This window comes from Onychomys torridus, chromosome 3, assembly GCF_903995425.1.
Source record: "Onychomys torridus chromosome 3, mOncTor1.1, whole genome shotgun sequence".
Classification (NCBI taxonomy): domain Eukaryota; kingdom Metazoa; phylum Chordata; class Mammalia; order Rodentia; family Cricetidae; genus Onychomys; species Onychomys torridus.
In genome coordinates, this window is record NC_050445.1 from 63444926 (window position 1) to 63517014 (window position 72089).

The 72089-nt window shown below is 39.5% G+C and overlaps 1 protein-coding gene across 1 annotated transcript; it reads right to left on the reverse strand.

The window, feature by feature from the left end:
• Positions 1 to 1028: 1028 nt before the first annotated feature.
• On the reverse strand, positions 1029 to 44854 carry Casd1 (CAS1 domain containing 1). The gene is made up of 18 exons (XM_036181593.1): positions 44189 to 44854; positions 37512 to 37608; positions 36851 to 36971; positions 32968 to 33012; positions 31457 to 31519; positions 28275 to 28319; positions 27725 to 27848; positions 26380 to 26594; positions 22272 to 22694; positions 21184 to 21273; positions 15411 to 15530; positions 14289 to 14445; positions 12922 to 13001; positions 10587 to 10688; positions 8473 to 8613; positions 7890 to 7967; positions 3341 to 3433; positions 1029 to 2496 (listed from the first exon to the last, which is right to left on the reverse strand). The coding sequence occupies exons 1-18, from the start codon at positions 44736 to 44738 to the stop codon at positions 2230 to 2232; spliced, it is 2811 nt and encodes a 936-aa protein (XP_036037486.1). The 5' UTR covers positions 44739 to 44854; the 3' UTR covers positions 1029 to 2229.
• Positions 44855 to 72089: the final 27235 nt, after the last annotated feature.

The following is a 72089-nucleotide window of genomic DNA, read 5'->3' on the forward strand; positions in this document are numbered from 1 at the left end:
ACACGAGGGGAAGGTTTGCCACAGAAGCAGGGCGGGCCATGGGAAAATAGAGTAGCAAAGTAGCTTGGAGGCAGAGGACAGCTTCCTGAATGTGATTCTGACCAGAGACAATCTGCATCTGGGAACTGTGTTCTCTGTTCTTTAGCAGCAGCAGCAGCAGCAGTCAGCATCTATACCACAGTAGAAAGAACAATTCCCAGATGCAGATGCCATCCTCGTGGTAACTTCTGCAATAGCCTCTTGTAGAGGACATGCTAAACCAAGTTAAAGGTGGGATTTCAAGTATAAATACATAACAATCCCACTATGTTTTACTTATATTCTTATGTATAATGCTATCTAAAAAAGTCTTGCAACTTCAATAAAGCATGACATGAAGAAAGAGTGATTTTTACTTAAGTTTTAGGCTTGAGTTCAAATGGAAGAGAAAAACTTATACATTCTCTTGGGCATCATTACTGAAAGACAGAGTTGCCTCCAAACCACAGAGAGAACTGGTCATCTTTCTCTTTCAATTGCTTCATCAGCAAGTCTTCTTCAGGTGATAAAACGTACAAGCTAAATTAAAATGCACTCTGCTCATTGGCAAGTTACATGAGCAAGAATAATGTGAGCACAGTGCTTGGAAGTTTTTGATTTATAACTATACGATTCTCTGCTTACAAGGCTGCTGTCTAGGAGGCAGAGCAATGAATCATTACAATTGTCTATTTGGGAAATGTCAAAAGATTAAGGAAGGGCAGGAGAACAGAGAAACAGAAAAAAGCACATTTCTGTCAAATAAATATTTCTCAGTTAATGGAAATGTTTCAGTAGCATATAAGGTTTGAGAATTAAAAAACTTTTAAATAAAACTACAAATAAACCATAAGTCTTAAATTTCCTGGTTGGAAGACTGATTACCATTACAGGCCCTAATAACTAAATTATTCATTCTCAGCTAGAACTTGGTGATTTACCCCTACATATTTTGTGTTTGATAAAGAGGACAAATAAAAAAAATGAATTAAAACACACACACATAAGGCTTGATATTTTGCCAATACAAAAATAAGCATCCACTGAAGGTTTATTTACTGTTTAAATTACTCCTTATTGTTACACACTGTGAACAGAAAATACATCTTACCACACATGGAATAAAAGCAAATAAGTGCAATCTCTCATACATTAAAATTCATAATCAGATCTGTACAACAGATAAATAAATGTATACCTTTAACAGTTAGCTTATAAAAAAAACCAACCGAACAAGTCATTCATTATCCAAGGTCACCAGTTTACTTAAAATTCTACTATGGTCATACATTTCAATCAAAGGACTTGGAACTTCACTATGCTGTACAGGTTCAGATCGATAAATATTAAAAAAAAAATAGGAGGGAATAATAGGCAATACCAAAATGGCTATAAAGGACTTTCCAAACATTGGAAATAATATACAATACTTAATTAGTGGCCAGCAAACATTAGTGGACCCACAGGGTAGTTTTATTATGCTATTATAACTTAGGAAACAAGGTGACTACTTGGATTAGAAGGAAACTTTGGCCTTTTTAAGAATAATGGTGACACCCACAATGACAAAACCTTGTCACAGAGCTTTAGAACAACTCTGTGAGGGGCAAAATGTACAAAGATTTAGGCATACACACCTGAATCCACAGCTAGGAAGAAAGTCCCATGGGGAACACACAGCAGCTATGGACACATATGAATTAATGACATACTGTTCTTATCCCACATCACTGCACATATGACAGACAAGAACACTGCAAGTCACTTCAGTACAAGTTCTCAGTGAAGTGGGAAGCTCTGTGAGTACAGGTGCAGATGGGGCAATCACTACAAATTTAGGGAATATCAAAACACTCAGTGGCGTCACTAAGCTAATCAAATTACTTATATATGTTTACCAGAAAATCAATCATTTCCCTGCCTTCATATGTTAACTATAATCACTTATGAACAGAGATACAGATCCATTAGAAAAGTCTTTCTTACATGCATTCCTATATGATAGATCCTGGTTCACTGTTTTTATGCATTTCACATTGGATATACACAGTGCTGATATACACAGTCACACGAGTTTAATGGACATCATAAAACTGTCCCCTTGCCAAATGTTTCTATTTACACAGTCATTGATATCTCCAGACAGATGATTTTCCCCTCCAAGCAGATGCAAAGTAAGCCCAGAGAGTTTGTTTTTAAGATTTTAGGAGCCTAGAGTCTTGATTTATCTTGAATGGAGGATAAGATGAGTAGCCCACAAAAGAATGCAACTGTACAGGCCAGCCTTCTGAAGAGAGATGGGTTATCTTTAGGAATAAGGATCTGCGCTAGGTCAGTGGTGATTTGAGAGATTTCATGGGCCACACAAACAAAGATAAAAGTGCTGATGATGATGTTGAGGGTAGGGTTTCCAGGAACGAGGACCAAAACACCCCTCGTGTCTGCAGCCAGCCAAATGTGGTACTGACAGATGAACAGCTAGAAATCAAACAAACAAACAAACACCATTTAAAGTGTGGTGTGCACAGAGCATCAATGCCCAAATCACAAATCATAATTTAAATATGTGATAATGCTTTCCTCTGGGAGGCTTCTCCCACCCACCTGGTTCTCACGCTGGTCCTGAAGCCCGCTGTGTTGTCCTACACAGCCCCTCTTCTAAGCAAGACAACAAGAAATGACAGAAGCTTGACCAGGGAGCTTGGGGAAACAGACCTGCTCTATTTGAGAAGGTAACCCCATAGATCTCATACTCTAAAACTTACCTGTTAGAACTGTAATATGAATGATATGAAAGCATTTTATTTCAAATAACAAAGCTCAGAATCTGCAGAGTGTGCTTCAAACCCCATGGCTAAATTGATTTTGTAGATAATTGTATCTTTTATAGCTCCAACTGTAATGAATTTGACTATCTTCTCACAGTGTCCAGGCATAGAAAAGTTACATTTATTACAATAAACATTAGAGGTATGAATTCCAGCAGTATTTATTTATAGAGAAGAACAAAAGTCCAAATCTCCCTGGTGTGACTTCATTTCTATCTGGTTAATACTGTTCTTCTTACTCAAGCATCTTAGTTGAACTGAAAAGCTTAACGTAATGTGAAGATGCTCTGACAGTTACTGACATCCAGCTATTGTTAAATAAGGTTTATAAGCACCCCAAATGTTTTATGATTGTTCAAAGTTATAATTCTACATAGAACATAGTAACTCTGATCTAAAAGGAGTATGTCATATGTACACATTCACACACACATACATGTACATGCACATGTACTTGGCTGTTTGTGATAAAGCAAAATATTAAGAGTACTAACCTCTAGTGAAATTTTTCCAAACCAAGCAAAAAATGAACTGTAAACTGAACGGGCATATCCAGGGATGTTCCTTATCAGGATGAAGGCTACAATCTATACGAGAAACCCAAAAAAGGAAAATATATTTAACATATTTATTTAAAAGAATTTGAAGTCTAAGTGGTAACTTCGTTGCTTATATTCTTGAATTTGATATAATTTTTTTGAATTGATAAATATTATCAGAGTATTTTGGCTAGAGTGCATCCAAGGTAGGTTTCTCAACACATGAGCTGTATACTGAAGAGTAATGTGGGTTTGAGGTAATGTAAGACTGATATTTTACTTTATGTATAACAGAGAACATATTAACCCTTTGCTCCCCGCCAGACTGTGTAAAGTTGATGTACTTTTGCTCCATTCATAAAGTATCTGCCAGGTTCAAGGCCACTCTTTCTCTTTACACATTTCAAATTCCTTGTTGTGGTTTGGATATGAAGAGTCCCTAAAATGGACTGACCCACTGATCAGTCCATGGCTGGATGGGAGAATACTTGGTGGGACCCGGGTAGAGGAAAAGGTCAATGAAGATTTGACTTTGAAGAGTATACCCTGTCCCTGGATCTTCCTCTCTACTTTTGTTTCTTGGCCACCCTGGTGAACAGCTTTGACAGACCACATTCATGTCAAGGAGCCCAGCCACATCACTGCCCAGAAGCACCAGTGCCCACACACTCCACTGAAACCATTAAGCCATGAATCAAAGTATGTCTTGCCTCCCTGAAGTTGCTTTTCTTGAGTATTTTGTCACAGTGACAGAAATCCAATGAACACAATCCTTCCTGCACAGTCAGGGATGTGTATGTGGGAGCAGCAGGGCCATGAATATCATCAGGTTGCCTCTGCAAAGCCTGATAGGTGACATCTCATACAGCATTCATATGCAGTAGTTTTCTCTCTGGATTGTTACTCTAGAACAGTCTCTAGTTTGGGGGCTTCTAGCTGTCACCTCTCTCCTGTATCCTTTTGTACAAGGGAGAATAGCTGTGCATTTTCAAAACTTCCAATTCATAGTCTCATACCCAATAATCAGTTTATTAAGTACTGTCCTTAGAACTCATCTTCCTTCCAAAGGAGCAGGACATACAGTTTCAAAGAGAGACTGAATTCTCATCATTATCTTTGGGACATCCACTTAAATCTTTGAACAGAACTCAGATTGAGTGCTGTTCACCCTTAGCCTCTCTCAAAGGATGTAGGAATGCCCTGGGGAGTGCAGGGTAAGAAAGTGAACGAAGGAATGTAATAATCTGGCCAGAAGAGATGTTCAGGCAGGGTTTAGCTGAGGGAGTGTGGGGCGATGGCATCAGAGAGCTGTCGGCCTGGCCTGTCTGTGCCGGTTCCGGGGCTTGAGCAGAGGCACTTAGCTGGGTCTGTTTCATCATCAACACAAATGGGGATGAGTTCAACTTTAAAGAGTGGATATGAACATTAATATGAAAACATGTAGGTTTTATTGAGGCACACACTGGAGATCTTTAAAGAAACATACACAGTTAACAGCATAAGCACTTAGAGGTGAAGATCAAAAAGGGAGACCCGTGTCTATTTAATGTGTTATTATAATTAGCAATGTAACACAGCTGTAACATAAAATACTAGAAATATGGCTACATATGCATGCAATCTCTTAGGCTGACCAACCAGATATCCAGGAAAAGCACCAAACAAACCACTTCCTCTATTTCTATCTGGGATCTACCATTCACAAAATGTACTACATCTCTTTGTCATATTGAAGTCTTGTACTTTATCATGTATTTAATAAATAAGGGAAATAGAAAAGTCAAAGAAATAATAACCAAATAATAACCACAGTTGAAGTCTGAGAAGTCATTATTAACTTTAAGTGAATATAATTGGGTTTAAAATTGGGTTAGCATTAAAACTTTCTGGGTACTATTATAATAATTTTCTATACATTCTTTATTGTTAATTACCTGTTCTATAGCTAGTTACAGCTGGAAATTCCTATCAAATCTGACAGGAAAAACTACAAAGCTCATATTCAAAGACTGGCACAGGCTAGGGGTGTACTCCATGGTAATGTGCTTGTCTAGTGCCTGCCAGACCTTGGGTTTGATTCCTAGCCCCACCCCCTCCATGTGTGTGTGTGTGTGTGTGTGTGTGTGTGTGTGTGTGTGTGTGTCTGTCTGTCTGTCTGTCTGTCTTTATCTATCTATCTATCTATCTATCTAAAATATGAGAAGAAGAAGAGAGAGAAAGAGAGAGAGACATGGATAGAGAGAGAGACAGAAAGAGAGGGAGAGAAAATAGTAGAACAGAGGAGAGAGAGAAATGAGGAAAGAAAAACTTCTCATGAATTAGGCTGGGAAATATTTTCAAATGAAGCACCAGGCATTGTTTACATGGTTAAAATCTTACAGGAATTTCCTCAGATATGTGTGTACTCTAATTATATCTATTTATCTGTCTGTCTGTCACTCTTTCAGTTTCTCATGACACACACACACACACACACACACACACACACACATCCTCTTTACATCTAAGAACAAGCATGCAGTATGGTCAGAAGGATATTGCTATAGCATATGAATTTCTTAGATGCTGATGACATTTTTGAGGTAGAACAAATATCCTTAAAAAGAAGTAAACAGCCAATAAAACTAATGTTTGCCTTAATTTATATTCCTCGTCCACTCTTTACAAGGGAGAAACTATGTTCTTACAACAAAAGTAACTTTGGATAAGTGAGCATGTGGAGGTGGATAAGTAGAAAAGAGTTGGTATTATTCTGCTTGCAGCCACTCTCTTCGATTGCTCTTCTTAAACTGTTCTGCCTGGTATATTATGAGTGCTAATGTTCCCTCTCATCCTGTGAGTCACAGCAATGACATTTTATAAGTTGTACAAAGAGCTATTGGTAAGTAGTGCTGTTGTCTACAGAAGCAATAGAAATGTCATTCAAAGACAGCCTTGGAAACTTGATTACCAATCATGTCTAGAGAATCTTTCACCTGTTTGGTGCCAGTACACAGAAGCTGAGAATAAATCCCACAGTCCCTGCACTGAAGAACACTCAGGATCTAGGAGAGGACCCTCCAAAAACTCTCCATGCCCTTCTGTGCTAGACTATTCATCCTTGAGATTTCAAGATACAATTTCTTTCCTCGCTTTTACATCAACAAAGGTTAGGAAGAATGCCCACACTTTCAAAGCAGTCTATACCTACTGTCCCCACACTGATGATCACACCCTATGACCTTTTGCTTTGTAGTTCCGGTTTAAGTCTTCACCAGACTCTGCTCCCTTTCTAGGCACTATCCCTCACTTCTCTACATCTTGGCTTTCTGAGTTCAAGTCCCAATGGGCTGCTTTAAGTTCCTTCAATGTGTGGTGTCCCCTTTCACTATAGGGCTTGCCCAGCTGTTCCTTCCTTCTTTTCTCAGGGAAATGACTATGACCCCTGACCCCATTCCTCTGTCTTCCAGGTAGGACATATACCACCCTTTATTATATTCTCATAAAGTATGAGATACTTCTATTCAAAATTATGTGATAATTATAATAATTTGTTACAAAGTATTGTCTCTTCCATAAGAGTAGAAAATATGTTGAATCTGGTCATCACTGGACTGTCTAAGGTGCAGAATCAAAAGATTATTAAATGAATACAAAACACTCCTAAATAAATGAATCAATGTATACTGACCCACATCTCCATTAAACCATAAATTTCTTGAGTTCAGGTGTCATCTTGTTTAATACTTGGCCTTTTATTATTAACATGGTACTTAGCACAGTAGGTAATTGATAATATTAAATAAATTAAGGTAAATATTAAAAAAACAAATATGAGCAGAGAATTTAAATGTTTTGTGTGTGTGTGTGTGTGTGTGTGTGTGTGTGTGTGTGTGTGTGTGTGCAGGATAAAGGTTGAAATTTGGTGTGTTGCTCAACTGCTCTTCATTTTCTTTTTATGAGAGACATCTCTCACTGAGCATGGAGCTCACCAATTTGAGTAGACAAGCTGGCCAGAAAGCCCCGAGGACCCTCTAGTCTCTGCTGCCCCAGAGTTGGGATTTAGGCACATCTGCTATACATGGCCTTTTACATGATGTCAGCATCATCTTCATGTTTGTACCATAAACATTTTACCCGAGCCTCCGCCCTAGTCCTGGATTAACACTTTCCAAGTTATAAACGCTTGGCTGTATAATTTCCAAACATGAAATATAATAAGCCTTTGAGAGTGACTTTAACATCTCTATTACTATAAAGAAAGACAGGCTTAGAGATTAGGTAACTTCCCAGCGTTTTCTGAGGTTTGAACTTTCTGTCATCTCTTTACTTCTGAAGATTGTATTCTTATAAGAAACTTTGAAGTGAAAAGTTCTCGAAATCAAGGTAATTCTTGGGAGCTGAGTGTGATGGTGAATGCCTTGATTTTATGACCTGGGAGCGTGAGGCAAGAGGATCATAAGTTTGAGGCCAGCACAGGCTATACAGCATGACTCTGTCTAGAGAAAAATCAAGAAAGAATTACCTGTACCACAGAAACAGATGGGTGGAGCTCATTACACTCGGCTTTGTTTTTACAACTGCTAGCCCAGATGGAATAGGTCTAAAATGAGAATGTACAGGTCAGATCACAACACAGCCGACCCTTCACTAGACATGAAACAAGGTTTGGTTATCTTCATCACAGCATGGCAGCTCACTATGCCTTAAAGAGCATCCTTAGACGTTTTCTGTAGCCTTATTCACTTGTTCAGAGGATCAGCTGTCTAAGCATGGGGAAGCAAGGGAGAGGTTTGGGCACTTCTGGGAATCTGGTCATCACAGGATGTGTTGGCTCTTCACATTAGAGAGTACATGGTATAATTGGTCCCAAATTGATTGCAACATTTGAAATTCTTATCTCACTACACTTTCAGCTAGTGTGCATACTTAACATACATGTGCATTCTATTTAGAACTTATATCCAATTAGAAGAAAATTACAGAAAAAGTTTTAAAGTATTTATTTAAATCAGTTAATTCTATTTCCTTGTTTTAAGGCTGATTTTCTCTATCAGTTAAAAATTTAGGTAATTTAGATAACTAGAAACTTACATCTTGAAACTTACCAAGAAAGACACTACGGAAATGAACAGGAGGAAGTTGGAGATTTTGTTTGAAAACAGAGGTTCACCCTTTCCTTCGGAAAGTATTTGACGTCTCTGCAAAGCCAGATAAATGAAAGCAAACAGCATCCCATGGAAGACTACCTGAAAACGAGAGGGAAGTTGTTTGGAAGAGTCGCTTCTCCAACACTAGCGCAATGCTTGCTTATTTAAAACTGTGTGTATGAAAGCGGGTGGGCTAGAAACCCAGGACTTCAGAGTTGCCATGAAGAGCTGAAACCTTAATGCAAACTTTGACAGTCAAATAAAGCCAGTACTGCTAGTGAGGGTGAGCCAAGAGAGCAAGCCCCACAGCAGCAGAGGCTCCTCCTCAAGGTCTTCGGGCAGGGAAGAAAGACAACTGATGTTTTTCAGTGTGGGAATTGAACACAGGTTCTTACACATGAGAAACATAAACTGCTTCACTGAGCTACATCCCTAACCTCAACAACTGAAACATACCAAACTCTTCTAAACATCCTCCAAAACATTAAAACACATTTTATACAGCTCCCTTCAATCACATCCAGCAGCAGTACTGCCAAATCGTAAGCTTAAAAGGAAACTATGCACAAAAAAACAACATGGCGGAGCAGAAAACATATAGCTTTCTCTTTAAAAAAAAAAAAAAAAAAAGTATAGATAAGAATAACATGATTTGTTACTGAAATGGACTGGGTTTTTATATTCCTCAGTTGTTCAGCTCCCCTCCCCTCCAAAAAATAATAAAACCCCCTTGAATATCGAAAACAAATTCCTATGTGGAGTCTGGTGTTTTTTGTTTTTTGCTTTTTTGAGACAGGGTTTCTCTGTGTAGCTTTGCGCCTTTCCTGGAACTCCTTTGTAGCCCAGGCTGGCCTCAAACTCACAGAGATCCGCCTGGCTCTGCCTCCCCAGTGCTGGGATTAAAGGCGTGCATCACCAACGCCCGGCTGGAGTCTGGTGTTTTAAGTAGTATGTGGGAAGCAGCCAAGACACAAGGGTGCAACCTTTTTTTTTTTTTTTTTTTTATCCTTTCTAGAGCTTTATTGGGAGAGAGAGGGAGAGGGAAAGGGAGAGAGAGGGAGAGAGAGAGACAGAGAGGGAGAGTTATCGGAGAGGAAGGTATGGAAGGAGAGAGTGCGGAAAAGGGAAAAGGCAAGGGTGCAACCTTTATGAGTGGGGTTAGTGCCTTGTAAGAGACCCCAGGGAGCATTCCTGGTGAGAACATGGCTGCCCATGGCCCTCACTCAGCACTAAATCTGCCATCACCATGAACTTGGATTTCCCAGTCTCTGGAACTATAAGAAATATGCTTTGTTGTTCAGGAGCCAACTAGGCTATCCTGTTCTGCTTCAGTTGCTCAAACAGACTAAGATAAGCACATCCTAGCAGATGATGTAAGGAGACTTTAGCAGGGACACTGTATCTGTATGTGGCTTAGAGACACAATAAATTACACTGGAAAATACACAGATGTTAGAACCCAGGAATGGCACAGAATGGTTATCAAGAAAGCATATTGAAAGATGGTAAAAGACAGAAAGAAAAAAGCAAAGGGTGAAGTAATTATCATTGGCTGAGTGCTCTGCTAGACAGTTTGCATTTTCTTTGGCAAAGGTATTTCAGGTTAAGTGCATGGGATAAACCACTATGTGTTGCTGCTGCTGCTGCTTTGCATGTCTATCAACAAATCTATATTGCACAGCTTAATACCCCATTGTAATAGCAATCTTAGATTCGAGAGTGGATTGAAAACATTTGGCAGCTCAGGGGTATGTCTTTCTCTAGTATACACTTCCCAACATCAACATCTCATCAAACTCAGGACACATGAAGCTCATGAATACTGTTCTGAATGGTAGATATATGTGAATCATCTATCAATACAATTGTCAGTCAGAGGCCTCTTTACAGACAACACTGAAAATATTTTCCTGCTGATAGACATGCATGTAATGAAAAAGGGTATGTGAGTGGTCTGCTTCAACTTACTCTCAACATGTTTATTCTAAAACTAAGCAGAAATAGACAAAAGTACAAATAATTTTCTAACAGTATAATTTGAGACAGCAAGGTATCACAAAGCAAATACATACGTAACGATCTAACCGCCATCGGAACCACCATTCATACACATTCCCTTTCAGTTCAAAACATTTGGAAAGTGGCCAAAGGGAAAAGATCTTCTCAAATGCACCCTGCGAAAAGGAATCCAGACAGTTAAGACAATACACATCACTGCTTGCTTTGTAATTTTATTTGAATGTATATATTTGTTGAGCTAGAATTATACAAAGGCCATGCACATTTTTAACTTCTGTTCAATTTCTTTTTTAAATATGGCTTCACTTGAAATCCACTTAAGAATAAATTTATTTTAGCTATGGCCAATAAATATTTAATACTTTCCAAATTTATCTGTCCTTCACACAAAAGCTACTAAAACTACAAAATTTTGAAAAAACAAAAAACTAGTAATTAGAAAATCATTTGATTGAGGAGTTATAATCTAATAGATGAAAAATGCTCATATTTACTAGTCAGATACAAAAAAACCAAATGCTTTAGCCAATATGGTATCAATAACCAAAAGAATGGTTAAGGTGAAAATATAATTTATTTTCCTCTAAATGTCCTTAATTATCTATAATTATTAGAATTGAAAGGGCCCTCTGGATTAATTACTCCAATCAGCCATCCCTAAGTGCTATTACTAGCCTTTGAAACACAGTTTCAAGTTTTACTCTGTCCAGTTATTGAATGGCACCCTCTTATTAATCTGACAGCCAGGAAAATGTGGGAATGAAGGGGCAAAAGTCTTGGGTACATTCCTGCACACTAATGAAGCCCTTCAAAGAGAAAAATCCTCAATATCGACGAAAGAAAGCCAGCACACTCCACTAAGGAATGTCCCATTACTGGACCTTCTGCCAAGAGCATAAAAAATAATTACTAAAAAAATAATTACCAAAACCCAAAGGAAAACACCAAGATAATGTTTCAGATACTGCTGAATCTTTATGTCAGAAGAAATTCATTACTTTAACAAAATACAACCATATCCATTTAATCACAACTTTAACTGCACATAAAACAGAGCTGAATCAAAATCTATTGTGCAGACAATGTAGATTCATTCTTACCAAAAATTGCAAAATAAAGCCTTCTGGATTATACATATACACACACATATATAGGTATGAGCAAATGTATAACATAACAGGTATGGATTTACTAAATATAAACATATGATCTTAGAGACCACATATATGAGGAATATCTACATATACATGCATTTATAACTTAAAATTTTACTTCTAGTTGAAATTTATTTATTATGTCACCAATAAAGAAGTTTTATTGAGTACTGGCATTTTGAGAAGACAGTGGGCTGACCTGGGCTGTATGCTTTTTTTCTTTTTTTTCTTGTCCTGGAGACAACGGTGACCCAGAGCTGGGGAAGTTTTCTTATTCTCACTATTTAATAATGGATCAACTTCACTTTCTTTCCATCTGAATGTACTCACAGAATGTCGGGCATTTGTTGGTACCTAGTTCTTTATACATTTGCCAATTGTTTCATTATTTTATTTATCTCACATGAAAAAGAAAACTAGGTGCCAGGCAGAATCAAAAATGTTTTTACTTGTATTTACTTCTAAGTATGACAATAAGTACAAAAGGCCTAACAACCCTCCCCCATGGCCCTGCAGAATTATCTCGCACCCCAATCCACATGTAACAAAACATACCTAGTGGACACTTACACTTGACACAGCATTATGAAAAAAAGAGCACCGTGAGCCCACTGCAGTTTATGTCAAAACTGTAGACATTCAAATTAAACTATGTTATTCTGAGTTTCATGCTGCCCAAGTAAAATGTCTGCCTGATGGATTTAACCAGCAGATAACAGACTGTCATTCTGCGAAATCTACAGAAAATCTCAACCATCAAAATAAAGGATATAAGGTCAGAAGTATAAAACGGCCCAAAATCTTTTAAATTAAACACACAGGACATCACCAACCTTCTGCACTCAAGTTCATTTTATTAACTGTCTCACATTTACTTTGCTCACTTACGGAAAAATCAAGGTAGAGTGTGGTGCAATGAATAATGCACAGACTAAGCTGCGAATCCTGTCAGGAGACTTCTGACCATCGCTTAGAGAATGTCTCATAAAAGTCACTCAATAAACGTTTGATTGGTCAAAGTCAAGTAAAATGGATCTTGAACAATTGCCAGAGGAAGAGCTTAAGATTGTTCTTACAACAACAACAGTAGTAATGAAGTGGGTAGGGTCTCAAAAGAACTGCACCACAGCAGCCAACTGCAGGGTGACACCTTCATTACAGTCATTGAAAAATGGAGCTTCAGAAGACCTGAACTTTAAAATATTATCAACTACAAACTGGAGACTATACAAACCTGAGAATATGCCAAGAAACATATGCACAGCAGCAGAAGAGCTAGTTTCAGCAGTAAGCCAAGCTGCCACAAACAATTTCCTAAAGAGAAAATATGCAATGTAAAAACAATATAAATTTCGGTTAACAAACGCTTTGAGGGCACTCTGCTCAATGTTTTTGTACCCGGAATGTTCCTCAAAATAACCCTTGCGTACAGTATATATAAATGTGTTCGGGGCATAACTCAAAGGTGGAGCGAAAGGAAATCAGTGGAGGGCTATTGTGAGGAATCGGGTTACAGCATATTGCTGACAGCACACACACCCGCTGCCCATCTAGTGTAGATAGACGCTTTAAGGTACCTCTTGGATGCATTCACACTCATTCACTACTGAATGTTTCAACTATATGATCAACACAATGCTCAAACTCAGGTTAAATACTAGCTTAGGTAACACTGCTTAAACATAAAGTTCCAGGAAATGTAAGCTCCCTAATGGACTAGGATTTAGCCATAAGGAACATTTTAACATATGCATACTGCAAAGTACAAGTTCAAGTTTATGCATTTTAATAAATGGCCTAAGTTTTGTAGAGAAATTGTACACTAAATCTATAGATTGTCCAAAGACACTAATGAATTTTAAAAGGGCTGCATTGAAAATTTCCTGGAACTTATTTAACATTTTAATGGCAGTCAATGAGAAAACATGTTGACAAGCAATATTTAAGTTGGAAGCCAGGTACAGATTTAATATTTAAAATATTCTTTATTAAAAGATTTCCTTTAATTATATGATCATGGGGAAATCACACCAAGAAAACAACTGTGGCCTTACTTGAACTTGATCAGTAAAAGACTGAGAAATTTGGAAATGACAACCTTACAGGTAAGTAATTGGGTTCCTTAGATGTAAATAAAGTAGGTTGGTGGTAATTCCAAAACAGTTGTGTAGAAGACAAATTATAAACTATGACATATGAAGGCTTTTACATGCATATGCAGTAACTGTTTGCTCAAACTCTACATATGTAAGAAATCACACAAAACAGAGTTGCCAGTATTGAAGTGCGATGTGGGAAGAGCCTGCAGCCTGTGTGGCTTCTCCTCCTCTTTACTGCTCCCACCACTCTGCTGTCTGAAGACTGCCTCACTAGTGGAGAGGGAGATACGTACTATAAATGTAAACGAGTACTCTGCAGTATTACAGTCTTCCACGAGCTACTTGGCTTTACAAACAGTTTTAAAATAAAAATTCTAAAACCACTCAGAAGTTTCAATTATCTACATCCTTTAATAATTAAAAAAAAGACTTTAACAACTATCAGGGAGTCTAGTACATTGAGAGAATATACTTATTAACGTTAGTAAGACCGTTTATTTACCATTTGCTTTTTTTTGGATTATTTGTGGCCACAAAGCTAAAGTGATATATATGACCATGAACCACACCGTGACCAGGGGGACAAAGTAATAGAATTGATAAGGCCGATCCATTACGATACATAACACCACAACCAGGAAATTGAGACGAAATAAGACCTATGAAAATGGAGAAGAAAATGGTTTTCATTCCCAATATACATGAAAAGCAAAGACAGACTTTCCTGAATACAGTAACACATGTAAGACTCAAGTAACGACTAAACAAGTTTATTTTACCAACCCCTAAAGTTTCATTTGTCCTGAAATCACTGAGAGTTTAATATAAAATATTTATGTATGAGTTCACTAATGACATTCCAGTAAAGAACCAGCCTGATCTAGCCTATAACTACATCTTTTTAAATAGAGGGACGAAATCATACACCAGCCTCTTAGGGATATAGGTAGAGACTCAATTGCCTCAAGAAAAGGTGTCCATTCCATCTCTCGTTTGATGTCGATTTACCCATTTGGTAAGAAATAGACAGGTGTGAGAGATACAAAGTAGTATGATTCAAGTTTTAAAAAGTCTTTGTGACTTTCATTAGAGTCATTTCAGATATCAGTTAAATTTATGAACAAAATATAGCCTATGAGTCGACTTCTCTCAGTCCTATACCGCTGACTCTATGACCCAGGGCAGAGCATTTGAATTCTCTGAGTCTCTGTTCCCATCTATGATCATGAGGACATCTCAGGGCTGCAATAGGGCGTAAGTAATGTTTAGAAACTGCTAAGTACAAGGCAGGAAGTCAGCAAGTATTAATCCTCTTCTTAGGTAGTGGGGAAAAAAGCACAGTCATTTCAGTTAACTGTGCACCTTTCTACCAAACTGAAGAAGACCAACACTGTGACCCTTTGAGAACTGGAGCTATTACATATGCATCTAGGTTGTAATTTCCTTCTATCACTATTAAATTATATCAAATTACTAAACAGTAAACACAAAAACACAACTTTAAAGTGATTTCATAAATCCTTATGATTCAGGGTCTCATACTGACCATATTTTATATTTTCTTAACAGATACACAGAAAAGCACATTGAGTTGAAAGAAAAAGAGAACTGACTACATTCTTACCTGACAAACTCTATGGATTCCAAAGTCTCCTTTAATCCAAAAGTATGAGAAATGCCCATAGCCTGTCTGAAAGAGATATGCAGCGACCAGCACCCGAACATGCATGTACACAGGCAGAAACTGTTAACAGAAACAGACAGGGCGGTGTGTGATGGCAGAACTATGCTTGGAATTACCTTGGATTTCACATTTTCCTAAAATGAAAAACACAACAATCCCCTACTTTTGAAAATGTCCAAAGGACGACTTATAATATTTAGTTTACTTAGCAAAAAAAAAAAAAAAAAAATCACATAGACATATGGAAGCATAATTTCGAGCTATCCCTCTCTACCCTTCTTTGGGAAAGTGTCTCACTTAGAACTCCCTATCACCCTCATCACCTTCTTCATCATGCCCAAGTTCCAGAGGTCCTCACTGTGTTGTTTCTGGAGAACTACGTCTTCACTAAAGCACTGCACATTTTAATCTAACGTAGCAGTCACAGGAGATGTTCCCTTACTTCCAGGCACTAAGGAACCTAACTTTACATTGTCATCCCACCTTTGAGAGTGTAACTACTATCTGGACTATATAACTAGTACATTCCTTTAAAACACTTTTAACACTAAACTTCACTGGCTCCCACTTTACAACCACCTGGTAATTCTGCAACTACCTAGCCTGACATGACTTAGAGGCATTGTAGGATAATGTGAATTCTGTGCAGGATAAAATAACTTGAGTGTATGCCTTAAGCTCTAGAGTGTTTGCATTTTGGAATGCATGCATCTCTTTCCTTTATAAAGGATATTTTACTTGAGGGGGGAAAAGCAAGCAAACCCTGGTTGAACCTTTGAACCGACGATACATCATTACACTCTTCTGCATAGCCTCTACTCTAACCAAACTGAAGACTCTCTCTGAAGGGATCTTTGTTTGCTCCTTTGTCTCCTATCTTCTCTTCACCTGTCAGTGTATCCCTAAGATCTCCTTCTCAATGTGTCTATATTTACTAGAATCCTATCTGCAACCTAGGAGGTGGTGGTGTCTGTAATCTTAGCATTTGTGAGGCTGATGCAGGAAGAGCACAAATTCTAGGCTAGCTTGGGCTACATATAGAGTTCACGTCCAGTGTGGCTTCCATACTAAGTGACTACTTAAAACACCAAGGGCTATTTAAAGTGACTACTTAAAATACTAGGGCTAGCTCTGTGTTAGAGTGCTTCCTAGCATGCTCAGATCCTTGGGATCCACCACAGGCACTGGAAAACTCAAATCCTATTCTCAAAGTCTTAGTCTTCACTTTTCCTCCTGAGTCACTGCAGTGGAAATGATCTGCTTATCAGACAGTTTTCATTAACTGTATTTCATCATTAGTTCTTTCTTCTAAATGGCTTCTGTCAATATTAGATGAGAAATTCTTAATGAAAGTATACCACAGAATTGCAGAATCATAGAGAAGAAAAGTAGAAATTTAGTGTTGAAAAAAGCTCTCAGAAGTTAACAAAGAGAAAAACATCTACATCGACTCCATTCTTGAATGTACTCTACAGTAGCCCACACACGAACCTAAGCTGTTGTTGTTCTTTGGTTGGTTGGTTGCTTTGAGGGATTGTTTTACAACAAGGTTTCTCTGTGTAGCTCTGGCTATCCTTGAACTAGCTCTATACACCAGGCTAGTCTCAAACTCAGATCCGCCTGCCTCCACCTCTCAAGTGCTGGGATTAAAGGTGTGCACCACCATGCTGGCCTTGAGCCTGTCTAAGGTTATATTTGTTCTTTTTGAGACAGAGTTGCACTATGTGGCCTAGGCTGACCTCAAACTTGTCATTGATCTGTTTTGTCTCAGCTTCCCATTTGTGGTGAAGACAATCAAACCCAAGCTTAAGCGTGAGTGTGAGGTCATAACAATAAGTCAGATTGCCTGAAGCTAGAGTTATAGGCAGTTGTGAGCTGCCTGATATGGATGTTAGGAGTGAACGTAGGCCCTATGGAAAAGCAGTACACACTTGTAAGCACTGAGCAATCTCTCCAGACCATAAGTGCTTCTTTACATACTAACTATTAAGGTAATCCATTCCACTGGGAGATGGTCACTAATCACACTAGAGGCCCCTGTCACGAAGGTTGCAAAGCGACTATATTAAAGGCTGCAGACTCTGCTCTCCAGAAGCCTGTCCAATAGAAGTAAAGAGGAAGTCACCTACTGGCTTTCAAAAGTGCCTTCCAAAACCTTTATAGGCTGAAAGAAACAGATGAATCCAATTTTAATAAGTATATTTTAGTTTCTTAACTAAAATATTTTAAAACTATCATTTCAACATGTTACTACAAAGGCAATAAACAGTCTTCATTATTTCTAATTTGAAAAATGTGAACTTAGTGTAAATTTATTATAATTAGTAATACTTAATTTGCTTTTCTCTGAACAGCCCATTTCTGCTCTGCCTAGCTAGTATCTGCGGCTACTTGGCTAACAAGTGGAGCCTGGCTGCAGAGCCAGATACTCAAGGTGAATCTTTCTTCCTCTGACAGCTTTGGAAATATTGGAAAAAAGATGTAAAACCTATGTTAACTATTTTTAAGTACCTTAACCACTCTCTAGAAAGCAACCTTTCAAGTCCCTTCAAGACTAAGGCTGGGACTACAAAGTTGGGCTTGTTTATTTATATTAAGCAATATAATTCTATTATAGAAAATTTCTAAGTTCCTACCAGTGCTAGCCTGTCATAAATCTTACATTTCTCCTAACTTTTTACTGTGCAATATTTCAAACCAATAGAAAAGCTGCAAGACCAATAAAATGTACACAAATAAACGAACTGAGAACTTATAAACAAGAGTACTCTTAATATCTTACAATGTGTCTTCTCAGAAGGAAGGCAGTTCCTTACATGGCTATATTATCATTGTAATAGCCATGAAATTTAATATGAACATAATAGTTTCTACTATATAATCCATAGCTTCTCTGGAAATGTTTCTTTGCTGGGCACTGTGGTTCATATCTGTACTTTTAGAAGTGGAAGCCAGAGAATAAAGAATTTGGAGCCAGGTGGTGGTGGCGCACGCCTTTAATCCCAGCACTTGGGAGGCAGAGGCAGGCAGATCTCTGTGAGTTCAAGGCCAGCCTGGTCTCCAGGAAGGCACAAAGCTACACAGAGAAACCCTGTCTCAAAAAGCCAAAAAAAAAAAAGAAAAAAAAAATTTTGGCCCAGCCTATTTGTATAGAGAGCTCAAGACCAAGCTAGGTTGTCCAGTGAGAGCCTGTTGCAAAGAACCAAGGGCTGGAGAAGTCACTTAGTGGTGGAGTCCTGGCTTAGAATGCACAAAGCTCTGAAGCTGATCCCTGACCCTGCAAACAATGAATCATGCATGCATTTGACTGTCATACTACTTAATATCTTTTAAAAAATCCATATGTCCCTTTTATCTCTCCTATATCAAGATTACAACAAAATTTCAGAGTTGAAATTATATTTGAAAATTCAATTTCATCAAAGAGGTAGGCTGACTTTCTAACCCTAAAAATTTCCCTGTCTTTCATGAAAGTCTCAAAAAAGGAGAAAAACACAGTGAGGCACAAAATCCTTGTCAAGTGCCGATGCCAAACTTGTATCGCTCAGCATTGTAAGCATATTTGATATAAACATTTTTTTTTTGGTTTTTCAAGACAGGGTTTCTCTGTGTAGCTTTGCACCTTTCCTGGAACTCACTCTGTAGACCAGGCTGGCCTGGAACTCACAGAGATCCACCTGCCTCTGTCTCCCGAGTGCTGGGATTAAAGGTGTGCGCCACACCGCCCGGCTAAACCTTACTTTTAAAGAATGTTTATGTCAACAATATGTTTACACCATCTGCCTAGACAATTTAATAATTCTCTGGGATTTTAAAATACTTTCCCTTTTAGCATGAAAACTATGAAACAACCATTCCTTAAAACATGACAATTGGACAATTGAAAATACCATAGCTGTTAGAGTTTTACATAAGGTTAATCTCTCCACTACTCATGAATGGAACCCACAAATATCTTGTAACTTACATGAACAATGCTTTTCAGTGAAGACACAGGTAATTTTTAACACTGAAAATGTGTGTAACAGAACAGGGACACCCAATTAATCATTACAAATGATCTGCTAATGAAAAGTATGTCCTTCCAGAACAGGATTGTTGTTTTTTTAATTGTAAATGAGAATGTATTGGGAGGCAGTCTAAGAAGATGTATTAAATGTTGGGTTGCTAAATGATTATACTAGAATGCCAAATTGCCTTCATCTTTTTACGATCTAATTCCTTTCTGGAATCACTGAATTGAGGAACTTAATCTGCCATTAATTTTTCCTACCTAATTTCTTAGATAGAAATATCACCATTTAATATGTCAGCAATTAATTATGTCTCTAAATGGCACATTCTTAGAACCAGCCCCTCCTCCCCCATTAACTAAGTCCTTATTCATATGCCAGAGGTATTTCCAGGCACTAATATTCACCTCTTTTTATTTCCTAGAGAATTTATGGATTTATGCCAGGAGTCCTAAGCCATCTCCCCTGACTGGATTTCTTCACTAGCTGCACCTCAAACTTACAGACCACAGGAATCTCACTGCTGCTGCCAGCAGACAGCGGAACCATAGAATTCCCAAAAAGAGCACATTTCATTCCTTTGCTCCATGCCTTCAAACAAAACATCCATAAAACTCAGAAGTTCAACAGCTTTCAAAGATACAAGATAAGGAAGACTATGGTTTTCATTTAAAAAAAAAATCAGTAATAATATTTACATTACTAATTGCTGCTATGGAATGTTCAAAAATATTTCTCTCTGAGCACGCTCTTCTTATCTGAATTCATCCTCAATTCAAATACTGAATATTTATAGATGAGTTTTGTGTAAGCAAAGAAGCAATAAAACAGCTTGGTACTTCACAAATTATGAATGAGTTTCTAACTTTAAATTTTAAAACATTTTTCATTGAGTTTGACTCTTCACTATGAAAGCCTATATGCACATTCCTGTCAGGCTCATCCACAAAAGTCTGTTTTCACTGAACTACAGTTGGAATGTTAAAACATAGAAGGGTTATAGTTTTTCTTAACTCTCCCATATCTGAGGCAGTCTAGATCATAAAATTCCTGGGAAGGAAAAAAAGGAGGGCAAAAAAGTTTCAAGTTTTAAGGTTTTTTAAATATAAAATAGTAAGGGCTGGAGAGATGCTCAGTGACTAAGAGCACTTGCTGCTCGTGCAGAGGACCTGAGTTCAGTTCCTAGCACCCACATCAGGTAGCTCACAACTGTCTGTAACCCTAGTTCCTGGGAATCCAATTCCTCTGGTTCCCTCAGGCGCTTGCACTCACGTGCACATACCCAAATGCAAACACACAACTAGATATGACTTAAAATAAATGGTAAAAATTATTTTAAAAATGCAAAACTAGTTAATCTGTCTTAGTGAAGGACAGAATATAAATTTGATTTCTTTTGATAGTAACTGGCCTATTCTAAATCCTTTGCCCTTTACAAAGCCTCCTGATAACTTTCAATTAGTTATTCAACAAGATGATATAAGATAACTGCTATTTCTATAGTATTAAGGACAAATAAATACAAAATCAATTATTGCTTCATCTTTTTCAAAGAAAATTGATTTTTCTTTTAAAATGATATGATTTTTACAAAGACTTGGGGGAAACATGAGAAGGCTAAAGAGCTGGGTAGGAAAGGAGAAGGGCTCTTAAGCAACATTTCTTCCTACATGCTCTGAACGTAGACTGGAAGTACTTACCGCACTTGCTCCTGAGATGTGATAAATCAAGATCACAAGCTGCATCCAGCCTTTCCATTCATCTGTCTGCTCTCTATTCAATACTTTACTCTGCATAAAAGAACCAAAATCCGCTTTAAAGTCCACCGGGAAGCAATTGTTTGGACAGAACATATTAAGAATGCAACATTTTTCTTACAGTATTTAAAGCTCATGTTTCTGTCAAAAAATCATGGGTGGGGTAAATTGTCTCTATTTCTCGCTAAAAGAGACAGTAAAACTACTCTAAATGTAACATAAATTTGAAAGACAACTATAATGATCTTGAGGTGTTCAGGTGGTCCTTCTGGTTCCGTTTAAAATGGCACTGAAACTATGGCAGATGTAGTTTTAGATCTAAAAATGGCATCCGACAATCTTCTCCACAAAATTTTAAAATTTCAGAGTTAAAAAAAGATCTTACGGTTCTCTTACACTTCATTGACAGAAAATGTTCTATTATTAAAATTTATTTTCCTTAGCATACTCTCACAGGAGATGAAGAACTGGTTAACCATTCTCATAGAGGAGCTATCTTTTTTTGCAGGAGAATTTGATAATTCAAATAATATACCCTTGTAGAGAATTTAAACAAATAATCTGAACAATGGGCACACTTCTAAATTAGGAAACTCAGAATATCGTGAGTCAAAGCCAGATCATTACATAAGTTCTAATTTGTGTGGACATGTCTAATTAATACATAAATATAAGATATTTCTCACATATAGAGGCATTCCTTAATATAATTATATTTTTACATTATAATTGACAATAAAATAGTATCTAGTACTTGAAGGAATCAATCTACTTTCTCTAGCTTCAAGCAGGCAAAAATAACATAAGTCATGACATCTTTTCATACATATGTCCATCTGTTAATCTTTTGAATGTTGTAATGGTATTTAAAAGGAGTGGTTAGTAGTCTACTGAGTAAAGTATAACCACGGAGTCCTTCTGCTTCGTCGTCGACCACGTTTGTAAATCTGGGCTTAAGTGACAACAGTTCTTTAATGGAGATTTTGTAACGAGACAGGAGGATAACACGGGCTAATGTAAATGATTCTTACCTCTTTTGTATTTTCATTGTAAAAGACTCCCAAAACCAGTATGTAGATAATTGGAATAAAGAATGATGAGTGTGTATAAAATTTGTTTTCCTTCATGAACAGGTTTGCACGGTCACACATATAGAAATAAGCCATAATCAGGCCAAGTTTGCAGAAAGACTGTAAAAGTATTTCTAATGAAGACACAGGAGTATTGAGAATATTCTTCTTTTCCTCACCACTTTCCAAATCAGTACACGGTTTATTCTTCCGGTGAGCATTACGGTGAATGACATAGAAAATTAAATACCCAATCATGGACAAGGTGAAGAAACAAGCAGCTAGCTTCTGTATGAGCGTGAGGGGAGCCCGAGGCTGACAACAGGAACCGTCCACAGGCTTCACAACCTTATTACAATACACGTTCATGAGGATCATTGCGCTCTGTGAACAGATGGAGTCATCTGGTCATTATCTAGTCAGTGATGCATTTCAGTCCAGTTTCTCCTGAGAATATTGAGGTTTTGACTCTGAAACCAAAATCTCTTGTACTTTCTGCACTCACTCCCTAGACACACAGTCAAGTGATGGTGTTCCTGCACCCACTCCCTAGACACATCAAGTGATGGTGTTCCTGCACCCACTCCCTAGACACATCAAGTGATGGTGTTCCTGCACCCACTCCCTAGACACACAGTCAAGTGATGGTGTTCCTGCACCTACTCCCTAGACACATCAAGTGATGGTGTTCCTGCACCTACTCCCTAGACACATCAAGTGATGGTGTTCCTGCACCTACTCCCTAGACACATCAAGTGATGGTGTTCCTGCACCCACTCCCTAGACACATCAAGTGATGGTGTTCCTGCACCCACTCCCTAGACACATCAAGTGATGGTGTTCCTGCACCTACTCCCTAGACACATCAAGTGATGGTGTTCCTGCACCCACTCCCTAGACACACATCAAGTGATGGTGTTCCTGCACCCACTCCCTAGACACATCAAGTGATGGTGTTCCTGCACCCACTCCCTAGACACACATCAAGTGATGGTGTTCCTGCACCCACTCCCTAGACACATCAAGTGATGGTGTTCCTGCACCCACTCCCTAGACACACATCAAGTGATGGTGTTCCTGCACCCACTCCCTAGACACATCAAGTGATGGTGTTCCTGCACCCACTCCCTAGACACATCAAGTGATGGTGTTCCTGCACCCACTCCCTAGACACACAGTCAAGTGATGGTGTTCCTGCACTCTGTAAGACCTAGCTTGGGTGTCTCAAACTTCTCTGGTTATGGTCATAATAAGAAGTTTGTTTCAGAATGTAACCATGACACACTGCAAGCAATACCACCTTACTACTTAGAATGCACTGATATGGTTCTGTTCTTTTAGAAAGCAACAGCAACACAAATGAATGTAAAATAGCAAAAAGCTCATAGACTCTATGGCTGCTAACATATCAACTAAAAAAAATACTGACAGATGTCAAATACTAAAGAATACTAATTAGCAGACTTCCAAAATCGGAATAGTTGACATGGAGTCCCAGCTTTACATGACAAAAGAATGTAATATAGCTACTACTGAAAAAATTAACAATTCTTAGCTAAAAATATTGACAATATGCCTTTTACTTAATTCACAGCTTAGAGATAATTTATGAGTATAATTTTAAGATATTTATTGCTAGATAAGATGTGGAATGTTCGACATAATTTGATGATAATAAACTTACTGAGGCAAGCTGTCAAGATTCTTTCTAGTAAAGGTTTGGTCAAACTCTAGATTATGAAAACTACAATCTGGGTATCTGAGTTACTCCAATGATATCATGTGAACGTAAGCTTTCAAAGTCCTCAAATGTTTAGAAAATCGTATCACTTAGCCCTTGGATTGAGGAAGTTCTCTAGGTGGCATTCTCAGGAACCCTGGTTCACAGATTCTCACAAGGCCCCTTACCTATCTCCTAGAGTCCTCAAGCCCATCATGTATATAAAGAAATGGTTATGCAAACACAGACAATCTTGGGCAGAAGAGGAAGGCAACCACAGTAATTTACATGAACCCTTTGGATATCTGATAAAAAGTGGCTTTTAATCCTAAGGGGGAAAAAAGACTTGATAGTCACACTACTTCTAGTTCATAGACTAAAACAAGTAACATGAGTTACTTTCCCTTAGAATTTAAGTCCTTCCTTATGAACACATTTAAGTTTATAGAATTCCTTGTTGGGTCTTGCTAAAACAAAACAATCATGCAATGCCAAAACTTTTAATTTCTAAGAGTATGGCAAGATACATATGTGATTAATTCTTCTGTATACACACACACATCCACGCACACACAAGGTCCACTGCTTTTTTTTTTTTTTTTTTTGGAATCTGAAAAGCCCCAAGGGTAGGTCCCCATGGCTGAAGATATCACACACCCAGGGCACAAGACTCAGATGATTCAGCTGAACTGACCTTCAAGTCTCTTTCCTACAGTCTTGCCTCTGTGGTACCAGAAAATACTATGCACACCACCAAGAGAGAAGCACCCAAACAGTTCTACCCACCTGCAACACCTATGAACCATGACAACGACCAGCACGCCAGGATATCCGTAGAGCTGCTGTAAATGACATTCACATGTGGCGCTAAACAACAACTGTCTAATTGGACTTAAGCCCTCTCAACAGAAGGGGCATCATGACTGGTACTGAAACCTAGCCAGCTTCTCAAAGCTAGTGAGGTCATAGACCTGAAAAAAGAATCTACTACGACTACTACTTTGCTATACCAGCATGATTCCTTACTGTATCTAAATCTTTTTTTTTTTTTTTTTTTTTTTTTTGGTTTTTCAAGACAGAGTTTCTCTGTGTAGCTTTGTGCCTTTTCCTGGAACTCACTTGAGATCTGCCTGGTTCTGCCTCCCGAGTGCTGGGATTAAAGGCATGTGCCACCACTGCCCGGCTGTATTCTAAATCTTATCCTTCTACTCACAGATATATATAGCTACCACCCCTCATCAAAGAATCCTTTCTTCACAGCAGATGGAGACCATCAAAGAAACCCACAACTGGACACAGTGCAGAGATGAATGGATAATGGGGAACCCAGTCCCAGTGGACACAGCCTCACCACAGCCCCTACATCTATGGCTCTGGGAACATCATGGAAGAAGGGGTAGAAAGACTGCAAGAGCCAGAATACCAGGAAATCTGCTGGGTAACAGTCTCTTCTAGAAAAGGTTGCATCAACAAGAATGGGACAAATCAATGGACATACTAACATAGAGGGGGACATTTCACGGGGTCCCATTCCTAGACAAAGAACTACAGACAGTAATGATTGCTAGTAAGAGGACAATTAAGTCTGCCCCAGGGATAAGCCCTGAATCCATCATACATACATACACACACACAACAAAACAGATTTAGCAGGTTGTATTTATATATTTGTGCACATGCATGCACATATTTATATATATGCAAATATATATGTAGCAATAATAATAAAAGAGAAAGAGGTTATCAACTTTTAAGTGTTTGGGGAGGTAGGAGAGAGGTTGGAGGTAGGTTCCTGTGAGAAACTGCAGAGAAGAAGGGAAGAGAGTCATGTAATTCTATTTCAATTAAATATATATTTTTTAACAATCCCTCTAAATATTTTGTTCTAGTGTGTAAAGTGTTTACTTATGAAGTTTTCTTTCTTGCTTAATATAAAGTTTTCACATCAGTCAACCTAATCTGTACCTTGAATAATGCAGTATAAGAACCATAAGGTTATAAAAATGATTTTTTATCTCGAAATGTGTGCTCTTCACTGCAGTGGAGTCTTGCATAAGGGATGGAGCCCATAAAGCGGTCCTTTGGGCGCGATAAGAACTTAGAGGTTCTTAACCGTGACTGGCACTCTAGATGAAGTTTCCTTTTCCCTACCACAGCTGCTGCTTCTTGAAGTTTTGGAGTGTAAGAAACTTCTTACTTATTCTAGCTTCATTTAGGTGACAGAAAACAAAATTCTTTCTACATATACATTTAGATAGCATGAGTAATTAGGATTGCAGTCATGTTCTATGACTCATGGCTGTTGGCAATTGAACTCAGTCCCCCCCACTAACATCTAAGAACTCTTACAGTTTCTCTGCTTGATTCAGGAAGGTGTAAGCCATCCAAAGACTCCATGATGGTTTCCTGAGCAATCAGTTTGGAAACACTGAACAGCTTGACATTAGACTTGGCGTTTCTGGTGCTGCTGTTGAGAATGCTGACTGCAGCCTCGTTGTAGGCTTCGATCTTCTCATTAGTGATCATTTTCCTGTTTTCACTCAGAAGCTCCTCATAGACTGGGTCTGCACATTGGAAACAACACATCTCAAAGCTGCTTAATGGGAAAAGCATGACCACACATGTTAGTTAATCCACATTCTATAGTTTGTTATTAAACCTGAGGTGATACCAGGTATTTAATAAATTACTTCTACAGAAAACTGCCCGAAGGTGGCAATGATTTCCTATCTTACACTCCAGTTTTGAGCCGATATCTTGCTCAATTTAAAGAACTTTTATCACTTTCCCATGTATACTGTTTAGGGCAAACATTTTCATGTCACAGCATGCCCCAAGAGTTTAAAATTCTTGATGCAAATTATAAGAAATTAGAACTGGATGATGGAAGAATGTCTAATAAGGAGAAATAACCAATCTGCTTCCCTGTGGTCCCTGTGCAATTCTGGGAAGTCTGTTCAGACAATGTGCAAGTAATACTCCAGACCCAAGTCTGTCCATTTTCATCAACTATTATATGTTAATTCTTTCACATTTTCATAAAAAAGGTTAATAATGAGTCTGTGAGCTGAACAGAGATATTGCAACAGATTCTTACTACCATTTCTTATTCTTTTCAACTTGGAAATAATCATAAGAGTTTTTGACAAACGTATTGAATTGCTAAAATATCCAAGGCATTTCATATTGTGTGGAACATTAAATAATGGGCATTCAATAAATTCCTGAAATGAGCTGACTTAATGTGACTTTCATACCGAGTATAAACTAGATGGTGTCAATTTAAACACAGTGTGTGGTTTCCAAATATATTTACTTCTAATGATTACAATATTATACAAAGAGCGGTTAATATTTTCCCTGCATTTCCTTAGCAGTGAATATATTCTGCAAAAAGTAAAACAGTTGGAGGTAAACCTCATTTGCCTTCAGGGTTTATCTCTTCACTGCATTTTGCAATCATTCTGCTGCTTGGAGGATATTTTTAAAATTTATTTTATGCTTTCTATATTTATTAGTTTATTCCTTAAATTTAAAAAAGAAAGCAAGATCCTCTAGTTTAGTCTAATCTTGCAAACATTATTTCAAAATTTATTCTCATAAAGAAGTAATTTTGTCTCTTGAAACAGGATATAATAAAACCTATCTCTTAAAATATATATAAAATGACATTTTTTCATTATTCATTCCTTACCTTGTAAGACCCAATAAACATCACTAGTCTTTGCCAATTTTTCTAAGAGTGGTGCTATGGAGGTGATGTTCATTTTATATTGAGAAAGAGCTTCATCGCTACCATTGTGAATCTTGATGGACCACTAAGAAGCAGTGAAAGTTAAGCATTAATTCAGCACTTAGCACAGAAAAGTAAAGTATATAATGCACCTATTGTAACAGGGTAATTTTAACACAATTCTCATTTTAGTTAATACTAGAATAAATTTAGTCAAATTATTTAATGAAATACATGCTCACAATTATAAAAAACCACTATAAAATAGACTTTGAATGTATAACACTCAATATAACTCTAGATAGAAAATAATACTAGGATTTAACATTAAATTTACTCAGTTCATTCAGACTTTTTTATTAAAATTCATCAGTCTGGTTAATTATAATTGAAATGGAAATTAAAATATAAATATAATCAAGAATTCTATTTAATATAAATTAGCTTTTTCTTAACATGTCCATAAGAGTAAAACAAAGATCACTCTGTTAGAATGCAGACAAGAACTTACTGTGGCTGCGCCTGCTACAATCACATGGGGCTTTGCAACCGAGTCCTAAAGGAAGAAAAGCTTTATAGCCACGCTACATCCCGTTCATGGATTGACACAAACAATGCCACTCACATTTCTCCTCATCCATCATTGTCCTAGGAATGGACTTTCAGTTCACAGAACCCCTTACTGGACGATGTTACTATATGATAGAGCTTACATGGTTACATGGCTACACTGCATGGAAAGATACTTATGCAGTTAATTCTTCACAGTGTTCTTAGAAATGCACACACACACACACACACACACACACACACACACACACACACACTGCTGAAATTGAACATGACCTACTATTATTCTGAATTCTGAGTAAATTGCTTAGAGCAAAGCTCCAGTGCATTATGTCAGTCAATTAGGAGGTATTCATAGAAGCCTACAGGGTACAAAGTATAAGAGTTAAACAAAATACAGGCTCAGTGTCCTAAGCAAACGCAATCTGTTGGGAAGGCTAAATCTAACATGTATTTAACAAAATATACTGATAATTATTAAAAGGCCACATGTGGGAAAAGAGGAAAAGTCTCTAGAAATGTTCACTAGCTGCAAGGTACACCATTTGTCACACAGTTAAGTCATATATTAATACAACCGAATTTATAACATTTACATAGTACTGAGTTTTTAGTATCTTCTCTTAAAATGTTTCATTTTAAAACATATTCTTAGTGCTTGTATGATAGGCAGGGATGATACTGAACTTGTACAGCAAGGACCCATTTAAAAAAATAGTAGGGTATTTCTCAGCTTGGCAGAAACAGTCAAAATGCCATTTTTCTCAATTTTGAGTTCAATGCATCTTCTACCATACTGAAGACCTGACATTACGATAATGTGAAAAGAAATGAAAATAAGCACTCCATTTTATTTAAAAAAAAAAAAAAAAACTTCATATAACACTTAACTGACAATTGTTACTTCTCATCCTAAGGGTAACACATGTTGAGAGCAGTCCGTTTCTAAGATGCTTCAATTTACAGCACCATACTTCTTAAAATAATTCTTTTCTTTTTCCTCATCCCTAGGCAGCCCCTTTCTCATTCTTCAGAGCAGGGATCCCAAGTCTTACATTCCTTCAGCACATCCCCTTGCCCTCCTCAGCATCCAGTTTGACCCGCCAACTTCATTGAGAAATGAGGACTAAGACAGGACTTGCACTCTGCCCTCCCACATCTGTGCCTCCACCTTCCTCTCCATATTCACCAGAAACAGCCCCATATTCTTCTCTAGACTGACTTCCCTTCTCACTTCTGCAGCTCTGATCCACAAGTCACCTCCTTCAAAGCCCATAATAGCATTCCTGTCCTGTTTCATCTTTCTTCCTTTGACTTGAAAGTACCAAGTCATCTTTCTTCTCCAAAACCGTTCTTCCCGCCCGCCTCACTCCCCCACTGCCTCTAAAGGCACACGCTTGCTTAGAAGAATATTCTTTCCTCTGCATGCTAGTTTCTCTTTCTCTTATCTAAACCCCACATTACTGGGTTTTCAGTTTGGACATCGCCCATCCACTTCCACTCTTTACCTGCCCACAAATGCCGTCTGAGTTGCTGAACCCTGCAGCGTCATCCATCTTATCGAGTTAGAGTCTCACCACAGCTGATCCACCTTTGAAGACTCCTCTCCTTGCACTGAGACAGTTCAGCCCCTTCTCCCTTGCCTGCCTGCCTTCCTTCCTTCCTTCCTTCCTTCCTTCCTTCCTTCCTTCCTTCCACTGCAACTTCTAGATCACTCAATTCCCCACAAACTTTACTCTCTAATCTCTAAATTCCTTACTTATTCAATTTCTTCTATGCAAACACCTTCTGATGGCTCCTTAATCCACACCCAAACTTCCCAAATTTGCCCAAGCAGCTCCAGCTTGATTCTTCACTCTCCTAAGGGACCCAACACAGACAGTTGCTTCACAGTTTAGCCCACGTTCCTATCTTCCTCTGCTAAACCTCAGCATTCCCCTATTTGCCAGTTTCAATACCCTCAAAATACAGACTACATCCAAACCAATGTCCTTACTTTTAGGAAGTGCACTCTACAGTGTTCAGAAGTAGTTTCTTTTAAAGGACAGGTAAATAAAGTTAATGCAGTTTAGACTTCCATTCTTCTAGTATCCACCTATCTGGGTGGTATCAAGTCTCCCCCAAATGAAAAGAACTAACACCAAACACAAATAAACAAGTATTCTGTCCTAAGCTCCAGACACCAGCTGCTGCTTGTCCCCTGAACTGGTTGGTCCCCTAAATTGATACAGGTTCCCTGTAACTGTTCTCAACTATGGTCCATACATTTGAACACCTAGATCAAATAAATGAATTGTAAAATGGTGGCTAGGTCCCAACATGACCCTAAAAATGCTTATCTGTTCCATGATGTGGTTCATTTTAAAACATTTATTATAAAAATGAGGGAGATAAACTGGTGCAAAAAATGTCATTACTGAACATTGTTTTATTTGTGCCAAAGCCTGCTGTAAAGCTTTGTGGAGAATACTGTAGAGAGGTAAGCTGCCTTACAAAGGCGTTCTCTGACATCAAAAACATAGATGCTGTCCTAGTTTATCTCCACAGAGTATATGCTAGAATGTTCCAGTCCTATCTATTAGGTCACAAATGCACTGACACAAGGAAAGAAAGTCCCCTTCAGTACCTGCTCATGAATAAGACACCCCAGAAAAGTATCAAGAGAATGTGTGTTACACTGTAAGAATGTTTGTGTTTACTCACCTTCAAAAAAGGGGCTCACTATACAGCTCAGCCTTATACCAACCAATCAGGCTGAATTTCAATTGATGTCTCTCTCCTTTCCTTCCCCCAGCCCCCCACACACTGAAGTCAGGGCCCAACGCATACTAGGCAAGTTTCTGGCTTATATACCCAGCCTCTGGTCTCACGTTCTTGAATGTTCTTTCTTATGTGTATCACCTCCTGAGTTTGAATTAACCTAAGTGACAGCAACAGAGGATCTTATGGGAGGAGAGTCTAAGTAGTATCTACCTAGTGATAATGGGGCAGAGATACTTAGTAACATTTATTCACGTGGGCCAAGTACAAGAATCAATCCCACACAGCTCAGGAAAAACAATGGTTTCTTATTGGCTTGTTAAATTTGGTTACACACACAAAAGTCTGTTTTCAGATACAGACCTCAGTCCACACCTTGATACACTGTTTCATAGAGCCATTAACTTCCGGATGCCAAAGAAAATCCTGGGAGAAAAGTTAGAAATAAAGAAAAAGTAAAAAACAAAACGAAACAAACTTTTATTTCTACCATTCAAAATAAATATTAACATTTTCCTACAGAGTGCTTAAGTAAAATCTCAGGTTGCCTAAGACACCTTCCTTTGTCATTTCAATTTGGCCAAGAACCTCAGGACAGCTCGCTCTTGTGTCCACTCACCTCTACTCCCCACATTTGAGCAGAAGCATCCTTACTCAAACCCCATAACTGTCCTCACGATAAAATGTGGGATCCTGTGAACTTGCTGAGAAGCCAGAGACTGTGGCCCCTGCCTCTCCCTCTGCTGCTTCACCCCTGTTCTTCAGGAACCGTTTAGTTCAGTCGGCCCCAGAAGGTGCCTGTGGGCTCCGAGTCTGGAGTTTCTGCACATGATGCTCTTTTTCCCTGGGCTTAGCTCATCCTCCAGATCCTTGAGACCTTGACAAAAGCATCATTTGTTCAGAAGGAAAACTACTTTCATTCCTTCCTCCTTTGTTCCTTCTGCCCTGCTTGGTCCTCCCAGGTACCCTAGTCCACTTTCATGGGTGTAACTAGAATGTTCTATAACCTCTTTAGGCTCAGAACAGTTTTTCTCCTGAATCCCCAGTTAATTTTCACTGGATTGAGAATTCAGAAAATGTTTATGTATCTTTTTTAAAGTACGTGATATTAATAAATTCTTATTAATATTAAATTACATAGAAAACACAATAAAGTTAAAGTGATGTCTCCTTCAAGCATTTCTATTTCTTAGAGGCACGGTCTTAGTTCTCAGCCCAGGCTCTCTTGAAATTCCTCCTCTGCAAGTTTGGGATCCTAGGCATGTGCCACTAGCCTGGCTTCCAGAATTTCTTCATACTTATATTTTGAAACAGATACACTTGATTTTCAAAGCTCAGTGTGGCAAAAGACATTTTCCAAATGGCTTCAATAATTTTGGGTACACATTGTCTCCTACAACTTTATTGATGCATGAAGTTGAGCCTCTGGCCATCTCTCTGAAGCTGGGTAGGTCTGACTCTCAACTCTCATGGAGTATGCTAGACACAAAGGTCTGTGACCCCCTCCTCCCCTTTATTTCTTCTTATATAATATATCCTGATTACTTTCTCCTCCCTTTACTGCCCCCCAGTCCCTCCCCACCTCCGTACATAGAATCAATAATGGACATTAATCCTGAACTCGCATTGGTTTCAAATCACTATACAAGATTACTGTTTCCTGGATACAAATTTGAGAGATCAAAATGCCCTATTTCATGACATAAAAATTTCCATAGACATTTATTCTACTACTTTTCTATCCATATGTACTCTAAAGAATACACTGAAATCTATTTACTACAGATAAAATATACAGAGTATTAGTTGATCTCCAAATAAATTTACCTTTGAACATAGCTTCACCATTTGACTCATTAGTAAAATGAACTTACCACTTTAACTGATGAAGTCTTGTCTTCAAAAGGAATGTTTTCATGCTGCCATTGGAAGGAGACAGCAGAGACATTAGTGTCTAAAACTCATCTTGCTATCTCCCCAGTGAGCATTTTGTTTTTAGGTATAGAGCTTTTCCCTACATTGAGTTGATAAAGATATTCTCCTATTATTTTTTTTCCAAAAAGTTTCAACATGTTGACCATTCTAAATTCATCTAGAAATTACCTGATTTGGTGGTATGAGATAGGGATCTAATTTCAGTTTTTCCCATGAACACTAGTGAGTGCTTCAGCAAAGTTAATTAAACAAACCTTCCTTTATCCAGGACTCTTCAGTAATGTATGTGCATGCTACTTACTAGTCTCTTTCTATGCATGTGTTACTGTAGAGCTCTCTATTCTAATCATTTGGTTTCTTTATCTCTACTCCATCATAGCATTATCCTTATCACTACAGTTAAGGTAAATCTTTACAAAAAAAACAGATCCTTATTCTGAAGATTTGCTGAAGTTACTGGTGGTGTGTTGCTCTTCCTTATAAAATGTAAAATCAATCCAGCATTTCCACAACAAATTCCGTTAGGATTTTACTGGAATTATATTGAACCTATGGGTCAATCTGGTTATAATTTGCATCTTTACAATGCTGAGTCATTTTTACCAAGGACATATCTACCACTGAGCCATACCTTTTTTTGTTTTTGTTTTCTGAGACAGGGTTTCTCTGTGTAACAGTCTTGGCTGTCCTGGAACTCATTCTGTAGATCAGGCTGAATTTGAACCCACAGAGATTCGCCTCTCTCTGCCTCCCAAGTGCTGGGATTAAAGGCGTGTGCCATGATGCCAGCCTTTAAACTCTTTCAGCAAAATTGTACACAGTTCTTATGCATACAGATATACCACATTTACTGATTGGCCTTTTTTCTGTTTGACAGTTCATATGGTACCACTTTCAAAGTTTCAGCTCTATGCTGCTGCTATACATAGTCTGTAACTGAATTTTCACACCTTTATTTGAGTTGTGCAAGGACTGTTTGTATGTCCATCTTATCATCAGCTACCCTCTTTTTTCCAAGCACATAATTATACCATATGTACTCCTGAGTTTCCTTCTCTCCAAACCTTACATTTTTACATTTTCTCTCAACTAATGCTTCTAAGAAAACATTGAAGAGAAGCAGCAGTAATGAACATCATTGGTTTTCTCCTGGTTTTAATGAAGATGTGTCTAAGATTTCACCATTAAGAAATTTATTGTAGGCTTCTAAAATTTTTATCAAGTTAAGTTCCAACACAAGTTGCCTAAAAGAGACAGAATGACACCAATTTTCTGACACAACTGAGACATGTGTTTTAGTGGAGTCATATGTGATGGAAAAAACAAAGACATTCCCAGTGTGACCCATCAGGCTCTCCACAGTGACCTTCTACGTTGAAGCTATAAGACTGCAAAGTCAAGACGGACCACATGTCCGCCATGTTTGCTAGCTTCATTGCTCTTGCCTCCTTCATTGAGAGCAATGGGAAAGTTTTCCATTATAATGTGTCCACTTCTTGTTACATTAATCTTTGCTAAATTTAAAGGCTAACTTAATAAACATCACAATATTTAAATCTTCTCAATGATTTCACCATTTGCCATTAGAAAGCAACTTTCTGTGTTGATAATGCTCTTACATTAGTATTAAGTCTTGTTTTAATAGTTCACTTTTCTTCAGCAGGCATTTGCTCACTATGCTTATTCTTCTTGTAATTAAAATCTTCTTGCTTTTTATTTTAGGTATACTTTCCTAAGTAGGAAACTGTTCTTTTCAAAAGATATCTGGAAATCTGTGCTTAGCTTAAATTTTTGGGTTACTTGTATTTATCTTTATTTCAGATAGTTCTACCATCTTGCTTGGTTTCTATCTTCTGTACATGGGAATTTTTTATGTATGCACAATCTTCATAAAAACATATCCTTTTTTTTTTTTTTTTTTTTTTTTTTTTTTTTTAGCTAGGCAGTGGTGGTACATGCCTTTAATCTCAGCACTTGGAAGGCAAAGGCAGGCAGATCTCTGTAAATTCAAGGTCATCTTAATCTACAAAGCGAGTTCCAGGACAGCCTGGGCTGTTACACAGAGAAATGCTGCTTGAGAAACGACAACCCCCAACCATATCTTTTACACATATACAGAAATGATATATTTATGTAATGTTGTATATGGGTATGTATGTACACTTATGTGTATAAAATATATATTTGGCACCAGACTGGGGGGGGTGTTCTTTGCTTAATTATTTCTCTGATGTGTTTGGAATTTATACCTCTTAATTCTATTCAACAACAAAAACAGGATAGGCAATATCTGCCTTCATGGTGTGTGGGAATAGAGAATATATAAAATATAATCTGACAAATATTTGATCAGCAGTTGGAATGAGTTGTTTTCTTTGCATCTGTATCTTTAAAATTGGGACACACTGTCGTTTCTTGTTTCTTTTAAAAATGTATTAAAGTTAAAATGTATCTTGTTTGATAATTTACAGGATGACTGGGTATCCTTAGAAAATGCTGCAAACTTAAGTATTCCACTAAGAATTGTATATCTATCTATCTATCTATTCTAGTAACATACATTGTAGAGTAAGCTACTGTAGTTTTCTCAACTAACAACTGACAAACTCATTATACTAATTTCCAGAAGGAATTCTAAACCTATAAATATTAAACTGTTTCTTTGAAATCAAAACTTTGTGTGTCTACATATTAATGAAATATGTTTACAAACGCCAAACAATACATAGTTAACATCACTGTTTCTATTATTATTATTATTATTATTATTATTATTATTATTATTATTATTATAAGGAACAGTTCCTAAGGATATAGGACCCACTATTGTCACCACTATGTGAACAGCTACTTAGCTGGGAAGCAGCCCATTTCTCAGCTCCATACCACAAGCAAAGTTCATGACAGATCCCCGTCGTAAACATGAGCTACTGCACAGTTCTAACTCGGAGTCTCCATTTTCCTCCCTCTGCCCTTCCCTATCTGTAATCGCATGCTGCTTGAAGAAGACATAAATAGAAGGGTATAATGAGATAGGCCACTTCCCCCAAATTAACTAATTAACATATGGAGAGATAGTAATCCTTGTTAGTTTCCACAGCAAGGTCTATTTTTAGAATGAGAAAGTTCTCACCAAAGAAGCAGAGATTTATACATTGCTGTCTCTGTTCTGAGCTCAACGCCAGCATCAGGAGGGTTGCAGAAGGCAAGAGGCCAGCATACACAACTAACTACAGTATATACTGAAACAACGGAGCAGAAGTAAATTACATTAAATGTTTATAGTCTTTTACTCAATATTTGCATTATAGAAATTCTACACTAAAAAATTTTTAAAGTAGAGTTTTTACTCAACAAAATATAGCCACTTGGTAATATGTGGCCACTATGAAGATACCCATTTATGTCGATTACACAGAAATATGGTGGATTATGATAAACGGGGAAAAGCAAGACATAAAATTATACACACTGTAAGATTACAATATATTTACTTTACGAACAAAAACGGAAAAGAAATATGTCAGGGTACAAAATGGGCTGGGATACTTCCCCTTCTCTTCTTTCTAAGCATTTTCAGTTAGCTTTCCTCCAGAACTGATTCTTGAGAAAGGAATGTTTAACATAATACGGTCTTGACAATACCTAATCCAGCAGGCCTTTTCCCAGGCTCTCTACTACAGCATGCTCCATCCTTCACCTCACTTTTCCCAATGGAAAGGTTCATCTCCTCCTATCAGTTAACACACCTCCTGTGGGGCCCACTTGATTAGTGTCTCTGAACCAGCATGGGGGAAGGGACAGGCGGGGGCAGGGGGTTACCTTATTTCCTTCTTCTTTAAACTGGGGGTTAAGGATTTTTACAAAAGAATAAAATAATTGACGGATCCTGGAATCTCCGATAAATGCAATATGTTTATCTACAAGGCAATTCTTCGCTTCACTGAAAATGAGAAAGAAACATTAATTAAAATAAATAAAATCAACATAACTGAAATTGAAAGAACATGGCTTAATGTAAAATAAGAAACAAATAAAACAGAAAACCAACTGTTAGACAGCCAATCACACGGCTTAAACTAGGTAGCCAGGTGTGTTTAACTTACTAGCCTATGTCCTCATTACCAACTAACTACATAATAGCACCCCATGAGTGCCGGAAGTGCCCTAACTCTACTGGCCTTTATCCCATTATTCAGCGCTTGAGGGGTCAGGGATCTAGGTCACAGAACACGGCTGTTTCTCACACATTCCGTCCTCATTACCTCTTACCTAAGATAAAGGTATTTGGCCAAAGCCCTTCCTCTAAAGCTGGGGGGCAGCAGCCTGCATCTGGAATCAGCTCCAGGCCAGGCCAGCTCAGCTATCAGGAAGTCTCCACCCCAATGCCATTCTGCACAGAAACCTGTTTCTGCATCTGCTTCTCCTCTGCCTCTCACTACATATTAGGAAGTATGCTAGGAAAGAAATGAAGACATTTTACCTCATTTTGTATTTATGCATCATACAACTGTGAGGTTGCCAAACTTTTTCTCCAAGAAATCTGCCACTTGAGAGAAGGTATTCACACGAATCATTACCTATAACAATAAAACACCGTGGGTGTAAACATTTTTTTTTTTTTTTGCTTATCCTGGTCCTCTTTAGTGTCCTTGAAATCAGGAAGTAGTTTTCTAGACTTTCTTATGTCTTCCAGACGCACACAAACATTTCACGAGAAGCGTGGTCCACATCAACATGTTAGCATGCTAGAGGAAAAGAGGCACCTATCCTTTCTTCTTTACCCAGAAAGGGACTTATTATTATTACTTTTATTGAAAATAGATTCTTCTCTCATACGATACATCCCAACCACAGTTTCCCCTCCTCCATTCCTCCTAGCCCCACTCACCACCTCCCTTCTTCCCCAGATCCACTCCCCCTTCCTTTCCTCTTCAGAAAAAAGCAGGCCTCCAAGAGATGACAGCCACATAGGACAAAACAAAACACAAGGAGACAAGGCAGAGCCCTAATATGGAGGCTGGACAGGCAAGCCTACAGGAGGGAGTCTCTGGAGTAGGCAAAAGGGTCAGAGACACATCCGCTCCCACTGTTAAGAGTCCCACAAAAACACCAGGCTAACAGCCACAACACGTATGCAAAGGACCTGGTGTAGACCCATGCAGGCCCCATGCTTGCTACTTCAGTCTCTGTGAGCCCATGTGAGTCCTACTTAGTTGATTTGGTGGGACATGTTCTCCTGGTGTCCTCCATCCCTTCTGACACCTACAATCTTTTCCCCCTCTTCTACTGGGTTCCCTGATTTCCGAGGAGAGGGACCAGATTGAGACCTCCAATTTAGACTCTCTCTGCATGAGATCTGGCTGTGGGGTCTCTGCATCACTCCCCTCTGCTGCAGGACGAAGAAGCTTCTCTGATGGCTGTGAGGGACTTCTAACCCCTAAATGCTGTGGCCATCGTTTTGGTGGCTCCTTCTACTTCCACTTTCTTTCCTCATCATCTAAATCTGAAACAAGCCTTTATGGCATTTTGTCAATCTTGTTTCTGACTGAGAAAAATAAAAGCTAAGGGCTAGAAGAAAGACTTTGGAAATGATTCACTTTACAACTACATGTATGCATTAGCATATCTAGAAACCTGGTTTTAAACCTAGTTTTAGAGTTGCTGGCAAGGAAATCCCTCTGGCTCTGGGGAAATTGGGAGAGACATTCTACATCCGTTGGCCATTTTACTTTACCTTAGCCAAATACACAGGACCAAACAGATGGAAGGGGAGATGTTTACATTAACTCAGGAGTATAGCAAAAGAGACGTTTAAGTTAATCCACAGCTCCTTATTAACAGTTAACAGCCAGCTAAACTTGGTTTATAATGACATTAGATCAGGCTAGGGGGTCTAGTGAAAGGAATACTGCAGAACTGACAAGCATCCAGTACTGACTGAGGCATTCAGGGTAAGACTCCAAGTTGGTTGCAGTTTCTGTTGACTTGGGTGCTGGGTCCAACCCAGGGCTCCCTGCAGGGCACAGGAGCAGTCCACCACTGCACTACAACCCCACCTCACGCCTTGTTTTTCTCAATCCAGCCAATCATTTGTCCGGGCTGGCATAATACACACTAGAAGGGTAAACGGGTCAACCCAAAGGTGCTGTTGCTCAGTGTCCCAAACAAAATAGAGGGAAACGGACGACACTGTACAGTCCTGCTGGTGAGGAACTGTGTAAGGGATGCAGCACACTGAAGATTAAAATTTCATAGTTATCAATGCACCTTAAGCAAGTTGTTTTTTTTTTAATTTCAAAGATTCTAATAAGCTATCTCTAAATATAAATAGTTCATAATTCTTTCCAATTTAAAAAATCTAATTCTAGTTCCAAAAAACAAAATTACATCACACCAATAACCCAAGATGAGTAAAGAAAGGATTACAGAAAACACAATTAAGTTATTTTCCTAAAAGCAGCACTTCCGTAAGTATTCTTCCAGGATGGCCCAGCAGCAAAACTTCTATTATAAATTAGAGTATGTTTCAAAGGAGAATGAAAATTTGATATTTATTGCATTTCTACCTTTTTCAAATACATATAAAGCCAACTTTTTTTTTTTTTAAAGAAACATGAGTTACAAAACTGAGGTATCAAACCTGTGGGGTATTCCTACCCTTTATTTTTTAATAAAAGCCTAAACAAAAGCATTCTTTTTGATCAACTCTTGGTGTCTACATGTGCAGCATTGGAAGCACCATGCCCAGAGCTTCAAGCAGTCATTTCTTCACCAGAAATGCTTGCCATGCCAAGGTATTTTCATTCTTGGTACTCCTGCCCACATTGGGTGCCTCAGGCCATCCACTGAAAAACAACAGGTCTAATGTGCTGAGCCCATTTTAGAAAAATCCTATAGCAACAGGGCCTTGAAGAGGTCAGGGACCCAGCTCCACAAACACGGCATTTTACAGACAACGGTCTCTCAAAGAACAAACTTCCTTCATGCGCCAGTGAAAGCTAGTTGGCGATGACTTTGCTCAATAGTCAGAGTGGCCTTTTCACATTCAGCAAAATAAAAATAACGGGAAGAAGTACTCTTATAATCTAATTACAAATAAATCAACATGATTTACAAAATTCTCTAAAACTCCATATTCTAAAGCACATTCTCTTTTCTTAGGAAGGAAATGCTTCCAGATCAAATCACTAAATGTATATGTAGTTGCTAAAATAAGATAATGTACCACATTGTTTATTATGTATACAATATGTAAACCCTTTTCAACGATATCAAAAACAAAACAAAGGAATCTCTGGTTGCTATTTTCAATTGCCTAATATAAATCTGATAGTTACTTTAATATAACCAACTTGGACTGCAAAGTACTCAGAGAAATCAAAGTAGGAATACAAGACAATTCCAAAAGAGCTGGCTCCAACACTCGAATTATCTGGATGATGGTTGTCTTCTTCCTTATTCTGCTGTATTTGGTATAATCTTTCCGGTTGGAGGGTATATATGCTCCAAGTTTTACGCATGACTCTTTCCAACAATAGAAAAGAAATGAAATTAAGAACAAAGCAAACAAACAAGCCAACCAGGAAACTGGAAACACCAGTAACAACCAAAGAAAACCTCCAATACCCTGCAAAAATTACACGTTGCTTTTCCCTTTGAACAAGGCACCACTAGACACTTATGGCCTTTAGACAGAGTCACCCTACAGTTGCGCTGCCTGCCACTAACCATGAGAGCACCAGATCATACAGCGTACATACATTTTGTTCCATGGAAGAGTATGTCTAGGATTCAGCAAATGTATTCTGTGCTGAAAACATCACTTAAATTTTTCTTTAGAAAGCTGAGCACAGTAATCCTAACATTTGGTAGCAGAGGCAGGGAGATATTTAACATTGACATTTCATATGCTTAGTGAAAAAACTTAAGGCATTTGAAGTAAGTTAACTTTACCACTTTAAAGCCTTTCTTAAGGGTTTAGATACTAGCCTCTAGTCCGAAATCATGTTTTTACTCTAGAACCACACTGTTAATGGAAATGTTTAAGAATGTATACTAAAAGTCATTCTAATGTATTAGATGACATATTAATAATGCCAAAAAAAAAATCTCTTCTTCCTCAGAAAATTGAGCTTAGAGCACCACATTCATTTAGAATCACAACCGAACGGAATGTAGACAGAAAAATAGGAGGAAAGAAACTTTGCACATCTACTCACCCAATAGGTATTTATGGAGTTCCCACTGTGTGTCAGGTGCTGGCTATTGAAAAATAGTTAAGATACACTGGGAAGGCGCGCACGTGTGCGTGCGTGCGTGCGTGTGTGTGTGTGTGTGTGTGTGTGTGTGTGTAAGAGGGCTACATCAGTTCTTACAAGAACAACATGGTTAGTATGGACTGGTTGCTTTGGCAGAAACTGAATTCCTCACTCCAACTTCGATGAAGGTAACATTCTAGTTAAGCATTGAAGAAAAGCTCTGAGGATTTTCATTCAAGGGAAGAGAAGATGTTTTAGGCAGAGAAAGGCAGCAAAAGTGCTTTTACACTGGAAGCTGAAAGCTTAGGGAGAAAGAGGGGACACCAGGCACAAAAGCAAGCCTTCTGAAGTTCGGAAAATTACCACTTGGTCAGAAAAAGAAAAACAACAGGAAAACTCTTTACTGGTATAAATTAGTACTTGTAAATTACCCCACATTAGTATTTTAAATTAACTTCATCTCCCATGTACCTTCCACCAAGCTCTAAGAAAGGCAGACTATAACATAATGGCACCAGGCAAACTAACTGGCCCTAAATCACAGCTCAGCTACTGACTAGTGTATTCTTAGGCAATTTTCTTAACCTCCCTGGCTTCATCTTTAAAATGTAAATAATTCTCTAATTCACTGAATTTAAGACACATCATTATTTTTTCATAGCAGGAAAAAATGTTACCAATTAAACTTTGACATGCAATCAAAGTTTTAAAGACTCTTCTTGATTACAGAAATGTTCAAGAGGGGGAGATGAATACTACACCTCATAGAGGCTGCAGAGACAAAACCAAGTATTTAAAACCTAAAACACTGCCTACATACAGGAAGTGCTCAATTTAACACACAGAATTGGGAAGCTTTACTTTCCAAAATGTGTAATTCTTTTATGTTGAGTAATTTTCAAACCATGAGGTGTTAAGTTTGTGTGCGTGCGTGCATGTGTGTGTGTGTGTGTGTGTGTGTGTGTGTGTTAAAACTCATTCTACCTTGTTTGATGCATATTCATACACACACCCAAGATCCTACTGTGTACTACACTTTCACCATTTATCTAAGACAGAAAGTCCTCTTCTTGCTCTGAAGACTTCCATGTTTATCTGTGACAGGCACTGCACCTGATATGGTTTGACACTGCCAATGTCATAAGGATGGCTAAAATCTTCCTGGTAAGATGTTTATTTTTCCCAAACAGACTCTGGTTCAAGTTCTTGATATTCAATCTGGGCAAGCACACATGCCAGGTGTATGGCTTCACACTTGAGGCCCTGAAGTACCTTTGGAAAGGATGACAGCTTCTGGAGGAGGCTTTACAATCCGAGATTGCTACACTGACTCATAAGGGCCCATCTGACATTCTATTTTCCCTGCCAATGACAGATCTTGATAAGATGCAATATACAATCTAAATTTAAAAATTAGCATTCCAAGTCATCAAAAGACAACAAGCACAAGAAAGTTGTAGGCAGGGCAGATGTTTACACTTAGGACAACAGCATTACAGTTATAAACTTTAGTTCTACTGACATCACAAACACAAAATTGAGCTTGATTTTGGTTATCTCAGACCAAACTACCATAAAATGACTTATCGTATTTAAAAGAAACATGTTCTCCAAATGATCAAAAAGTTAGTGCACCAACACTGCGAATTGTATTTTATATATGAAAATGTAGGCTGTCTTGATGGCGGCTGTAGATGAACCAAAGGCTTTGCCGGGTCATCTGCTATGACGCTGTGGAAAGCTGGAGGAGAGTGGCCACACAGATATATAAGGAATCTATCTTTTTAGCTCAACTTAATATATTTATAAGATAGCATGCAGTTATGGTCCTAAAGTTCAGGATCTGGAAAATGTGGTCAAAACGGCTTCTAGTTTGAGAGACTGCCTGCAATAGGAAGACAGCTCAGCTTCCTAGTACTCTGGTACTGCAGATTTTGCCAAAGTGGTTGCACAGTATAAATGGGTCCAGTGCTAATGTGCACCTACCACACATGACTAATTATCTCAGTCACCAAGAGCTGCTGCCCGGATAATGGCTTTGGTCAAAAATAAAAGATCCTATCATAATAATTTCCCTCCTCCTGTCGGGGTCTGTCCTGTTGTCATTTTTCACAAAGAGCGGGTAAAATCAATGAAAAAGACGAGCAACTATCTCTTGATAACTGAAGGATAATGCCTACCGAGCCGAGGTCACAGTTCCTTTCCAGCTTACCACCAATGTCTAGACCCATATTGAGGGCCCGCTTTCAAAAACGCCCACTACTTGCATCGCCTGCCCACGTCTGTCAACTCCTAACTTCTTAAAACAAGCAACAGACAAAAAACCAAAATCCTTGCCTCAGTGCCTTTATTTGTAAAAAAAAAAGAAAGAAAGAAAGTGTGCAACCCAAACTCTTGAAAAGTGTCTGAAGGGCTGATGGCACCTCCTCCCTGGGAGGGAGGTGGGCCACAGGGCGTCTTTAGCCAGAGTGGCCCTTTTGGCAAGGACAACCAGGGCGGCCCACAGCCAGCTGTCCTGCCGTGGGGGCCTGAAGTGGCCGGGCAGAAGGCCGACCCCTCGGGCGGGCGCACCGGGTGCGACCCCGGCGGCGTCCTGGAGGCGGTGCCGCGCGCGGGCTGGCCCGGGGGGCCTCTGGCCCGACCTCCTGCTCGGGCGCGGCTCCAGGGCCCCAGCCCGAGCAGCAGGAGGAGGCGGAGGCCCCGAGGGCGGGCAGCTGGGGCCGAGGGCCGCACGGCCCAGGCCGCCGGGGTCGGTCGGGGCACGTGGGGCGCCGCGGGGCCCCGGGAGGCCGCGGGCGCGTGGGCGTGCTGCGGCGGCGGGGGGCGGCCTCCCGCGCTCGGGGCCGCGGCGCCGCCTCCCCCCCCGGCCGGGCCCGGGCCGGGGGGAGGGCCCGCTCACCTCGGTAGCGGCGGGACGCGAGGTGGCACGCGGCGAGCAGCAGCACGGCCACCAGCGCCAGCACCTTGGCGCTCCTCACGCTGAAGTAGTGGTTGATCTCCCGCTTGCCCAGGTTGTAGGCCAGAGCCGCCATCTTGGTTCCTCCATGACAACAGTGCGCGGCGGAGCGGGGAAGGGGCGCCGCGCAGGGGCAGCACTGGGGCGGCCGGCGCAGTAGCCAGCCGTGGAGCGGCCGCCAGCTCCCTCGCCCGTCGCCCGCGCCGCCCGCCGGGGTGCCCGAGCCTGCGGCCTCGGCGCCGCCGGCCTTCCCCGGGCCCTCGTCGGCCTCCCCCCAGCCCCGCCGCCGCTGCTCCGCCGTGCCGGTGCCCCAGGCGCCCTGGCCGCCTGTCTCCTCCCCTTCCTCCTCCCCGGTAGTCTCCTGCCTTAATAGCGGCTGCGCCTGTGAGGGGGGTCCGGATGCCCGGGGCTCCGGGGTCACCGGGCCCAGACGGGCCTCCGGGGTCACCGGGTCACGGGCGGCGGCGGCGGGCGGCGGCGGCTGCACAGACATGGGGGTGCGTGCGGGGAGAGGGCCAAGGCCTGCAGCCCGGGCCAGATGTCGGCTCCGGGGTTGTGGACTGGCCACCACCTGAGCCCAGGTTGGGCCAGCAGAACTACTGTTCCGGAATAAAGTACACTCCCTACTTCCCTATCACACCCTTCTCTGAACTTTCTACTCCCTGGGCCCGCCCAGAGCCGTGGGGGCGCAAAGGGAGGCCACCCACGACCAATCTGGCCGGTCCCTCGGAACCCAAGATGCTGCCCAGGTGTTGGGGTCGCAACACTCGACCCAAGAGTAAGGGGCCTCTATACTCTTTGCTACTCAACTGCCTTGGCTAGGTTCTCCTGAAACGCTTCATGCCCTGTTTGCCCAGTGGCGGTGGGCACAGACACTGGGCAGAGGCTTCAGTTCGTGTGCCAGTACAAGAGCCCCATTCTCCTTTGTGTTTACACAAAACCACGGTGGCAGATGGGGTGCCAATGACCATCCTGCCTCCTAAAACTTGGTTAATGTTTCGTGATTGTCAATAAAACCAGTGCTCCGCGTCCTTTGAAAGGCATCGTGTTAGCCCGACTGGATGTATGTCATATATTTTGGTATATTTGGTCTCAAGATGCCTTGCAGACCAGAATGGCTATTGACATTGTGGTTAGCATGAGTCAGTGAAGTTGGAGGCGGTCTCAAGTGTTCTCCACAACTTTTAGCCATTCTCAAGCGTGTGCGTTATAGGCCCCTCTCAACATTCTAGAATATTAGAGAGAGGGACTTCAGATCTTGTCGGGTCATTCCTAGTCTCCATTGAAGGACTTTTTAAAATTATATTTCCAGCCACGAGCGTCATATCTGAAAGATTCTTGTCGCTTAAATGAAATCACATACATCACTGTCATAGGTATAATGCTAATAAGCAATAAAGTTAAATAAGTGTACAAATATTTAGACTCTGTTCCCGGCAAATGGTTGCTTAATTTTGGCTGTCTTTCTTCTGATCTGAGGTTGATCACATGCTGGCAGAATTGAATCAGATACGGTAACAACCAGATAACTGGGCTAACAATATGTGGCTTGCCAATCACAACCTAGACAATTCTATGATGTCATCAACAGCAAATTAGAAAATATGATCCACCTTCAATAACCAATCCCCAGGGTTGGTATAATGCCTGCCAAAAATAAAGAAACCTGGCGTTGTACTTAATTGCAATTTCCAGAAGGCTTTCTGAAATATTGGAAATAGCTGGGAATGAAGCGTTTATCTAATTATTCTTTAGCAATAAAAAATCAGGAGTCGGATATTGGAGGTAAAAACCTGAATGAATCAGAGAAGTTGAGGAGCAGCCACCAGTGACCTCTTCTGTTCCTCCATCCCCAAAAGGCTGAGATCCTCAGGCTGCCCACCTTACTACTTCCTGTCTCCTATCTGTCCTGTCCTCCAAAACCTCTATGGTTAATTTTGGTCAGCCAGTGTAGCTTCTGACACTGTTGACCACTCTGTCTCAGTCCACTATCAACTGAATTATCCAAGCAAGTGTTTGCATTGACCTTAGTGTCCTCTAAATAATTCTCAAGTCTGCTGCCCCATCTCCTTGCTGTGCCTTTAGTTAAATAAGTCTCTTCTTGGTGAGTGCTAAAACCACAGAATTAAGTCTCCTGCTCATTTGCCTAACACTAAGGTATCTAGAACATTCATTAGTCCGTAGCTGGTTTCTTTCTTTCTAATAACATTTAAGGGGGGGGGGGTAGGCGTAGGACTTGACATTTCTAGGTTGTCTTCCTTCCAGACTCATTACTTCATGGTTCCCAGAGATGTGATCAAGCAGCCTCAGAGCCCTGCTGGCACTTCTTTCTCTGTCACATTGGCCTGCATCCCTGAATCCTGACTAAATACTCCCTCCCCTTAGGTTGTGTCTGCCAAGAATTTGGTTATAGCAATTAGAAAAACAACTAGTTCTCTTCCCCTGGCTTGAACTATTTTTTTTTCCTCTCACTAATTCATACAAGCACAAATTAGGATCCTAAAACATGCCTTTAGGATTCAATTGATGACTGCTCGTGCCTTTTCCTATGTGCATGTGGAGGCCACAGGACAGAGTGCTATCCCTTAGGAGCTGTGCATCTTGTTTCTTGAGACAGTGTCTCTCACTGACCTGGAATTCAGCAAGTAGGGCTAAGCTGGCAGTCCAGGAACCCCAGAGACCAACCTGTCTCCATCTTTCCCATGATGTGATAGCATTGGTTGGTATTTAAAAAATTTTTAATGTGTGTTCTGGGTATTCACCCTATATTCACATATTTACTATCTATTTGTCATTAGATTATCACACTTGAGAGTTGCCTATAGGTCTCTGCTTCTTTCAACCTTAATCAGGCATGTTTTCCTTTGTTTTTGTTTTTGTTTTTTTTTTATTTGTTTTGTTTGTTTTGCCTCTTTCTTAGTTTCCTTCTGTTACCACTATGGGAATACCAAATATCTGTGTGTCTCTGAAACTGCATATCTGTCTGGTGGCATGTTTGTCCTAATGGTTTGGACAACATGGGAGTAAAGCAGATGGAAAGAAAGTGGACCGGGGGGGGGGGGGGGGGGGGGGGGACACGACACGGGACAAAGCTTCAGGGAAATTGACAAAATTTGCCTATGGGTTGCATTTGGATGAAAAGGGAGAATCAAGGGCAACTTCTGTGTCTGGCTCGAAAGGTTAGAGTCTTCAGGAAGCACTGATGTGAGAAGGAGCTTAGGAGAACTAACTACAGTATTGCTTTTAAGAATTGTTGTTTAGGGGCTGGAGGGATGGCTCAGTGGTTAGCAGCACTGCTGCTCTTCCAGAGGACCCAGGTTCAATTCCCAGCACCCACAAGGCAACTCACAGATGTCTGTAACTCCTGTTCCAGGGGATCCTAGGCCCTCATACAGACATATCTACAGGCAAAACACCTATGTATGTAAAATAAAAATAGATAAATTATTTTTTTAAAGGAATTTAAACAATTGTTTACATTTAGGCACATCAAAACTGAAGAAAACACCCAGTACTTGGTAAAGATCTATGTATAAAAATCTGCCTGAAACGATTACCCTTTCCCCTTCCAGGACAGAAATCCACAGAGCATCCACTCTGTTTCCAGCTTCCAGACTATTGTTTAGGTGAAATCAGCATCTCCCACCAGTGAGTTTGTTTTGTTTTGTTTTCAAACTGGAAAGAAAGGCCTGATGATCTGACAGTTACTTTCTGCCAATCCTGAAAAATTCTTCTTTCTGAGCAGTAGTTGGTGTCTACTAGCTGGGAATTTACAGTTCACTGCTTCTTTTTTTTTAACATTACATTTTTATTTATTTATTAATTTTAAGAATTTATTTTACATACCAACCACAGTTTCCCTTCCCTCCTCTCCTCCTGTTCCCTCTCCCTACCTCCTACTTCCTTTCTACCTACCCCCACCCCTACCCCCACCACCTACTCCTCAGAAAGAGTAAGGCCTCCCCTGGGAGTCAACAAAGCATGATTTATCAAGTTGAGGCAGTACCAAGCTCCTCACCACTGCATCAAGGCTGAGCAAGGCATCCCACCATAGGGAATAGGTTCCAAAAAGCCAGTTCATGGGACAGATCCTGGTCCCACTGCTAGGGACCCACAAACAGACCAAGCTATACAACTGTCACCCACATGTAGAGAGCTTAGGCTGGTCCCATGCAGGCTTCCTAGCTATCAGTCAGTCTAAAGTCCCTGAGCTCTCAGGAGCTTGGGTCAACTGTCTCTGTGGGTTTCCTGTCATGATCTTGACCCTCTTCGCTTACATAATCCCTCCTTCCTCTTGGGAGCTCAGCTACTGCTTCTTAAGAGGTATGGTATCCCTTGGGGAAGGTGAACAGGACTGTCTACCATTGTTTTTAAGGTAGAGGAAGTATAGTTTAGTGGATTAGATCAGAGTGTAGCTACTGGAATCTGGAAAAGAAAATTTTAGATGACTTGCTTGACTTCACAGCATCTTAGCCAAAATGGTAGTTACATTTTCATTGAGCGGGTTAAGGAGAAGCAATGGTGGTTCATTAACTTAAAGTTGTTGCAGCTGAAATGTCCAACGTGCCCTAGGACTCAGGTAAGTCTAACGCTATTAGCTGCACTCTGGCCTTCCACTGTACAGTGGAATACCTGAAAATATCTGTAAACAAATTATGTCTCTTCCTGTGGGGCTGTATAGCTCACAGGGACACTCGAAAATGTATTAGGTAGTGTCTCTAAAACACTTGAAATGTAGCCACTTTTTCCTCAGGGATACTTTGTCTCACATACTTCCAATTCCAACTAGCACGCTGATAAAGAGAAATAGTCAACTAAACACTTAGTGGGTTGCGCAGGATGACTCAGGGAGCTTTTTACACTGCACCCAGAACTCATGATTACATTTCTCATCATGAAGATCTGCCTTTATAACTTGTGACATTTAGATACCACTTTCAACTTACAGGAGTGGCAGCTGTAACTTTGTGGTCCTTAGGGAAAAACTTTACCATGGAGGTAGAAGAATGTAGTAAAAAGAGCGTGGGTTTTAGAATGAACATTTAGTACCTGACACCTGGCTCTCACATTTATGAGCTAAACAGTCTGGTAAATCACTTTACCTGTTGGACTCCTGATCTCTTATAAAAATGAAGACAATAGCTCCTGTCACTCAACATTGTTTGTATGTCTAGGTGAGTAATGTATAGCTCTTGACAGTTTAATGATACCCAATGAAACCTCCTTCTTCCTTCAAAATTCATTGCAATTATTCAACTCAGGAGCAATTGTTCTTAAATCTTCCCCTTGTCTATGCAGGTCAACATGTATCACAGAGATTGACTCATATTAACAAAAAGTAGCCAAGTCAAACACACATACATTCACTTAGATTGTAAAATAACCCTTGGCTGAACCTTAAAAACACCCCCCCAAAAATACAATATGATATTAAAGCTCTCACTTTTTGATAATTCACTTAAAAACAATCTCATTTTTTTAGTTTTAAGTACTTTTGTTTAACCATACAAATTTGATCATAAATTACCTCTTGAGATTATGTCTTTTGTGTGTGTATGTGCTGGCACTGTGGGATAATGCCCTTGTATACTGGTTTAATCAAATGCTGATTGACCAGTATCCAGGCAGGAAGTATAAGGGGGATAAACAGACAAGGAGAATTCTGGGAACAGGAAGGCTGAGGCAGGAGACGCCAGCTAGACACAGAGGAAGCAAGATGTCAAGCAGAACTAAGAAAAGGTATCAAGCCATGTGGATAAACCTAAGTAAGAATTATGGGTTAATTTAAGTGTAAGAAATAGTAATAAGCCTGAGCTAATGACTGAGCAGTTATAAATAATATTAAGCCTCTGAGTGATTATTTTATAAGTGGCTGAGAGACACAAGTGCGAGAGATTTTTCCAGACCACCAGGAACCAGGTGGGACTGGAGAAACTTTCCAACTACATGCTGGAGTTTGAATCTAGGGCCCTGCACATACTAGACAAGGCTTCTAGAACTGAACTGTACCCCACTTCATAGGGACTGTTCATGATCACACACAGATAGGCACATGGGCAGGGGCACATACAGAGTCTCAATATACTTTGGCTGGTTGTTTACATAGTTCAGCAAGAGGCACTAACTAATGAGATGTGCCTCCTTGAGGAGTCAGTATTGATCAACTATGGAGGCCAAACAATTAAATTCTGGGCAGGTAGTTTCATTAAAGACTATTGGATTTAAATGTCTCCATTATTTTTCCATCTATTCAAAGACCAGGAAAGCAAGCAAGCCTTTGCCAACCAAGATTTTGCCTACATTACTTTTAGATTCTGAAAAAATCTCTTTCACTTGAAGTATCCAAACAATCCATGGTTCCCAGCTGGCCACCAAATAATATTGCTTCCCACTGTGAGGTTTTACCTGTAAAATTCTCAGGTGACATTGGTAGGCATTATCCTATAATGGATAAGCTCTCCAAATCTGATTAAATGTCATTCATTCTCAAATATGACTCTAGGTATAATCTTTTGAAGTTCCTTGTTAGGGCAAAATATATAATTTTAAAATTGTGTGTGTGCATGCATGCACGCATGCCACAATGCACGTGTGAAAGTCACAGAACAACTTGTGGGAGTCAGTTTTTGCCTTCTACCATATGTCCAAGGCATTGGAAGCAAATTCTCAGCTTTGCAGTTAATGCCTTTACCTGTTGAGCCATCTTGCCAGTGTCTATAGCAATATGTATCTATGTATTATCTGTACTTATCTATCACTATATAGATATACCCACTACCAAAACTGAACACAGTAATAATCTCTTTGAGTGTTAAGCACACAAGTTTGGTTGTAACAGGCTTTTTCTTTTGGACCACTAGCCAGTTCTCAAATCATAACATGGAGACTTATTAGTTTTGGATGCTTGGCCTTAGCTTAACTCTTAATGTCTTTCTCTTTATCTATGTTCCACCTCTGTTATGGAGTAATCTTTTTGTATACTGTGACGATGTGTCTTTGCCAGGTGCCTTCTGATTGGATTAATAAAGAGCTAATGTCCAATAGCTAGGCAGGAAGAGGTCAGGTGGGACTTGTGGACAGGAAAAAAGAGAACGGGAAAGGGCAGTCACCAGCCAGATGCAGAGGGAGCAGGAGATGAATATGCAGTGTTGAAAAGAGGTACTACCACATGGTAGAGAGTAGATAAGAAATATGCGTTAATTTAAAATGTAAGAGTTCATTAGTAATAGGCCTAAGCTATAAACTGAGCATTTATAATTAATAATAAGTCTCTGTGTAGTTATTTGGGAGCTGCTGGCGGGACAGAACTGCCTGGTGGTCCCTTGGAGAAACTCCACCAACATGCCTCAGGGCTTTTTACCTTTCATTCTTTCTGTATGTCTTACTTACCTGCTGTCTCCATGTCTGCTAATAGCTACCTGGTTTCTGGACCCAGGCATGTCCCTCTCTTTCTCTCTTTTCTCTCCTTCTCTCCTTCTCTTGACCTATATTTTTCCTCCTACCTGTTCTGTCTGTCAGCAAGCCCCACCTATCCCTTTCCTGCTTAGCTATTAGCTGTTCAGCTTTTTATTAGACCACTCAGGTGCCTTAGGCAGGCAAGTTAAAAGAAATGCAAAACATCTTTACATAATTAAACAAATGAAGCACAAAAAAAGTAACACATTTTACATGTACATGAAAAGCTTACATCATTAACAAAGGCAGCAGAAAAAAATGTAACACACCTTTACATATTAAAGTAATATTCCACAGCATAAACAAATGTAACACATCTTTACATATTAAAGTAATATCCCACAGCATAAACAAATGTAACACATCTTTACATAGTAAAACATTCTACAGCATTTTGTTGTGCCAATCTGGGAGTAAGACTGTATTACAGATAGTGAGGTCCCTCAAAGATTTCTAGTTGGCCTTTTAATGCCATTCTGCATGGGTAGGCTCTGACATGTGCAGATGAAGAGTACTGTGTCTGTGAAACATATCCTATAACTTGACTACTGTTGGTCAGTGCATAACACCATGTTGTCTAGAACAATAATTCTGGGCCTCATTTCTTTCTTTAGGTAAAAGAGTGAACTTTCCAGATTTTTCCAGTGACTTTATGAAAGAAATTTTAAAATCTTTGAAATTTATTTTTCTTACATGAGAATATTATTGAAGAAAAGCAAAATCAAAAAGAGTCACCAGAGTGCTTTAGATCACCTACAAACCAGTATGATTAAGAAACAAGTGTATAGGGCCTAGAGATACATCTTAGAGGTTAAGAGCACTGGCCATTCTTCTAGAGGATTGACCTGGGTTCAATCCCAGCACCCACATGGCATCTCACAGCTGTCTGTCACTCCAGTTCTAGGGGATCTGATACCTTCATGCACATAAAATAAAGATAAATAAATTATTAAAAAAGAAACAAATTACATATTTATCAGAGCAACCATACAATATTCTAAACAACAAAAATGCACAGAAGAAAGAAGTTATAGGTCTTTCAGAAATGGGGAAGTTTGAGGTTTTGTTACCTGATAATCAAAAGCTTGACAAACAGGAGACAGAGGACTGGAAGGGATATGGAATGTATGCCATGTAGGAAGATGACATTAAATGTAAAAGAATAAACTTTACTACCCAGGGTAAACAGTTGGGGAATTTAATATGTAGAAAACCACTTTCTAGTTTCAGATTAAGATGATGATGATGATGATGATGATGATGATGATGATGGTAATAATAATAATAAAGATACACGTTTTTTTCTGCCTTTGCTGTTAAATTAGCTTACAAATAAGCTCATCAGAAATTTTGCCAAAATTTGAATATATTTCCTTGTTTCTTTTACAATTCATTATCTTCAGTAGAAGAAAGTATCTTTTTCTGCACATCTATAATTTTGTATGTTTATTAGGTCTTGTATTACACAATATTTTTTAAAATATATTGCTGTGGATATCGCTCTGTGTAAATAAAGTTCTGATTGGCCAGTGGCCAGGCAGGAAGTATAGGCGGGACAAGAGAGAAGAGAATTCTGGGAAGCAGAAGGCTGGGGAGAGACACCGCCAGCCACCGCCATGAGAAGCAACGTGTAAAGACACTGGTAAGCCACAAACCATGTGGCAAAGAATAGATTAACAGAAATGGGTTAATTTAAGATAGAAGAAGCAGATAACAAGAAGCCTGCCACAGCCATACAGTTTCTAAACAATGTAAGTCTCTGTATGCTTTCTTGGTTGGGTCTGAGCGACTGTGGGACTGGCGGGTAAGAGAGATTTGTCCTGACTGGGCCAGGCAGGAAAACTCTAACTACAATATATCTATAAACCTCACAAAGTTTGCTTCAAGATAACCCCTTACATTTGAGACAGGGTCTTCTTATGTATTTCAGGACTCAAACTTGGAATCCTCCTGTTTGAGCATCCTGAGTTTTACTTTGAGTACTATCATGCCCTGCTATCTTCATTCCTGGGAATATAAAAATAAAATTCATGCCTTTTTATTGATAGTTGCACTATTCTTTTTTCCAAGATTTATTTGTGTGTGTGTGTGTGTGTGTGTGTGTGTGTGTGTGTGTGTGCATCTATGTGAAAGTATATGCACAGGATTATACATGCCAATGGAGGCCAGAAAAGAGTGTTGGGATCTCTGGAACTGGAATTAAGATGGTTCAAGCCAACAGGCATGGGTCTGGAAACCAAACCAGGTCCTATGCAAAAGAAGTCTGCTCTTTTCAGCCCCTACTTGTACTTTGCTACCATGGCTTTAGTATAACTGTTGTTTACTCATGCAGATGACAGCTTTAAGCCAAATTAGTTTCTATTTCTGACAGAAAACTTTGAGTTCAAGAAATGTCTGTTCTATACACTCTGCCAATTTAGTGAAACTCATGAATAAACACATAATTCTTAGAGTCACAAACATCCATTTTTCAACTTTTTAAATGTTTGCAAAGGAAATACACTAATTAATATGTAGCTGAAGTTTTCCTGGTCATGCCTGGCTCCTGCAGCCCTCAGACCCAAATGAACACACAGAGGCTTATATTAATTAAAACTGTATGGCCTAATGGCTCAGGCTTCTTGCTAGCTAGATCTTACATCTTAAATTAACCCATAATTCTTATTTATGTTTAGCCACGTGGCTTGGTACCTTTTCCCAATTCTGCCTTCACATCTTACTTCCTCTGTGTCTGTTATCTCCTGACTCAGCCTTCCCATTCCTAGAATTCTTCTCTCTGCTTGTCCCGCTTATACTACACTTCCTGCCTGGCTACTGGCCAATCAGCATTTTATTTATCAACCAAATCAGAGCAATACATTCACAGTATACAGAAAGACATCCCCAGCATTAACATGGCCAATTACCAACATGAAACAATTGAATATATTTTGAAATTTGCTATTGACCAAATTTTAGATTCTCTTTTGCTTAAAAACAGTGTTCAGGTTCTTTCCTGAATCATTTCATAGTTCAGAGGTCAGTTTTTGGAACATGTGTTCTTCTATGCATCATTAAACATCTTCAGAACTACCCATCTCCTATGTCTTACAGAAAAAATGGCTATAAATATCTCTAAATAATGTTGGGCAAGTAGGTAGCCACCTTCCCATGATACTTTTCCCATGCTGTGCTTTTTCCCCTTTTGTCCATTAGTACATTTATATGCTTTTCTCCTAAAGACAAATAATCAACAACAGAGTAGTCTGAAATTTCATAGTTAAATATAGATCTTGCTTAAATTTCCAAACTTCACTATAGAAAGTCATGTGTCAGTATAGTATCCTCTGTGTTCAGGTAGCTTAATGGTTGGGGCTAAAATTTACATTTTTTTTTGAGCTGAGGATTGAACCCAGGGCCTTGCGCTTGCTAGGCAAGCGCTCTACCACTGAGCTAAATCCCCAACCTACATTCTTTATATAAGTTTTTTTCTCTGTTTTTCTATACTATGTCAATTTGATTTAATTATTCAAGTTTTGACTAGAAATATAAAAGTATACACCAATAAGTAACTTGACATTTCTACGAGAAAATTTTTAAATAGTAATTTCTAGATATAGTTTGTTCATCTGGCCAATGGAACTTCCGTAAGAACAACAGACTGCTTACCTTGCCCAAAAGTTAGCTTTTATTTTAAAATTATCAAAACTAATTGAAAGGAGTAACTATTAAATAAAGCTTGGCTCAACTTTAACACTGACAACAAAGAAAGACTCAAGTCAACAGCATGCATGAACTCACAGCATGTGATAGCATGTACAAGATCTGTGCAAGCCTAGTGCAGACCAAATTCCACCATGGAGAGAGGAGCTGGCTGCGAAGTTGCACCCCCAGCCAAAGAGATATCAGCTACCCTTAGCATTTGGGGAGGAAGGGACAGCTTCCTCTAGAAGTTTAGCTCCTCATAAGTCCATCACACTCCGTGGAAGGCTACCCATCCAGAATATTTAGGCAGCACGACATGGCCTTGATGAAAAAAACAGGAAAAGTAGGGAGGACCCGAAGTTGGATGAGAAAGAAGGGGTCTGAGTCTGGGAATAGTTGTGGGGAGGGAGGGTGACTATGATCAAAAAACATTGTATGAAATTCTTAAAGAACTTAAAAGAAAAAAAGTTACGTGGAGAAGCTGTCTTTCCCTGTCTCTCAGTCCTCAATGACGGTGTCCTAGCCTGTCCTCTAGTTCAGTTAGTATCCTGTCTTGACAAGTCGGCCTTTACCGCTTATCCAGCCTCAGTGCCCAGTGTCACCCTCCTCTTCCTTTCTCCTTTACAGGCTCTCTCAAGATGGAGTTCTCTTTAGTGTATCTAAAACATTGATCTTGGTTCACCAACAGGAACTGGGAGTTAAGAGATGTTTGCTGTGTTGAAAAGTGTATGATAGTTTATGCAGCAACATCACAGGAAGTGAATCAACCATGCAAAGCAGAGAAGAGTTACACAGCTGTTTTCAATCCAAGAGTTATCAGACAAGCCTCATCTATATGAGAGTTGTCATTACCGTGTGAACTTGTGTTTTTCTACATACCCACTTCTCATCTTAAGTCTCCCAAGGACTCTTTAAGTCTAGTTTCATGTGCCTGCTTTATCTAGTTCCTAAGAAACCTGTGAACCCCCATTTACAGAAACACTTTCCTTTGTGAACCAGTAAGAGAACAGTTCTTTACAAGGGATTGTTTATTTCCATACTTCAGAGATAGAAAAATATCAAATTTATATGATGAAAAAGTGAAGATTTTCCACAACTGAAGACAGGCTCACCTACTGAGAATCTGTTGTCCTGGCAGACATACTCATCTAAGTTAACCACTAAGACATCCCTATAAAAACCCCTATGGCAGATGGCAGAGAGATGTGTTACTCTAAGGGAACACAAAATGTTTTATTGGAGTGAGTTGTGCTCACAAATAGAAGGATGGATAAATTGGGTAAAGGCTGACAAACTACATTTTTCATCATCTCTCACCCAACTGAAACTAACGGATATTATTTCCTTGGGAGGCACTACCCAGTACTATACCATAAAACTAGATTCCCAAATATTGCATCACTGATGAGGAATTAGTTGCCCACACCATAGCGAAATGTACATGAGGATCTCTATTGACTATGAAGCTTAGACAGTCCTAGGGCTCTGATATTCCTACCTCTTCTCACTGAATTCTGCTGTGGTACTAGACAATGCAGGAACATTTGAGGAGGCATAGCTTAGAACCAGAGAAAATAAAATTTCCCACAGAATACTGAAAAAAAAAAAAAAGATTTTGACTGTTTAAATATCACTGTAGCCCAAGAGTGGAATAGCCAAAAGGATATGACAATGTGTTGCTGTTTAATATGCTCAAGGTCTGGAAAGTCAAAAGAACTTCTGGGTTTATAGCTCAGTTGTAGAGAATGTGCTCGGTATACATAAAGTCCCAAGTTTTGTCCTCGCATCAAAACAAGGAAAGATGAAAACTTCTATAATCATATGAAAAGGAAATGCATGAGAGATTTTATTTAAAGACTTTATTTAAAAGGTGAAATGTTACTTGTTCAATGAAGGGTCTTTTTAAATTATAAATCAGGAATGTTTAAATAAATGTGCAAATAAAAATAAACTAAATCCCTAAAAGGGCAGGTGGGAAGTTTAAAAAAAAAAAAAAGCCAGCTAGCTTTCATCACACAAGGTTTAGTCATCCATAGATTTTATTGTGCAATTAGTTAACTGTGGTTTACAGTTGTGTGGAGTTTTGTAAGGACGGTGAAGGGAAGGAATCAGACTCCTGAAGGGCTGTGGTGACAATACTTTGTGGTGTTATGTATTTAGCCGTATTTGTTCCCCTGTGTTGAGCTGGACTTGCTTTGATAGGAAGTGGTTAAGCAGATCTGAGTGCTGCTTTGGATAAGAAACTAGACAAAATGGTAAGGTTGTGGATGTAGTAATCATAAAATAGGTGTTAAAGATCACTCAAGGCCAAAGTTGTCAAAGTCTTGGTGGATTGCTTCATAGACTTGCATGATGTTGGAGACAATATGGGAAGAGGTGTGAAATATGTCAAGGATCGTTGGAAAAGAAACTCCTTGATACTGGAACAGAGTCTCTTGGGTGGGTGCTGCCATCCACCCCCAGTATGGGTTCTGTGTTCTGGTGGCCACCACAGCTAATAACGTCATCTCCGCTGCTGTACTGTTGGATAAATATCCTTGCTTTCCCTTCAGAACTGACTGAGAATATACCTCCTGTTCTCTGTGTATAACTAACTATTGCTTATCCTATGAAGTGAATTAGAAGGGACTTAGGGAAGTCTTAAAGTGAACCAAAGGACTCACTGGTATATATTTAACTTGTTAATTCTGAATTTATAAAATTATTTGAAGAGATTGAGGGAACATTAAACTAGTTTTGAAAGTTTTGGAGAAAAGAATATCATGTATCCAAGGATCCTCTTCATATTAAAGATTTAAACGACATCTTATGGTCTCTTTAGAGTAATATTACTGCGTTGTCTACTTTAAGCTCATTTGAAATGGGAACACTAATTTAATACTGTAAACTAGTCCACTTGTGGCTCTAGTTAGGCAACATTTCAATATTTTGACTTAAAATAATCTTTCCTGAGCCAGGCGTAGTGGCACATGCCTTTAATCCCAGCACTCCGGAGGCGGAGGCAGAGGCAGGCAGATCTCTGTGAGTTCAAGGCCAGCCTGGTCTACAGAGTGAGATCCAGGAAAGGCACCAAAACTACACAGAGAAACCCTGTCTCGAAAAACCAAAAAAAAACAAAAACAAAAACAAAAAAACAAAAACAAAACAAACAAACAAACAAACAAAAAACTTTTCTGTTCATATGTGAACACCAGATACTACTTTTTGTCCCACATAAAGAAAGAAAGAAGGGATGGAGGAAGAAAGAGGAAGAGAGAAGGTAAATGAGGAGCAAGAGGGAAAAGAAGGTGAGAGAAGAGAATTATAGATGGTTGAGAAATGGTGGGAGTGGCGGAACAGTAACCAGTTCCCACTTGGACCTCGGTTGGCTCCTCCTGCATCGTGGAAGAGTTACGTTGATCACTCTCAGTCCTGAGGTCCCCCTTCCCTTCCTTCTTTAGTCTTGTCTTGTACATTGAGTCGTAATGCAGTCCTCAGCCCACAGTCTCCCTTCATCTTCTTTATTCTAAGAATGGCAGCCAACAGCTAAGGGTAGCTATCTCCTTGTGATCACTTTGCTGCCAATCTCCAACCTTAGGCCAGCCCTCCTGTCTGTCCCCTTCACTCTCTGTTCTATGTGGCTGAGAAAATGGAGAGAGAAAAAGGAGGAAGCCCCTGTATGGACTGAGTGACTGGTACCTAATTCTCCTCTCTGTGATGTGAGTTGGACAAATGTCTCCTCAGAGTCATGTGAGCATTTGTTAGTGCCCAAAACCAAATGAGGGAAACTGTAAGACAGTCACCCAGAGATTTGGGGCACTTATAGGAAGTGGAAAGGCGTTGTGTTTCCTAGTGTATCATCTGCTTATGCTTTGACCTGTGGAGCTGTCTCTGCCATGGCAGCAGAGGAAGAGTCTTATAGGAATGATACGATAGAAAGAAGCAGGACTCCATCCTTCACCTTGGTATGGCAAGGACGTGAGGATTCCCCAATACTGACAGAAACTGTAGACTATACATAGACTTGAGCTGACCTTCTGTGCCTCACTTGATGAGTAAAGAACTTTGTGTTAGGTACTATTGAAGGTCAGAAGTAATACAGAAAAGTTCTTTATCTGGGGGTTCACATGGTTTTCTGAAGAATTAGCAGTTGGTGGCTGCTGCAAGTCAATGTCAAAGACTGGGTGACTTCACTCCAAGAAGTCTCAGCGACCAGGGAAAACCACTGACAAGAGTTCTGTAAGATCCGGCCCTCTCCCATATTATTTCTTCTTTTTAGAATCTCTAATATTGGTAGGTACAGGAAGAGGTGTGAAGGAGAACATGGGAAAGAAATATCCTGTGAGAGAGGATGCTCCTGAGGTTTAAAAGTGAAGTAAACTGTATTTGTAATAAGTGAAGGTGACTCATCAGTTTTGGTGGCTGTTGGAGTTATTGTTAAGAGGCAGGGAAGGAAAATCATGTCGTTCAAAGATAAAGGCAGTGACTGGGGAAAATGTAAAAACTATCTTGTGTTCGTTCATCCATAAAGACCAAGCTATAATAAACTTATCACAAGTAAGTGGAATTGTTCTGTCTGGTACGAACAATTCCATTTGTACGAAGCAAATGGCATCACGAGTAGAGAGCAGTCCAAGAACAGAGTGAGCAGGAGGATGCTGTGAAGGAGGAGGACGTCCTGCTTAGAAGCACCCATTGGAAAAGCTGCCCATTCCCAATTATAAGCAAAAGTGCAAGAGGCTTTTTACATTAAGACTGAGAAGGAGAGCCGTGAAGATGGAATGTGGTTACCAAGGTGAGGTGTGGGCAGTGAGAGGTGATATTTCTGATTATGTGATCCGAAGCCAGTATTAGAAAGACTTAAAGGCCATGGTCTCAAAATATCTTCTGGCATTTTCTTGGTCCTTGCATCCTTATAGAGGATTCTGAATGTATCAATCTGATTTTTATTTAATGGATCAAACAGATCATAAATGTTAAACAACTGTGGCTCAGGAGTAAGACATTACCAAGAAAGCTCACATTTGTTTCTTTATGATCTCTTAGGTCCTGAGACACCTAAATAGTTATTGCAATCTGTTTATGCTATTCTAACTTTCATTTCAGTACTCCATACTCAAGGATTAAGCCCTTGCCATGATGTGTATGTGCATACACAGGGGCTTGTGATAGGGGCTTGTGATAGGCATCTAGAGCTTGACTGATAGAGTTGTCCCATAAAGATAAAACGATAAGTCCATGTGTTGTCCTAAAGAGCACATATTAATCATGCCAAAAGAGATAACTGATGTGCTGACCTGAGGCAAATGTAGAGAGAGGGATGACAACGATGACAGCACACTGTCTACACGTTCTCCTTTGACATTTTTTTTTTTTTTTTTTTTTTTTTTTTTTTTTTTTTTTTACATATTTGACGTCTCTTTAGGCTTTAAACCCAGAACGGGAAACCTTTTTCCCTTAGGCTGAGCTTTAAACTCCAGAGACAGAAATCTCTGCCAAGGCAGTACTGTCTCTCATTTGAGCACAACAATTCCATAACCACAGTAAAGAATGCACAGACTGCCAGAGATGTGCGCTTAGCTCCCCTGCACCAATGTTCCAGAGTCTTCTCTAATGAGTTACAGACCTCTCAGCACAGTCTCTACGCCTCTGCCTACCACACTTATGCAAATAGTCGCCCTGACTCCAGCATGATACCTTCTAGTTAATCCTGGAACATTAGGTATTGTAGCTATCTGGTGGAGGAAAAAGAGAAAAACGATTCTGCTCAATATGGAAATAACTATAAAGCACATGACAAATGAAGGCTTATGAATATCAGTTATTGCTGCCATCATTATAGCGGTATATTTCTTTGGGTTCTTGTGGGAAATTACTTTCTTTGGCACATTCCTGGGAATTATTTCCTATGTTCCATTAACTCCACAGGATGACATCCCAAAATGACGGATGCGGTTCTTTGTTTTCTTAGGTGACTCTGTAACCACCCTTAGGATTCCTTGTGTGAATGCATATTCTATTCTCTTTGAATATTACCCGAGAACATGATTCAGGGTTTAGTCTTAACTTATTTATTTATTTATTTATTTATTTATTTATTTATTTATATCACAACGGTAAGAAGGAAACCTGCTCTAGAAGGAGGGATGATAAACAGCAGAACAGGTGATCCTTGTTTCCACCCTTAGTCTGCCACTGTCTGGTAAAGTCCTTCGGCTATGGTGTCTTGTTCTGTAACTCACTTTTACATTCCCTTTTCGGTTCATATTCCTCGTAGCATTCCTCAGCAGGTGCTAAATATTAGCCAGGTAACTTCTGTGGGTAAGGCAGAGTAGGTCTAACAGTTTGGGAAAATAAAGCTGCATCCAGGCCACTCGGCTGCTGCCACTTCTGGGTGTGTCAGCCGTAGATTTGCGCTTCTCTGCTTGCTGAAGCTCACAGTGTAGGACAGGAGCATCCAGTGGGTTGTGGGTAGATCAATGCCGTCACCTCCAGGTATCTACAATGACTAGCATCCAGGGGGTTGTGGGGAGATCAATGCAGGCATCTCCAGCTATCTGCAATTACTTCTGTATACAGAGCATATTATTTGCTATGAGTTAGAGTGAAGTAGTTAAAACACTACTGATGAGTATCTGCTGTGGTTAAGCCACTGAAACCAGAGGCACAGCTCACTGTGGAATTACTGAGAGATTTTCTGGAAGGAACTAGAGAGATGTTGAGATAAGATCAATAGAATGAGATTAAAATCCCTATAATGAAGAAAGAAAGAAAAGGAAATCCAAGAAAATGTATTTAAACAACTTAAACTCAGCCTGCGAAGCTTTCTATCCTCCTGCCTCAGCCTCCCAAATGGGCACCATATCTGTGCACTAAGATCTTATTAGTGAATTTGAACAGAGTGGCTGGTACAGGAATGTTTCTTGGAGTTTTCAGCCACAGAAGCAGGCTATTTCTACAGAGCAATATGGGTATAAGTAGCAACAGCAATCTCTTCAATATATGGTTTCAAGGCTATTCATGATCAATGGGACAGCAAGGACTTGAGTGACTGACACATTTGAATAAGCTTTCAGTTGTCATTTACCCATCCCACAGTTAAAACTGAGGCCTGTAGACATTATTTCATAGAGATACTCCAAATATTTTATGGCAGCCACCTAAGGAAACTTCAAATAAATGTTAGTATGCACTTTAAATGCAACATTCTCATGACTATAAACATGAGAGCGCTTATGTACTGAATATGCATGATAACAACTCAATAAATGCAGATGGAGTTCCTTCTGACCGCTGTGAAATCCCATTACTATTGTTTGGGTTTATCCTCCACAGCCCATCTCTCATTTCCCCCAGAAACAGTCAGGAAAAGCAAGTAATCCTCAAGATAACGCCAGTAGACATGAATCAAATATATTTCCAATATTTCACCTTGATGAATTTATAAATCTATTTTCAGATGTTCAAGACACAGAAAAAAAATAAAATGAAAATGCCTGGGGAGAATCATCTGCATTACCAAAGCTGGCAAAATGCCACATAGATAGTAACTGCCCACAGCACGGCAGTCTGGGAAGTTTACAGAAGTACTGTCTCCCGTGCATGAGTTTAGTAAGCTTGGTGGCATGGGGTGGGGGTGGGGGTGTTACAGAAGCACTTCGTGTCCTGTGTGTGAGTTTGGTAAACTTGGTGGCATGGGGAGGCATGGCATTTATAGAAGTTCTTGGTGTCCTGTGTTGAGTTTGGTAAGCTTGGTGGCGTGGGGAGCAGGGGCAGGCGGGGGTGGGGACGGTGATCACTGACTTTCTCAACTTCAACATTTTTCTCACCAAATATGACAATTGACAGAAGGTGAGATGAGAAACCACAAAAAAAAAAATGGATTTTCATCCCAATTAGATGTGAACAATATGTTCTCTGTGTGGTACATTCCTGTACATAAGGCTGACTAGGAAGCCAGCAATTAATGGGGTGCCGTGGTTAACACTGTTCATCAGAAGCAATGGAAATGTCAAGTCAGACCCTGACTGTGAGTGGGATGACATCAGGACCAGGCCAGCAGCTGGCTTTCTTGACACCTCACAGAACCCTGCAAGGGGCCTTTGCTTGGGTGAATTCATCACAGCAAATGATCTGGCTCTGAGCTTGTGGAGACTTGAAACGCTCAAGCCTCTGTCATCTCAGAAGAATAGACGGATTTTAGTGGCATAGTCACGTACACCAAACTCACGAAGTGAATCTCTAAAAGTCAATGCTAATTTATAGATTTTTAATTGGAAATACAATTGCCTCACTACCCAAGGGATTATCATCGATGACCAGCTCATTCTTCCTTTATAGGTAATGAAACATAATATGTCAAATTATTGCTTGAAACTTACCTGATGATCATGAAATGAGAAGAGTTAGATAAACATTCCTAACCTGTTAACGCATCCTAAGACAGTGAGCTATGCTGGTGTGAAACCCTTGCTTCTGCCTCTGTTCCTGTGTCTTGCTAGTCACTGAACCATCTCAAGTCCCTCTTCCGTAGTCTCTCAGTCTTAAGGAAAAATGGCATCTTTCATGCACAAAGTATAGGAGAGTTTTGCTTTTAACTTTTGTTCTAATGAGATATATGCTATAAAGTACAGAATAAAGAAGTACAAGGTTCATAAGTCTAGTTTCATAAATATGTAAATAGGCAGCAATAAAAGCCACAAGTATCCTCAGGAGGTAGAGAGATTAACAATGTTGAGTAATACCAGATATTTGGAAGAAGTTCACTGCCCTCTGCCTACTAACACAGCCGGAGAAGACTGTCCAGTTTTACACAAGGAGAGATGTCCATACATGGACACCTGAAATCATTCTTGTCCTGAGAAGGATCTTGGAGGTAAGGAGATGTCATCATTCCCCCTCTTACCTAGATGAAATGTCCACAAATGCTATCCATACAGTTCTCCTTGGATCTTGCATTCCTTAGCAATAGCGAACTTATTCCCATTAAAAATCAGTGAGTTAGTATCTTGGATTTTGCAGTATGTGGCAGACCAACTGTGTAGGTGAAATTAAACTCCACTGTGACTTATATCTGGCTGATCTCTGAATTGTTAGGAGACTCATATTTAATGTGCAGTTTCACATTTCTTATCCCATGATGATTTTAATTTTTCCCTTGCATGTTTAGTAATGTGAGGCATTTGACAAAGGCCAGTGAAGAAAGTGGAGGAAAGGACTTAGGCTTTGCTCACTGTCCATTTCCACATTTACCATCCCCAGATGGAGCCTAGATTCTTGTTGAGCAATTGCCTCTGAGGATTCCAGAGTGTACGCATTCTAGGCTATGACTGGCACTTGGGTCAGTCCCACTTTGAGGGATGATCTACAATAGGTTGAATCCAAATGGTCCTGATTCCTTTTTTTTTTTTTTTTTTTTTGCCAAGAAACAATGTCCATTCCCTCCATTTAAAAAGCATATTTTAAAGAATGCTGTGCCGTTGTCCTGATTCTGCTCCTTGCCCAGTGCCAAGTGTCCTTTCTAACTTGGCCTTTTTTCGGAGAAAATAGTTGACTGAAGAGGAGCCTTGGGGGGGGGGGTGGGTGGGCATGAACGTTATAGTTTAGAAAACTGCCTGGTTCAGATAAGGAAGAGTCTGGTCATGAGTTATAGTTTTGAGAAGGAAAATAAAAGGGAGGGCCTGTATGCCAGGGAGAGCTTGCCCAAATGTACTGGGAAGAGCATGGGCTCTGAAGAAATGTGGACCGAATCCCAGCTCATCACAACACACATCACCCTTGTGACCACCTCATGGTAGCTTCTTGAACTTTCATCTCCTCAGCCAAATGAGAAAAGCAGACATCCAAGTCAGAGAATTTCTGAGAGCATCAAATAGGAAGCCATGGTGAAGGCGCCATTACCATGCCCTCTACTGTGGCCCTCAATGACAGTTTCCTTCCCTTTGTCCTGCGATGTTTAATTGTAGCCATGTGAAAAGGAAGATTTCTGGCAGAAAAGCCTGTCCTTCTGAGTTGATTGAAAGTTCCCCTTAATGTGATTGCTCTGGTAAAACCCAGAGGAGGGCTCTTTCTCACCCTGTCTGCAGACAGCCCTGAAGGCAATCTCTTCCCCTGATTCACTCAGTCTGACTTACCCTTGCTGTGGTCACCCATACTAGAGGCAGATTGCTGCAGTTCTTCAATGAGGAGAATATTTCACTCTCCCTCTGTAGCAGTAATGGCCCTTTGCCCTCGGGGAGAGAGATAACTGGGGTGACTGAGCGACTGGAAAGTTTCATCTGTACAGTTTTGCCCTTTCTACTTCTATCCATTTGATCTTAAGATACTCGTTTGTTGCTGTCTGTTTCTAATAGTATTTCTTGAGTTCCCAGTATTTCCAAGGCTGGGGGAAGTAGAAATCTTACCGATTTTTATATTCTCATTTATCAGATCATTCTAGATGCATACAGTGAAACCGAGTTTTCCCATGGTTTTATAATGAAATGACTTCAGCCCCTTGATTTCCTTACCACCTTCGGTATACCCCTTGGATATCATACATTCAGTTCTACAGTGATTTAACACTTTTACCAAGGACAGTCAAATCTAATCTCACTAAACTTGTTTTTCAAATGAAAGAGCTGTGATTACCTGAGGGCCTGGAACATTAAGTGAGAATGGAAAAACAAGAGTATAAAATCAGGAAGATTTTCTTTCCCCAGAAGGAACACAGACATATAATTAAAATGATTTTCAGCCCTGTAGACACAACCTAGATTCGACTATACCCAAGGATGGTAAGGGACATAATGAAAACCTTGTTACCTTGACCAAAAGGGAAATTACCTCATTAAAAATATATAAATATATTCAAATATAATGTTTTATACTGTGGAGCCAATTCCTGAACAGAAAATATTCAGACAGAATATGACTGTGATACATCTATAGATAAATCTAAATAGGAAATTCTGATTATTTGATTTTGAGAGAAGAGGTGATTATCTGCTATAGTTACCACCTAAAACTCAAAAGAAGCCATTGTGGATCTATAGTTGAATTTAAGATACAGAAAATTCTGGTAAAGCTTTTCAAGTCATATTCAAAACCTGAGTGAATCAGAGCGAGACATATTCTACATCAATAACCAGAATTCTAAAGTGTCTTTTATGTAAGTCCTCAAGTGGAGGGCCAGGAGGCTCAGTGCCATGTGTCTGTTAGTCAAGCCCAGACGACATGCCATCCTGTCCTCCCCAAGAGAGAGAGAGAGATAGAGGAAAAAATACCCCAAACAAAAAACCGAACACATGGGAGCGAGAAAAGACTACCCGCTTGGGATTCGATTGCTTTTCACATGCTATTTTCCATTCTGCTTGCCTCCTCCACCAATTTCTCACCCCCTGCTATTTCTTTCACTGCCAGCATGGTGGAGAAAAACAATATGGTGATTGGTGCATGTTGGTGGATATTGTACATATTGGGACTTTGTGAGCTTTTCTATTTCTGTTCACTGTGAAAGAGGGCACATGGAGCAGGAGGGCTTTTTTGTAGCTCTATTGGGCCCTTTGGCCAGCTGACGGATACCTGCAGGATTTAGACATTGTTATTTAGGATGACCTTTCAATGTGTTGTATTATAGATAATTAGAACCTAAATTAGATTTCAGAGAGGCAGTATACAGCAAGGTGGCTGAGGAACAAGCCCTGGGCTAGAATCTTGAGAAGGCTTGTGCCTTATTAGACATGCATTTTGGGTAAACCCTTTAAATTCTTTTGCCTCAGTCTCCTCCATATCTGCTTAATGTGATCACCTTGTTGTGGAGCAGAATGTTAATTTGTAAAGTATTAAAATGTGTCAGGCTTATGATAAATGCAATTTAAATGTCTACTATTACAGGTCTGGAATCCTGTATTTGCAATTTAAAAAACCTGAAAATCAAAGAAATAGTTGTTATATTGTGTAGCAAGAGATAAAGTCCGGCTGGAACAGATCCCTGCCAACTTAAAGATTTTACTGATCCTGTTTCCTGGGGATATCCACCTGTATAATTAGGAGTGCATTGACATTATACCTCCACATTTATTACATGAGATAGCTACACCGTTTTTAAACCCGACAGCATTCTGGAATGTCGTCGGGTTTAAGAAGTCAAAAGGAGTCAGGTCCCAAGGCTTTTTCCAAGGAATTGTTGGTCTGTGTTGCTATTGCTTCATAGTTAATAACAATCTTGCTTTTTTATATGCTGGCACAAAACAATCAGTATAGGAATAACTTTCATAACACAGGGGAATTATATAACACAGTGATCTAGTAACTGTGAAAACCAGAAATTGTAATGAGCACGGAATTCATATATGTGGAAAGCATGGATTACCAAGTTTTAAACAGCTCATACTGAGCATTGTCAAATGCAGTACTTCCTTCAGTAAGTGCGACCCACATAAATGAAGCACTCTTTCACAGTGCTGTGATCAGCAATGTCCGTGACTTTCCTCTACTCTTCTCAGCAGCTCTGTGCACTGTTTTATTATAATCTTGCTTAAGTCACAAGCAAATAGAAGAGTCACATACACAATCAGTGAAACTCAGAAACTAACACTTTTTTTTTTTTCAGAAACAAACTAAATTTGCGTTGGTTATCCTTTGATGGTGCAGAAAACATGACCCATGGCAGTGCTGTGTCCCAAAGACACCAGTAAGGATAGACACTGCTACTAATAGATGCATTTTTGACTTTTATATAAAGCATTGTGCTGAGTCTAATGATAATTCAGCTGGGAGCAACATCAATAAAATTAGTTGATTAATAATTTGTTCATAAATATTCTCTTTCTCTAAATATATATGTATACATACATCTGTGTGTGTGTGTTGAAAAATTCTGGATAGAAGATAAACTTCTATTTAGAAGTTTAAAAATGACTTTCTAAAAATTTCTGGGGCTAGAGAGATGGCTCAATGGTTAAGAGCACTGGCTATTCTTCCAGAGGACCTGGGTTCAATTCCCAGCACACATGGCAGCCTACAACTGCTTGTAACTCTACCTCCAGGGGATCTGACACCTTCATAGAACCACACATGCAGGAAAAACACCAATGCACATAAAATAAAAATAAATAAATCATTAAAAAATTCTAGTTCTCGTAAAGTGGTTGCTCTTGTAATTTAATCTTTTACTCTAACTCTAAGGTTAATAACTTGTCAGGTCACAGAAATGTTGCAAATTTGGTATCATATTGGATTACTATCCCCCTACTTTTCTTTATGGGGACAATCATCATATATGTCACATCTACAGAAACTATAAGTCCACAAGTAATTTTATGTATTTTCTGTTTGATTTTTGCTCACTGGTGAAGTGTTTTGTTATATGGCCTGAGCTTTCCTGGAACTCATCATGAAGCCCAGACTGTCTTTGAACTCTTGGACATTCTCCTGCCCTAGCCTCCTGAATACTAGTGTTATAGACATGAGTCATTTGTGACCAATTGAAGATTTCATACTTTTTAAAAAAATCTGAACACTTATATATATTTTAAAAAGATTAAGTGGTGAAATAAAATTTATATTTTATCCAGATATCTACATTTCTAAGTATCTTTATTCCTTAAGAACTCCTGTTTTCATCTGGAATCATTTCTTTTCACCCTGAGGAATTTTGTTCATGATTTTAACAAATCAATTAGAGAATAAATATTTGTAGCTGTACTTAAGCAGCTCGTCACTTCTTTCTCTCTTCTTTGAAACATATGGACATATTGACTGCATATGGAGCTGTACATTGTTGATGCTTTTTCCTTTCAACACTCTGAATTCAGAGTTCTGTCTTCCTCCATTCCAAATGTGAAACCCAATCATCTGAATCGTTGTTCCTTATCCTTGTGTTTGTTAGCTTGCTTGCTTTTCTGTCTTTCTTTAAGATTTCTCCTTCTGCTTCAGCTTTCAGCAGATAGACTATGGAGTGTCAGCCCATAGCTTTTTTTGTATTTATCACTCTTGGGATTTAACAAGCCTCCCTTGACTGTGTGTCTTTTCCTTTATCAAATGTTGGAGATTTATGTCTGTTTTTTTTTCAAATATTTTTCTCTCCACATTCTTTCATCTCATCTTGGGAATCCAATTATACACACCCTAAATTCTGTGATACTGTGGCAGACTTCACACACTTTCTGAGGCTTTGTTTGGCTTATTCCATTTTTTTTTTTTTTTGAGGGGATGCATTTTAGATTAGCAATTTGAGCACATTTTCTCTCTCTCTCTCTCTCTCTCTCTCTCTCTCTCTCTCTCTCTCTCTGTGTGTGTCTCTATCTATCTGTCTGTCTGTCTGTCTCTCTCTCTACACACACACACACACACACACACACACACACACACACACACACACATTTGTGGTCTTGATATCGAGCTCAGGCTAGCCTCAAACTTGTGTCTCTCCTGCATCAGCCCCCTCTCCCCGATTTCTGACATTACAAGAGGCTCAGTTATATGCTGTTTCTTTTGTGTTATCATAGAGTTCACATTTTCCATGTGTACTTCTGTTGTATTATTACACCAATCAATGATATTTTTTCAATTTCAGAGATTTTATTTGAAGCTTTAAAGTGTGCTTGCATGTGCGCACAGGCACACATGTGTGTGCAGGTGAGACCAGCAATAAGTTAACTGTCCTCTGCCTCATTTTTAGACCATGGCCTCTCATTGAACCTGGAGCATGCCAACTGGCTTGACTGGTTGGCCAGAGAGTCCAGATGTCTATCCCCTGCCTCATGGTTTCTCCTACACCCAGGACTACCCTTGCAGGTATGTACCGGCATACTTGGCTTCTTACACAGGTTCTAGAAATGGGAACTCAATTCCTTTACCCACTGAGCCATCTCACAGTCCAAGTTTTAGAATTTTTAGTTTCTCCTTAATAATTTCTGAGTCTCTACTGATATTTGTTATCATGTTGCTGATTACTGATATATTCATCCTTATATTACTGAGCATGATTACACCAACTTAACAATTCTTGTGTTAGTAGTTTCACCTTATTTCATGGAATTCTGTACCCCACAGTTTCAAATGTTTATAGATATGCATGTGTATACACACATATGTTCATACACATTCTTTCCCTTTTAGGAAATTCCACCCCTTTGAATGTTGGTGATTTTTTTATTATTAAAATTAGTTCCATAATTTTTCAAAATATGTTCAGTAATTTACTTGTTGTATCCTGGACATTGTCAGTGTGTGTCGCACATTCTACTGTGGTCTTCCATGTGTTCTATTTTTATTTTTAAAATTTTTCATTAATTTTGTGGTGCAAGGAATTGAACTCAGGGCCCATGTGAGCCAGGAAAGTACTGACCTGCACCTCCAGACTTTGTTCTTCTGGCTCCCACAGATTGCAGACATGTTTGGCTCCCAACTTCAAATTCTATTTCTGATATGAAGCTCAAATCATAGTTTAAGTTCTCTTTATCATTGTCTGAACTTTTATAACACTTTTATAAATCAGCTAGAAGCCAGAAACATACATTGAGATATAAATTTCAATTGTACAAAGTGTCAATTAGTTCCATGTAAGTGTGGAGATGGACAGGTCTTAGTAATTCTGTGCACTTAGGCACCAGCACGGCAACTCTGCTTCAAAATGTCCCACATCCCAGCTGAGACCCACTTGTGAATATTCATTCTCAGCACTGCTCTAGGCAACTGCTGTTCCCTATTCTGAGTGTGTTTAGAATGGATAGAAAGTCTGGGAAAATTAAGAGGACTTGGGGAGGAAATGAACCCCTCACCCTAGGCCTGGCTGAAGTCTCTCACAGCTGAGAATTCCAGTCCAGTTAACAAAATTAGCCACGGACATTGCCTACATAGAGATAGTATTTCTTCCCTGGGGAAATATCTCAAATAAGAATCTTAGGATATCTGAGCCTTGTGATAACTTTTAATCCCAGCATTCAGTCATGGACATAGGAAGAGACAGAGGGATTTCTGTGTGTTTGAGAACAGCTTGGTCTACATGGTGAGGCACTTGTACAAAAATAAAATGAATAAAAGTTAAAGTAGCAATGAAGCATGCTTATGGCGTGAAAGAACATGACCACTGTGGCTTTCTCTCTTCACAACTATAAACCTACAATTTTGTGGTAATCACAGAAGGAAGATTACAAATGCCACTGTCACCAAGAGACATGTCATGGGAGCACATCTCAGTGGTAGAGCACTTGCCCAGCATGTGCTAGAACCTAGGTTCAATCTCTGATGTCCTAACACACACACACACACACACACACACACACACACACACACACACACATATGCACACTCATATGGTCTGTATATGTTTAAGGCCAGAGTTGTATCTCAGTTGGTAGAGTGCTTACCTAACATGCACAAAGTCCTGGGTTCAGTCCCCAGCACCAAATAAAACTGAGTGTAGTAGTCTAAACCATTAATCTCAACACTAAGGGAAGGAGAAATAGAAGGATGAGAAATTAATTGTTGTCTTGGGCTACATAGCAAATTCAATGCTAGCCTGGAACACATGAAATCCTGTCTCAAAAAATAAAACAGCAACAATAACATAAATAGCAACAACAAAAATCATCTATGTACATAACACTGCAATGCAACTCTATTAGTGAGTAATATTTACTTCGATTTATTTATTTATTTTTGTTTTTCAAGACAAGGTTTCTCTGTGTAGTTTTGGTTTCTTTCCTGGAACTCACTCTGTAGACCAGGCTGGCCTCGAACA

Bases quoted from the DNA above. Each gene is read 5' to 3' on its own strand.
- Casd1 (XM_036181593.1), bottom strand. From the start codon at position 44,738: ATGTCTGTGCAGCCGCCGCCGCCCGCCGCCGCCGCCCGTGACCCGGTG. The intron at 33,013-36,850 runs GTAACCCCCTGC...TTCCAATGGCAG, and splicing joins TTAAAGAAGAAGGAAATAAG to CATGAAAACATTCCTTTTGA. The intron at 3,434-7,889 runs GTAATTCTTTCT...TTTCTCGTATAG, and splicing joins CATCTGTTTCTGTGGTACAG to ATTGTAGCCTTCATCCTGAT.